Genomic DNA, 58,652 nt, shown 5'->3' on the forward strand with positions numbered 1-58,652 from the left:
AATTGTCAATGACTATAAGTACTTGGGACTGGTCATTGATAAAAACCTAAAATGGGACAAATGTTGTAATACTATAAAAAAGGCCAACACAGCTAGATAAAACTATTCTTACACTTTTCTACAAATCATTCATTGAAAGTGTCTTAATATACTGCTTCATTTGTTGGTTTGACAACATACAGTAAGTACTGGTAATTGTAATAGGCTGGGTAAATTAGTGAATATAAGTGTCAAAATAATCGGGAATAATCAAATCAAGCAAATCACTTATGCACGCTTAACAAACAGAGGGTGACTAAGAAAGCCAAAAGTATCCGGGAGTGTGTGTCTCACCCCCTCCATTTTGAATTCACACTTCTCCCATCTAGGAGATGCCTCTGTGCCCCCAGGTGTAAAACCAACAGACACAGGAAATCTCTCATTCCCACAGCAATTACACTCTTAAACAATGCAAAGTAACTACTTTGTTTCTTTTCTCCTGTAACACTGTTGTATTCTCTTCCCTTTTGATGATGTTTATTTGTATTTGTGTTGTGTTTGACTGTGCCATAAAAAAAATTTCCCCTAGGGGACAATAAAGCTTGAATTGAATATGCAACATGTTATACACTCACTGGCCAAAATACTACAAACCCCCAATTGAAAGAATTAACTCTCTCAGTCTGGAGGGCTGCCCTGCAATCCAAACAGTTTTTCTGCCACCCTGCAATTTCCAATTCACACTCCTTCAAATAATCAAATCCCCCTGTTGTGCTTCTTGATTTTATTGGAAACTTCAATAAAAGTCTCGTCTTCTTCACTGTGGATCAGTCTCAATCACATCTACAAATAAGCAGAACACCACCTCAGTTTAAAAAAAAAGAAAAAGGGTAGCACCACAACAAAAAGGACGAAGAGTAAAACAAAAATATATTTAAACTATTTAAATTGTCTCCAAATTCACCTTCCTGTAATGTGGCAAACCCAGGTCAGGCCGGAGAAGTTGCTGTACGCTCTGGGCCGGTAGAGGAAGAGAGAGAAGTGAGAAATTTCCTTTTGTCATTGTAGCAGTGGAAACTTCAATGGAACAGGAAAGCGAGACTTTAACCATCAGATAAAACTGGGCTGCCCATTCAAAGCTCGATACCCAATATCCGTATTGCTTCTATAATGTTATAAATATCCAGAAGAACCCCGTCAATCCATCTGTGCCAAATATATGAAGGACTTTCCATCTCACTGCTGAAGATGGTAATGCTGATTTTTGGCTTTAGCCAAATTCTCAAATGTAGGATTTTCAATCACTTCTGTTGAAAAACTGAACAAGATGACTGCAGCTTGCAAAGCTAAACAGCCTGTTTGAACCACTGCTTAAGTCTTAAAATAAGTCTTAAAATCAAAGTACTGCTGACCGTTATCACCTTAGATTTAATGCTTCTCAAACAACCGACATGAAGGAAAAGACGGAGTTTGAGATTGAAGGGAGCACTTCAAGAGAGAAAAAGTGAGGAGAGAGAAAGGAAATTGCAAAACTCTTCTTCTGAGTCAGTCTCATGTACCAAATGACAATGCGTTGCTAAAAATGTTGTCGGCCACGAAAGGTAAACAGCAGCTTTGCTGCATCTCTGCCGTGCAAGATGTGCTTCGCACACTAGACACAGCTGGGCCAATGTTCATAGCAAAATATTTTTTTCACTACTGTAAGTGATGATTTCACCTCTCTAATTCATAAATACATACAAGCCAAAGTGACAAATGACAATAGCAAGTACTGAAAATGTCACTAACTTGACAACAACTGAATTTGGCACCCTGCATATGAAATGCTCACTTGTTAAATTGTTCTGACTTGAATGTGACATCTTTCCCGTTCAGCCAATACTTATTTAATCTCAGCAAGGTCAATGCACGGTATGACAAGGACTGTCAAGCCCTAAATTCTTCTAGCTCCAAGCACTGGTTATCCCATGGTGGGAGTAAGAATTTGAGATTGAAGTTGGCATTGGCGTGGCAACCCGTGAAGGCGAACTCAACAGTCCAACAATAAAAACATCACCGGCGACTTTGGCGAGCAAGGGGGAGGAGGAGGGGTCGGCTCTTCGCCTTCCGCTCCCGGGCAGCGAGGAGACAGCAGGCAGTGGAAGGAGCGAGCGGCGAGGGCGCCACGTCACTGTTTATTTTTGCGGTGCGATCTGAACCATCTTCCCCTTTGATGTGAACAGCAGACGGTGTACTGTCTGAGTCAGTCACACCCCCGCTTTTCCTTTACAGTGGCTGCAAGGCGCCCTACTCACTCAAGGTGAGGTACGAGAGGTGGAATAAAGGAGGCCAAAGACAGCGAGAGGTGTGAAAGGAGAAGGCCACACTCCGACGGGCTCTGTGCAGCACTCCGAGTGCAGAGCAGCACCCCGCTCCGGAAACATGGCTATAAAAAGTCATCCAGGGTGATGGCGGTGGTTCGGGTGGGGGGGGGTAGAGGGGAGGCACAGCCACCACCATCAGAAATTTGAGTCAACCACAAGCGCTGAGCAGGTGGGCAAGCGCCACTGCTGCCGCCCTCAGTGGGACATTCTGTAGGAAACCAACGCCAAAGAGTCAGAAAAGTAACATCCTGGAGTTTTGCCGGAATTTATTTTTCCTGACATGCATTTGCAGGCAGACCGGTACTCAGACACACAAGCACCAGTGCCATGACCCAAAGGGAAAGCATTTTGTTTATCTGCACTGAAACATCTACGCATTATGCCTGCAGTTTAAAAAGGCATTCTTAGAATCACATTCTCTGATACCAAAAAAATTGCATTCTTCTAGGTAACTAAGACTTCACAAGAGCATCACCTTGCAATGCGTAACATCTGAAGTCATAGTAGCAGTTTATTAATACTGACTTCAAGATGAACCTATTAAACACTCTCAAATACTTCCTTCCTGATAAACAGTGCATGCTTGAATTATGTGAGCCCCTATGACATAAACGTTAAGACACAGCTTCTACTACTTTGCCAATAAAATCTGGATGAGTCACAATATCATACAACATTTCTGCTCTGCAGGCCTTTTAAAAAGACATGTAATTAGCACTGGCTACTGGATATATCGCAGATATTTGATGCTGATTCAGTGATTGACTCTTGATCTTTCACTGAACCATGCTTCTGTATTTCTTTATTTAGGACATGATACCTCAGTAATCACCCTACAGCTTTCTGGAGATTTCTGAACTAGTGTTGTTCGAAAATTAAAGTTATGACTTTTCTGTTCAAACAGGGAATGCATGCTTTGACTTCTGTACCATGTTTTATATAGGAAAGGGGGTTGTGGAGTGAGCCGCAATGAGTTAATTAATTAATTGAGCAGCTCATAGAACAAACCCAGAAAAAAACATACAACTGAAATTGAGTTGATTCCAGTTTAGACAAAGAAGGGAGTCCATTGTAGAAACCTGACCTCACCTGGGTTCATACCTGACCTGGCCTGGGTGCATTTTAAACAAACACCTGCTGTATGTGACATTTCAGAAACAACTAAAAGACTGGGATAATATTTTAAGAAGTGGCCATTGTTCCATATGTGAAAGTATTTTCTATAGTTCTAATGCATATGCAACTGTCACTTTTAAACACCCATTTATACTAATAACAGAGGGCGACCAGAGCTGACTATAAAACTTACCGCAGAACTGCTTGGATTCAGAGCCCCATGGGGGGATACACCATATATACAGTGCCTTGCGAAAGTATTCGGCCCCCTTGAACTTTTCAACCTTTTGCCACATTTCAGGCTTCAAACATAAAGATATAATTTTTTTATTTTATGTGAAGAATCACCAACAAGTGGGACACAATTGTGAAGTGGAACGAACTCTATTGGATTTTTGAAACTTTTTTAACTAATAAAAAAATGAAAAGTGGGGCGTGCAAAATTATTCGGCCCCCTTGCGTTAATACTTTGTAGAGCCACCTTTTGCTGCGATTACAGCTGCAAGTCGCTTGGGGTATGTCTCTATCAGTTTTGCACATCGAGAGACTGAAATTCTTGCCCATTCTTCCTTGCAAAACAGCTCGAGCTCAGTGAGGTTGGATGGAGAGCGTTTGTGAACAGCAGTTTTCAGCTCTTTCCACAGATTCTCGATTGGATTCAGGTCTGGACTTTGACTTGGCCATTCAAACACCTGGATACGTTTATTTGTGAACCATTCCTTTGTAGATTTTGCTGTATGTTTGGGATCATTGTCTTGTTGGAAGATAAATCTCCGTCCCAGTTTCAGGTCTTTTGCAGACTCCAACAGGTTTTCATCCAGAATGGTCCTGTATTTGGCTGCATCCATCTTCCCCTCAATTTTAACCATCTTCCCTGTCCCTGCTGAAGAAAAGCAGGCCCAAACCATGATGCTGCCACCACCATGTTTGACAGTGGGGATGGTGTGTTGAGGGTGATGAGCTGTGTTGCTTTTACGCCAAACATATCGTTTTGCATTGTGGCCAAAAAGTTCGATTTTGGTTTCATCTGACCAGAGCACCTTCTTCCACATGTTTGGGGTGTCTCCCAGGTGGCTTGTGGCAAACTTTAGACGAGACTTTTTATGGATATCTTTGAGAAATGGCTTTCTTCTTGCCACTCTTCCATAAAGGCCAGATTTGTGCAGTGTAAGACTGATTGTTGTCCTATGGACAGACTCTCCCACCTCAGCTGTAGTTCTCTGCAGTTCATCCAGAGTGATCATGGGCCTCTTGGCTGCATCTCTGATCAGTCTTCTCCTTGTCTGAGCTGAAAGTTTAGAGGGACGGCCAGGTCTTGGTAGATTTGCAGTGGTCTGATACTCCTTCCATTTCAAGATGATCGCTTGCACAGTGCTCCTTGGGATGTTTGAAGCTTGGGAAATCTTTTTGTATCCAAATCCGGCTTTAAACTTCTCCACAACAGTATTACGGACCTGCCTGGTGTGTTCCTTGGTCTTCATGATGCTCTCTGCGCTTTCAACAGAACCTTGAGACTATCACAGAGCAGGTGCATTTATACAGAGACTTGATTACACACAGGTGGATTCTATTTATCACCATCAGTCATTTAGGACAACATTGGATCATTCAGAGATCCTCGCTGAACTTCTGGAGTGAGTTTGCTGCACTGAAAGTAAAGGGGCCGAATAATTTTGCACGCCCCACTTTTCATTTTTTTATTAGTTAAAAAAGTTTCAAAAATCCAATAGATTTCGTTCCACTTCACAATTGTGTCCCACTTGTTGGTGATTCTTCACATAAAATAAAAAATGTATATCTTTATGTTTGAAGCCTGAAATGTGGCAAAAGGTTGAAAAGTTCAAGGGGGCCGAATACTTTCGCAAGGCACTGTATATATATCTTCTTCGGTGTTCTTCGTAAATATCCTTTTCATTCATATTTATATATCCATTTTTAAATATTTAGTCAATACTGCCATTTTCTTTAACATTTCAACTTTGGATCTGATCAAATGCACTTCTTATGACCTCCCCTAAAAGTTCTATTTCAGAGTGTCATCTGCCCAAGCCAGCCCTTGACACAGGAGAACACAGGATGCACATCTCCAGGGAGTTAGGTGCATGTGAAATGAACTGCATTTCAAAAGTAGACCTAGGGACTTTGTGCTGTCATTCAGCCCGGAAGCACCTTTTGAGAAGCTATCGTATTTCACTGGAAAGGTTTGTCAGCATGTTTTCATCACAGATGCAAAAGCGGCAGTCACTTGTTAATCACGAAAAAAAGAAAAGAAACAAAGGACGACAGAAGTGACGCAACAGGAAAAACAAAGACAAAATAACATCACTGCCTTTATTGCGCAGTTAGGTCTTAGGAGGTTTTGTGTAGGTCTACCGACACGAGCTACGTGAAAACGCCGGCGAAGTTCTCAGTGACGGAATGAGGTGCTAAGTTCCACTGAGGCATACCTTCCCCACAAACCCCACAAACCCTTTGCTCCGGCAGTTTCTGTTGAGTGTAACGATGTTACCGCGGAAACCGCCCCAGTCTCACTACTGCTGGATGAGCTCTTTAAACCACTGGAGTGAATCTTCACAAAGTCGTCTCTTTCCACTGTCCTCAGGTGGAAGACCTTCAAGTCATTGGAAATTTGTGGCCTGATCTTCCCAAGACCAGGTGCTTCACTGTCAATAATCCGTACAAAATCTCTATCACACTGGACAGTTCTCACTTTGAGCCATTAAGGATTTAAAAACCCCTAAATAGCAGGAGTGACTGTGGCTCATCTATCAATTTAGAATCTACCCCACAAGAGTAGAACCCAGTTACAAGTTCTCCCAAAGTAGGTTGTACCTGACATTGTATATCAGGTTTAATTTATTTAATCACAAGCTTGATAACATATCATATGATCCCTCTGCAGGTATAACGTTATTACAAAAACCTTGCATGAACAAATTCAACAGAGTCAACAATTTACCCTTGACATTTAACTGCGAACGAGCCTGGTTTGGTGAAAGAGTGTAAAGTTGTTTCTGAACAGCAGCTCGATCGCTCTCAGAGGACCTCAAAATCTTTTGCAAAAAATCCCCGGATGAATCAACAACTGCCTATTACCGATATCACTCTCTCCCTTTGAGACATGTTAAGTCTTTATTTTAAAGCCTTTACAAAAACAAACAGAAAAAGTGTCAGGTATTTGAGATGAATACTAAGGGTGTTGTCTGTAGCTGCCTTGTTTGAAAACATGCTGATAACACAGCATAGATGTGGGAGCTGCAAATACATGCATAATAACGTAAGACAGGAAAGGTATACTGTACATTATCTTCATCAATAACTTGACAGTAAATGACCTTTACTAATGTTTAATTGCATAATTATCAGCTGCATTCCAATATTTGTCATGTGAAAATGCTTCAATGTCTACATCTGAGCTAAGAGCTATTTATTATGACCTTATAAAGAGGGATTGACACATCCTAAAATAAATGGTTACCACATTTTGTTTCTGATGAAACTGTTTATTTACAAGAGATGCCAAACCACAAAAGTCATCTTGCAAGAGTTAAAAGGGTCTTCACAGCTTTTAACCACGTTCTGCTGTGCAAATCAGCCAAACCTTTGCAAATCTATAAAGCTTTCATAAACATGCAGGATTTAAATGGGCCATTATTATTATTATTATTATTATTATTATTATTATACATATACATTACTATAATGACAACAAGGCTACTACAAACTTGAAATGTACTGCAAGTGCAATAACTTTTGCAAGATTTCATGAACTTTAAAGAAAGCAGCATTGTGGTACATTGGTTAGCATTGCTATCTCACAGCTCTGGGGCCCTGGATTCAGTTCCAGACCTGGGGTGCTATCTGCATGGATTTGTATGCTCTACCTGTGTTTGTGTGGGCTTCCTCTGGGTGCTCCTGATTTCTCCCACAGTCCAAAAACATACTGGTACTGTAGGTTAACTGGCTTTTTGCAAAGTAGGCCCTGGTGTGAGTATGTACAGTACATGTCTGTGTGTGCCCCGCAATAGATTGGTGTCCTGTCCAGGATGTATCCTGCCTTGTGCCTTTTGCTTTCCAGAATAGGCTCTGGCTAAGCCGCAACCCTGTATTGGAAGAAGCAGTTAGAAAATGGACTGATGGAAAGTGGGTAAGATACAATAAAGAAGACATTTACCGAGCACCTTTCCCCAGGTGCCTGTTTTTCATAGTGAGCAGTGGATTAACAACAGTCTGAGTTTGAATATAGCCAAAACAGTGGCTAAACTGTTAAGCCATTATGGTCTGCCTGCCACAATCAACATTTTCTTTTGATATTCACAGTTTTGCAGGTTATTAAATTCTTTCAAGAGAAGGCACCTGTGCTCAGAGTCCCGAACTGTCACACCTGCTCCTATTTCCATTCCCATCCCTAAAACCCATTTTACACATCCTTAAGTTCACAACACTTCACACCTCCCACAAACCAAGGGAGTGATGTCACCAGATCAACACGAGACACTGGCAAAGTCAAAAAAGATTGAAAAAAGGTCCAGAAGGTTATGAAGTGTCTGAGAAGCTGCAGTTGGAAGTCTGTTCCAGTAACACAAAGGTTTGACACCTTGTTTATTCCGAGCTATATGTTTCACTGTTGCTCACAAAACTGTGCTAGTTTCAATACTGTATTATATACATGGATTTTTTATCTTGTGTTTCATTTTCAGTTATACAAAAAACAGAGGTCTTTGGAAACCAATCTCACAGGAGGTGGGCGGTTTCTCGCTCATCTTTTTTAAGTGTTGCGCTATAGGGAAGCTCACAGCTATTTCTGTGAACCTCAGCAGGCATGGGCTTCACAATGAGGACACCCGATGAGATAACATGTTAGAAAATATGGGAGGAAACATTTGTTTCGTTCATACAGTGTCTCCACTCCTTATCCAAGTAGGTGTTCAATTACATTCTTCAAAAACAGATATAACAACACTATGTTATAAATGCAGAAATAGCTTTAGTCCACTCAAAGCTTACTTTTGCAGATGATGCCCAAATCATATTTTTTCTGGGTGTATGTGCAGTTTAACCAACATTCCTGTTGGGTATGATTCCTGGTTTAAAACACAAAACACAGTATATAAGAAAATGTCTGTGTCTAGCTTAGACAAAGAAACCTTAGTCTCATAAGAGACAGTACACAGTAAGTAACTCATGATGAAAAACACAGAAGCATCACCTCTCTCAACTTCCAGTTCACCTCCTTCTGCTGAACCCGGACTGCAGGACCAGAAACACAGTGATAGCGCTATGACTGATGAGATCTTAGGACGACCATATGAAAGCACTTTTCTTTTATCATAATCAGCAGACAAACTACTTGAAAGGATGCAGAGACATCTAAGATCCAATTCAAACAACCTTGCTTGAAAGTAGAAACTGCTTTCAATCAAATAAAGATTAGAAGTTTTAAAGGGGTCTTTCATCAGGGTCCAGTTTTCTGTAAGGAAACAAAAAATGTTCAAATATTTTTTTCAAAATACAGAAATGTGAAATTGGTCAGCCTTAAGAGGTGCGAGGCACACTGGGAAGCAGATATTTCTGCACACAAAACATTAATTCCTCAACCTTCCGTTCAAAACCTACCAAGTCAGATCATGTAAATTAGTTTGATCAGAAGGGTTTTTACGTAACTGCTTGCTGTGATAATGATACACAAAGAAGCTAAACTAGAAGATGCTTAAATTAGCAGCTGGCCTCAAAAAACGCATGGAGCAATTTCAGAAAAAATGTACACCTGTCAAATTTGCAGGTAATAAACAAAGGTATTGCAAATACTGTACAACTAGGAAATGCAAACATTGGTCTCATATGACAATATTCACAACTGGGTATAATATTAAATTTTGAACATAGATAATGGCAAAATATTGTACTGGCAGTAAAAACTTTATAAATACAGTTTGGGAAGCATGAAAAAGATTTAGATGCTTGCTGTGTGTTGAGATGTCCTCCCCTTCGAAAGACATCCATCTATCAGCAGAAAGCTGTGTAAGAGTGGGAGGGATCTTAGCAACCCAGGGCCCATACCAGAGGAATGGGGAGCAAGACAGGATTACACCCTGGATGGGACACCAGTCCATCTGGGCACACACATGTGAAATAGACCATGTGTTTGGTAGGTTGGAGTATACTGGAGCACCTGAAAAAATCCCAGGTGAAGTTGGGTGGATCACGCAAACTACACACAGAAGGAGCTTTCTCTAGTCTGAAGGAGTTTTTCTAGTCTGAAATCGAACCCAGGACTCAACAGCTTCAAGACAACAGCGTTGACCTCCATGACAATATTCATGCCCACATCAGCATTCTCAAGTTTGATTTTTTTCAGATTGTATGCCCCTTTTTGCCAAACAAAGTGTTCTAGCTCTTATTTTTATAGGATTAATAAAATGGGGGTGAGGACCAGCTAGCTACAGCGGTCAATGAAGTTCCACACAGTTTCTGGCTTACAAGGTCAGGCAAGGCAGAGTCTCCAGCTGCCAGAGTGACATCAGCTGTCACATTGCCAGGTGTGTGCTGCTGACCCTTCCTTGAGATCACATCTTGCATCTTGTCCGAATAAAGACAAAATGATGCAGTTTCTTTTGGTACGTACTCATTTCACCAGTGCTTGTTTAAATAGCATAAACATACTGTCAGTAAACAGACTACAGTGTGCTACCATTCAAGACAAAAGATGCAATTTAACATACTGTAAGAATGGTGACAAATGAGAGAAGGCTATTATGATGTGTCAACATGAACAGTCTTTTTCATAAGCAGCCTTTTCAAGTTCAGAATTTAACTACAAAAAACAATAGTTGGTCATTTCAATGCTGTGTAAATAATTTCATTATACCTAACACGATCTTTTCATTCCTGCTGTCTCTTTGTGTTTCAAATTCTAATCAAATTTTATTTTTTTAACGAAGAGATTATCTCAGTTTTCACTCTCTCTGAAGCATTTACAGTTCAGTGTAGATTATTTGCAAGTTAGCATTATAAACGCCTGATGTATATGTACAGATATACCTGACCATAGTTATATGACATCACAACACTGCCGTGCAACAATGGTATCATGTAACCTAATTTTTCTTCACGGCAGTGATGCTAAATCAGTGTAACGCTACGTAGCTATGGAAACAACTTACACTGCATCTGTTAACCATAAAAATAGGTCATCAGAATGCCGTTTTCCATGTTGTCAAACACTATATTAGAAAAATTCTGTTCACTGTGACTGAAGATGATGGGGAATTCACCCAGTATCATGAGATACAGTCCCAATTACAGGATGGCTTGTTCTGTGACTCTTTTTTAATTTATGACTCTTTATTAATGACAAGCTTATCTATCCCAGTGCACAGAAGACCTGTCCACAGCAGAGTGCCTTGATCCTCTAAAGATGAAGTTCTTACTGAAAAGACCATAAATTTACGCATAAAAATAGTGAACTGTTTGGTCTTTCTTTGTTAATTTTCAACATTATTTGCCATTCTAATATACTTACAGGATAGCACAGTTAGTATTGCTGCTTTGCTGACCTGAGAACCTGAATTAGATTCCTGGGATGCTATCTGTGTGGAGTTTGTATGTTCTCCCCCTGTTGAGCGGAGAGGTGGTACTGTGGCTAAGGATCTGCCCCTGTGGCTGTAAGGTTGCTGGTTCAAATCCTGTGGCTGGCAGAAAAATCCTACTCTGTTGGGCCCCTGAGCAAAAGGCCAATAACCCCAACTGCTCCAGGGGTGCTGTACAATGGCTGACCCTGTGCTCTGACCCCAGGCTTCTCTCCCTGTCTGAATATCTGTGTCTCATAAAGAGCAAGCTGGGGTATGTGAAAAGATGAATTCCTAATGCAAAAAATTGTATATGGCTAATAAAGTGATCTTATCTTATCTCTTTACATGGGCTTCTCTGGGTGCTGCAGTTTCCTCCAGCAGTTCAAATACATACTTGTAGATTAATTGAGTGTTAGAAAAATTGGCCCTGGAGTGAGTGTGTGCATGTTTGTGTCTGTGTGTGCCCTGAGATGGAGTGGTGTCCCATCCAGGGTGTAGCCCACTCAGTGCCTGTTGCTTGCCGAGATAAGCTCCAGCTCCCCCTGACCCTGAATTGGAAGAAGAGGTTAGAAAATGGATGGATTGATATATTTCCAACAATCATATCAGCTCTTGCTTCTACAAACATGAGGTCACAAATCCCATAACTAAGAGACACCCATCCTTTTCCAGAAATCACTGTCTGATTCATTCCAGAGTCTGCCATGCCAGCACACCCTGCATGCCAATACATACTAGAAAAGGATTTCTGGAGAATGAATCTAAGGAAGCAAGCACAAAGTAAGCTCTCATATTTGTGTGTGAACATTACAGGCCCACGGGTTATACCAGTCCATCACAGCTACTGAAAGCAGAGAAAGTATACTGGAGTCTTCAAAGATAACACTCCTGTGCACACAGAGGTACTGTTGAGCAGCTTCTTGACAGTGTGGGAGGGATGACAATGTTTCACTTCCTTTCTCCGATAGGTCAGGTGATGCAAACGTATAGAAAGTGAACAGTACACAACTCTGAGTCCTCTTGCGGTAACATTTTTGTTTATTCAGGCTTCTGGGCTTCTCCCAGCCTGGGAATTACACAGTATTCTCAACTCCTGCAGAAAAGCAAGAAACTGAAAAAACACTTGTCAGCTCATGGCATTTAAATCACACCCATGCCTCCATGGTTTTATTCCTAGATTTAATGTTTTACTGCAGGACAAACATGGATAAACGACATATTAGCACTTTCCCAGCTTTCCCGAGAATTAGAGAGAGAATTAAAAAGAACACAGGTCAGGCAGCCTTCTTCCATCCGTCCTTGCTCTTACTGCTTCTTCTGATACAGGGCCCCAGGGGAGCAGGAGCCTATCCCGGCAAGCAGCAGGCACAAGGAGGGATCAATCCTGGCTCCTGCTGGAGTGGAAGAGAGTGAGAACTGGGAAATTAATGTAGGGAGTCTAGATCCCACAGGTGTAGTCTTTTGGCTCTTGTAGTTCACTACCAGAAGCCTGACTTGCAGTCTCTGAGTGTGAATAAAGAACTTGAATGGGTTGAGATTCAGGATTTGTGATGTGTATTGAAAGATCCAGATTCAATATTTATTTTAAAAGGATTCAGTGTCATTAAGGAAGGTGACTAGTACTGATTAAAGTAAAGTTGGAAGATAGGGTGTCTGAAGAGTGGAAGAGGAATTAAAGTGATCGTGCTACTTAAAAACTCTGGAGGATAAGTAATTGAACAGAAGCCACTGCGCAGGCCACTCCAAAAGGGGAGAACTGGTACATTGTAGAGCCTGGTTCAGCTGTAAGATATTGTGACAGACCGTTCAAACATGAAAGTGTTAAAGTGACGAATTGACTCAGAGCTACATTTTGTGGTTCGTGGGTCGGCCCTCACCACAGACTGACCTACAGTATGAAGTGTGTTGAAATGAGGATTCCTCCTTAGAATGCTCCTGGCTTCTACCCTGTTAACAGTCTGAGAAAAGATGAGGAAAAATATTATGAAAGCCCTTTCTAGCAAATTCTTTCCCAGATATTTCCAAGAGCCAAAGTCAATGCAAAGTATCTGGCTGCAGTGCTAATTTGGAGAGTCTAATACTCTTTTAACAAAATAACCATCACCACTTTCTTAGAGAATTGAAGTGGCAAATCTAAATCTAAGCTAATCTTTTCTTATGAAGTGTTGTGTTGAGGAATTAACTTTTTATTTTTTTATTACATATTAAGTTTTTTTTATAATAAAGGCTTGTGTGTTGAGTGCATATGGCATAGGATTGTACGTAATGCATCTGCATTGTAACTGCCTTATAACTGCATTTGTAACTGCTGGACTGTACTGTTAATGATTTGGCCAATGATGTTAAGCATGTTGATCAAATAATTAATGAAGAATGTAATTGTTTTCATGCTTAGACACAGTTTTGTACTGTATTAAGGTGAAGTTTGGGAGTTTGAGGTAGCATTTTTGAGTTCTGTAACAAATCAGAGGTTATAACATGAAAAGCAATGGGAACTTAATTTTTGTTACACGAGTTTTCACCTTAGCAGTTTTCAAGGAACAAATTAAACTCAGAAGGATTACTCCCTGTCTTTCTCTGGCCTTGGTACTGGTGTCAGCATGGTGGACCAGGAAGTGGCACAAAGCTCAGTTGCGGTCTCACTTTCACCCCTGCCAGTATCCCCCAGCCTAATAGAGGCGCCATCAAACTCTGCCCAGCTTCAGATGGCACAGAATCTAATTTACAGGCCATAAGGTAAGATGAATTTGAACACTGGGGTGGTGCAGTTGTTGTCTTGCAGAGCTGGGACCCTGGGTTAAATTCCTTGGGAGCTATCTGTGTGGAGTTTGTATGCTCTCCCTGAGTTCGTGAGGGTTTTCTCCAGGTGCTCTGTTTTCAAGGCCAAAGTCATGCTAGAAGGTTATTTGGCCTTGTTTGTGTCTGTGTGTGTCCTGTGATGAACTGGCTTACCGTCCAGAGTGTATCCTGCCTTACACCTGCTGCTTGCTAAGAAAGGCACCCTTTCCCCATGACCCTAAATTGGATGAAGCAGTTAGAAAATGGATGGATGGACATTGAACAAGTGGGTTCCCAGGTGTCCTCTGTTTTGCCAGTGAGCTGTAAATCAAATACCTACAGCAGGGTTCGCCAATCCTATTCTTGGTGAGCCAGTGTGTCTACAGGTTTTCAGTCTATCTGGGCCCATGATGACCTTAATCGGATCATCACTGACTTAATTTGACCAGTTTTTCCCATCTTTTCAGGCTCTGCTTATTGAAAGAGATTGATAAAATAAGCAAAAATACCACCGTGAACAGTACTGATCTACAGCCTTGAATGTGATGGTTATTCAAGATACTGTGCAAAGAAGAAGTGTCCCCCAGAATACATGGAATATGCAGGGGATTTCACTGCTTCATCTTCCAGTGTGACATGTATACAGTAATATATATATACACAGAAATCCTGTTCTCTTACAGGAGCTTCCCAATAGTGTTAAATATATCTCGATGGTAATTAAAAAATAGAAAAGGTGTTACAGACGGGGAGAGATGATTGCAGGAAATCTTTCTACCTTATCATTAATTTCTTTTGTCAGCCCACCTTCCATTAATTTTCTTAAATTCGGCTGTAGTCTGTTTTTGCAACTTGATTGTATTTGATTTCAGGAGCCCGTTCTGTCTTCTGATCATCACTACACTATGTCATTAGTAGCACAGGCTCTTCTCTGGTCAGAGCAGGTATTGTGCTTAAAGGTATGACGACACACTTCTGCAATGTCCTTCAGCCCAGCCTTCAACTGCTCAAAAAAAAAGGCTGCAGCCTGATAGGGCCTGAAATTTCCCTTAATGGCTTACATGAAGTATCACTTTCAGAAGGGAACTGAGTGCTGTAGCATTGTAAAAAGACTGTCAGTTTCTGTAAACATCTGACCACGAGTCAGGACTTTGGGTAAATCCTTTGTTTTTTCACCTCTGTCTGGCTGGCGAATCACGGCCCTTGCTCTGTAGGCATTGCCAGAGGAAATGTTCCCTCAGAATGTCCGGAATCAGTGTGATGCCCACAGAATAACCTTTAAGAAACAATATTCCCCTATCCTTTAAATACACTCTAACAGGAATGATGTCATCAACTTCTCAACATCCATTTTTGTAAACAAAAGCTTCTATACACTTATTTACATACAATGCCACATAGTATTTATCTTCATTAACTGCTATGTCTGCTATTTTTTTAAACCTTTTAAACCTGAGTCAGCTGTTTTTGGGAAATAATGTACTTAAGACAGTAAAAAAGGAAGATGATGAAGAACATCTGGGCAAATGCTTACTAAAATATCAAATTAACAGGAGATCAGAGCGACTGACAAATACATGTACATGAAATAAAGCTTTCTGCCAAAAAGTACCATTAAACTAACTTTCGGAAAATATAATAATTAAACATGAAGTATTAAAAAAATACTAATACAATCACCTAATTGATTAATGAAAGAATAAACTGTTAATCAGAGATTAAATAAACAAACACTATTAGCCTATTTGGACTTCTATCTTGGATATCTGCACTCGCACTACATTAATTACAGATTCTGATAAGTACTGTACCTGGATTTTATTTCCTATGGGTTCACCAGATTACTGGCACTACGCAAAGAAATGGAAAAAAAAAACTTCTTCTATACAGTTTCACGTCATTGTTGGGCTAGCCTTAAAGGCTATGATTATAAACAAAGGGATTTTTATTGCCATTCCTCCTCTAAGAAGTATGTCAAAACCAGACAGGGGAAAAAAACTGTTTTCAGTCTTCAAGAAAAAAAGAAGGGACTTGTACAAGTGTTTAAAAAACCAAGCGGTACTGACATGTTTAATCCAATAGAAACAAGGCTGCAGGGAAACAAATGTAAAGTGGAAGATAATGAATTTACGACTGAGAATAGTTAACACTTCTTTATGCAAAGAGCGGTAGATGTCTGGAACAGGCTGCTTGTTCATGTTATTGAAGGTGATTTGGATTAATATGTGGATAAAATGCTCCCAAACATTAGCTGCAAGCTTCTAAGTGTGTGAGGGCAGAAACTAGAAATAGTTCGCATGGCAAAAGTTTTGGAAAGTTTCACAGTCAGCAAAATTTATTATCTATATAAAAAAAACACTTGTAGAGGAGGTCCCAGGAAATCACACACATGACTGTGGAACCTTGTAAGTTTCATGACAGCTGAGCTTAGTTCCACAAAGTATTCAATTAGTTTGGGCAATTTAAACCTTTCCTGATATCTTAAGCACACAGTGATTTGCACAGGAAAATAAATCCTTCAGGATCCAATTAAAACAAAAACTTGGTCACTACTGAGGAACATTTTTCAAACCTCATGCCCGTGGGCTGAACATTATTATTTTTTTTCAGAATCTCAAATCTCATCAGTTTTTTTTTTCTCATGTTCTATGAATGTTGTGAGGATTTGGTGAGTAAAAATAACATTGGTCACACTCAATGTAAAAGGTTAATATGGGAAGTTTGCTGAAAAAAGATTTTATGTAAACTAGTTTACAGTTTACATAAAAGTGTGAAGCACTTTGACATTCACTAATCACAAAACGTTTCAGACATAGTAACACTCTTCACTTTGAACCAGAGGTCACATTATCTCGACTTTGAACAGTGAGTACATATGTTAAAACCCAGCATCTGTGGATCAAATTTATCCTTCTTCAATTCACATTGGCACAATTCCTTGGCATTCCTGTGAACAGTTACCAACACATGAAAAATGCAGAATGCTAAGCTCTCCCTGAAAACACAATCACCACACACAATGTGCTAAAACAAGCCCCTGTAATGACTTTATCTCACTAGATTCCTAAGTTAAATGTACTTTCCTGACAATGGAATGGATCTAGTTTTGGCATGAGGTGAATACCAATAATTACAAATACCTAACTTTTGCCTAAACGTTTCTTACTAAATATAGCTTCAGGGCATGTGTAACAGGTACAGTACTTCCCAGAACAGAAGCACATACAGTACGCTGAATAGTACTGTGGTTTAAAATGATGTACAGAAAATACAAATTACAGTAGGAATGAAAATACCAAGAATGAACCTTATTTCCAGATCTATACAGCATTGGTAGATTCACAGAAATATAAAATACTTTCTAATTATGAAAAGCTGAAGACATACAGTAAGTCCTGGCACCAAGGGTATTCACTGATGAGAGTTAAACTCTTTTATAATAAATGATACCTCTTCCACTTTTTATTGATTTCTTTTTTAGCCCTTCAAATACTTATTGGAATGTATTAGTATATTAAATTAAATCTTTTACACTACAGAGTGGAGTGGCACAATGATGCAGTTGTTAGTATTGCAGCCTCGCAGTGCTGGGGCCCTGGGTTCAGTTCCAGACCAAGGGTGTTATCTGTGAGGAGTTTGTATGTTCCCTCGCTGTTCCTCCCCAATCCAAAGACAAACTGGTAGGTCATACTGGTAGAAAATCAGGCCTGGTAAGCATGTCTGTGTTTGTGTCTGCCCTGCAATGGACTGGCATCCTCTCCAAGGTGTACCCTAGTGGGGACAGTTGCTTGCTGAGATTGACTCCAGCTCCCCTGCTACCCTGAATTGGAAGAAGTGATTAGAAAATGATGGATGGAAATGGAGAGCCAGTAGTTGTCTGGAGATTTTTGTCATCTTACATCAGTGATGTCATTGCATATGTATTGAATGTATATTTTGTTCAGTTAACATTTTAAAAAGGTCTTAGTGTTATAGAGGTAAAGAAGCCGATTACAATAAACCCATAAAATTATAATGAGGCAGTATGACAATTTAGCTGAGAATTTTGCAACTAAATGTGCTCAAAGCTACTATGCGAGAAAACCTATTTTTCAAATTTCTATTTTCAGTGTCATGCAAATTAAACACAAAGTCAGTGTCTCAAATACTGGCCAAATACCAGCTTTCCCAGAAAGGTCAAAATGCTATCTGTGTGCACATAAAACACCTGCATGAGACAATCTCATCAGGAAGATAATGGCTGCCAGGTGACACTGGATTGTCTGCCAGATTATTACTGCAGGGTCATGGGTAGATGATAATGGCTATATCATGTCATTGTCAATCATGTCATTGACTAATTTTGTCATACAGTCATAATAGTCAAAATTAGAGGTATGTCTTTGGATTGTGGGATGAAACCTATGTGAACATCAGGAGAACATACAAACTCAACACAGATAGGACCCAAGAAACTGAACCTAGGGCACTAGCACTGAGACGTAGCAATGTCACTCAACTTAAGTACATGTACAGAACATTGATGTTCAAAATACATCTTAAAATTAATGTAATAACAGCAAAACCAACAATTATAACATTACTCCACCATATTAAAACAGAGCTCTGCAAATATCTAAGTGGCCTTGGATAAGGACATTTTCTAAAACTGAATAATATGTAAAAATGTTAACCAATGGAGAGATGTGTTTAATTTTGTGAGGCTTTAAAATAGTTTTTTAAATAATTTTTAAAACTTAAAAATAATAACCAGAAGAAGAAATCAAAGACTCAAGGAAATAATCAGTAACAATATGAGATGCTATTCATTAAGCAATTTCAATACACCCATTTGTTAAAGTAGGAACTTGTGATTTTTTTTGTTTATGTCAGGGACGATAATACCACTTAAGCCAATTTTATACAAAGCAGGTCTGAAATTTCCTAAGGTGGCAGTCACGTAGCCACCTTCTACTTTATTTTCTTTTAATTGTATTGTCATTAGAATAAATTACCAAGTTTGTAAGTAATTGACCCGTTTTTGAAAAGTAGTATGCAACATGGGACACATTTCGACAAGTCGTGAAGTTTAGACACATGTCTGAAGTTCGGGTGCCAATTTGGAGCGGTTCTCAAATTTAATACACGTCATGTTTAACACAACCACTTTTTTTTATCACATACAGTACTAGACGACAAGTCTGTCACTGATACATTTTGGGTTGATGGACAAGAAAAAAATAGCTAAAACAATTTCCACGCACGGGAATGTAGTACCAAGTTTTTATGTTTTCTAAACACCCTTGTTACCTAATCTCAGATTTTTAAATCCATTGTTTAATTTTAGCGCGAAGTAAATATGGTGTCGCTCCTTGAAGATTTTCAAACATTTTAAGTGTTCAAATTTAAGGCACAAAACGGGACCAGAGAAGATGAAGGGACACGTCTGCTGCCCGAAGGAGATTAAAGGAAAACTGTTTTACACCCATAGGGACTGCATCTTCAGTTAACTTTCATCCATTACTCATTTGTTACCTCCTGCTATTTTAGTCTGGCTTTCCTTTCCATTCACTAGTGTCTTCAGCACTGTTTGCGCAATGACACCGAGAGCGGAAAATTTCGAGTTCTTTTTTTCTGTCGGAGTCCTGTAGTCTCAGGGGAAACCCATGCGCACTTCCTTTTTTTCAGACTACAGACCTATAAATACGGGCACATGTATGGTTTACAGCTTAAAAATTGCTGAACACGACAATGATCTGCAGCCTTTGCTGTATCTAGTGAGGACTGACTCATCTACAGCCCAAAACAATAACAGAGCGGCTCGAAACGGGCACAGCAAACACTACGCTCCATTGGATTTAGCTGTTTCCTTTAGCTGCGACAAACATGACAGCCGCCGACCCCGAGAGTCTGGTGGAGCGCTCACGTGGACGTTGCCTGGATAAATGTCTTCTCGCTTCTGTGGTGTTTCTGTTTCTGGCGGTATTCGGAGCCGCCGCTGGCGCGGCCGTGTTTCTCCAGAACCTGAAGAGCAGTGAGGAAAGGATCGCAGATCTGCCCACTCCCAGTTCGAGACAAGCGCTACCCAGGGAGCCTTACTACAAGGTAAACAGAGTGCACTTGGTTGCTTCTCCTCTATCGGAACGAATAGCAATTACCATACAGAACTTCAGCATTAAGCATCCTTGCATGTAATGAACTGTTTACACTGTAAAACAAATGAAGCATTTCAGTTATCTAATAATCTGAAGATGAGCCATAAACCTGTCTGTCCGAGTATAAATTTGGAGTACCTTCCCCTTAATTGTTAATTGTTAATTGACAATTACTGCTAGTTCCTGTTGCACGAATAAGCCAGTCACGAAGTTCTACAGTAGGTCATAATGCAGTATGTTTTTTACTATTTATTTTTGGCATCGTTTTGTGATGTGACCTATTCATTTTATTTTCCTTAAGAGATCAGCAGCATGGTTCTGGTAAACACAGCTTGACTGTACACATACTCACACTGTAACCCTGAGTGTTAAAGTTGAAGGTACCAGTGAAGAATCGTAATGACTGTAGTACTTTTGGTGAATGTATTATTCATTTTACCAAGCTAAAAGCCTCAGATGGTTAAAAACTGTTGAAGGACAGAGATATCAGCACTGTATGGGCAGTAGCAGTGGTGGCAGTGTTTTCCTTCCACACATTGAAAAAGTATAAAAAATGACTTGGGTTTATAGTAATGATTCAAACATGTGCATTTAAACAGGATAAGAATTAAGCAGAGACTGACATCCCCTTTACAACAATCAAACCAATGCCATATTTCTTCTTGCTCTATTTTCTAAGATGATACTGTGAGCTCTATTTAAAGCCGAAATGCAAAATAGTTTTCTGACTTACTTTATGTTTGAAAATAAATGGTACTAAATGTATTGCCCACTTGTATCTTGTATAGGAAACCACAACACTGCAGAATGCTTCAAAGTGACAGATTCATATAACATTCCCTGCCTTTTTACATAGTTGCCCCAGTACAGGCTGGTTTATAACACTGTAAAAATCATTTGACCTAATTCTTAAAATAACCTTTATAAAAATCTAACACTTTCTTTCCTTCTTTTACAGAAAATTGCATATGTGCATGCAGACACAGGTGAGTCTCCAATATTTGTCTCTTTTTATTATTTTGCATGCATTAAAATTGTCCAGATATTGACTTTCAAGGTAGTTTGTCTCGCAGTGCCTATGAACTTTGTATCTGTTAATGCCGTCCAAGTGTAAGATTCATTAAATCATGTTGTAGCCATTTGCAAACTGTTACTGTTATAAGAAAGGTATAGTGACCATGTCTTCATGATCACTAGTGCTGACAGATCAACACATTAGCAGATCAAGAATGCAGAACTAGATTATGAATTTGTCAATTACTGCAAGACATCACCAGCTTTTCACATCTTACTGCATTTGCAAAACCTGCCAGGATTTCTGTGCTCAAAGTCTTAAAAGAACAAAGTGCAACAGGGAGCTCAAGAAACTCTCCTCTAGAGGATGGTGTTGAGCTGTGAACTGAGCAGAATCCACACATGTTCTGTCTGCTTATCTCTGAATAATCCTGGGACATGCACCAGCAAAATAACATCAGAAACATTACATGCAACACTCCATGTACTAAAGACTCATTTGATAAAGTAAACTTGCTCAGCCACTGCCTATAAAACTATTGTCTTAGATCACAGAATAGACAACACACAATCCCATTGTCAACTGGTTTTATTAAAAGCTTGCAAACTAAAATCCCCTCTTCTTCCTATATCCTTCTAGGCAAGATCTCCAACCAGTCTATGAAGTGGCGATCCGTGAGAAGCGCTGGGGGAAACCCGGTGGGGACCCTCTTTACGTTCAACCAAATCACAGGCGTAATTTCGCCCACCGTGGAAGGGATGTTCTACCTGTACGTGGATTTGGTGCTGACCTGCACAGCCGACTGCAAGAGTGGCTCAGTGACTGTTACCTTCATGAATAAGAACGATGTCGTGCTGGACTGCCGCATCGACATCCCGGACACCTTTGACACACAGGTGCAAAAGTGCTGGAACATTACAACTCTGTCTTCACACAGCCAACTCCATGCCAGTATGAAAGTAGACACCGAGCAGTCCGACTGGAAGTTGGACGAGAACCGATCAGGCTTCGGGATCTTCCTGATCGATCAGCTGAACCGATAAATGGAGCTGTCTTCGCCAATGCAGAGTGGTGGACTCGACAAGTAGCAGAGAAGGAGTGGCGCTGCAGAGCCTCAGCAGCCAGAGCTGCAGTTCCTGCTGCCTGCCAGAGGGGGCAGCAAAAGGACTCTTCCTTCCTGAAAGCTGGACTGTTTCTGGGTACAAACGGCTATAGCCCACAGAGGCTGAGGACTGAAGTTATGTGCCATAAAGGACAGGAATCCTTCCTGCTGTACGATAGACTGGCTCTGGACAATAACAGGGACAAACAAATCTCCATCTCAGTTGTGGTTTTGTAATGTTTTCAGAAAGCACTGTCATTTTGCTACTATTTATTGATATTTATATAACTATTTTTTATATAAAATGTATTTATTTTTAATATATACACATTTGTGCACATATTTATGTGTAAGACAAAGCACTACTACCTATTACTTGCAAACCGAGTACTCTAATTTTGCCATTAAAACCTCCACACTCTGTATCAAGCCTACTTTATAGAGCATCATTGTAATATGGGTCTCTTTTTCAATTATCTTGAAGATGTGGTGAAACATTTCTGGTCCTAATCCCAGTAAAACAGGCCTCTTTGCACTTTATTCATTCTGTTTTACAGTATTAACGAGAGGACTGTTTCAGGTCCTAATATTTCAGATCAGCTCTGGAGTGAACTGTATCTAAAGGATAGGGAGCCACACAGTTAAATTCTCAAATGCAGCACAAGATGGTTCAGTCTACATCTGTAAAAGAAAAAGTGGGGCATCTTTTCAGGATCTTACCAGGACGGGGTAGTGTGGGGACCATTACTGTATGTGGTTTTCGACCTCCACATGACCTCTGAGCATAAAGCTGTTTCCATGGCAATTTTTGCATTAAGAGATGCTAGGCCCAAATGAAGACCATCACACCTACCCATGTACAGGATTATATGCGGACACTTGCATAACAAGAGAATAGAATGCTTGAATGCAACCTGAATGATTTTTCTTGTCATTTCTTAATTGCTGGTAGCCACAGGTGGTAAAACTATTGACGAATGTATGGAAACTACAATAAAGCTGTCCGTTTTACTTTGTGGTCATGGTGGAACTTTGTATTTCAGGGTTTAACAGCTTGACAGATTACAAGCCAATGAAGTTGACCTTGATAGCAAGGAAATTGCTATCCAGTACAGGCCAGTTTCTTCCCCTCCATAGTCTTAATCTTCAGGCAAGCATATTATCATGATCAGGTTTCACTGCTTTTAATGCTAAAATGCTTTAGTGAATACCATCAAGAGTACCTGTATATATTTTACATTCTTACTGGGGGAATATCATCTATTATATATTGGATAGCAAGAGAGGGGCTCTAAAATGTATAGAAATGGAAAGCAGAACAGGGGTGGGATATGCTTAAGTCCACTTTCTAACTTAAAAACATAATTAGGTCAGTGCTGTGGAGATCTGGAATGAGGTCATCACCTGATCCCCTCCTCTCTTTGATATCCTTTGCCATTTTGTTCCCCAGAAGATAAACTAGAAAGACACACAAAACAAAAATGAGAAAGGATAGGTGTTCCAGTGTCAGGGAGAAACCCAGTTAGTTATCATTTAACACACACACAGCTTTCACTACAAATATAGGTGTGTGGCTAGCTGAGTCACAAAAATTGCGTGGTGTTGTCTCTAGGCAGCTGGGGAATGTGGATGGAGCAGTGTGACTTCAATTTGGGAACAGAGTAGCCAGTGCAAGGGAATCTAGCTGAGCTCAGTAAGTGGTGTGAGATTCTAGTAAAAGCAGTCAGAGCAAACGCTTGAGCTGACTGAATCACTGCTCTTGGAGTGAGTAGCAAGGAAGGTAACAATCTACACAGGCAGAAACTGAAGAGACCAAAAAGACAGACATGTGGCAATAAAAATGTATTAGAACTGTTGGGCATTTTCTGGTGGTTTTTAATTCTAATAACACTTTATTGTAACTTTGGAACAATAAGTTCTCAACTTCAGTCCTTGAGAGCCAGAAGCCAGCAGTTTCTCTTCAAATCATCCACAACTTAAGACCTTTGTGAAGAGCTAAATTGATCCAGTTACCCTAATGATGAGCTTAATTAGGCCAATTAAGCCATTTAGAGCAGAGCTGGAAAGAAAACCCTCAGACACTGCAGCCCTGCAAGACAGTCTATCCTGAAAATTCAAAGCCTCAGTTGTAAAATTGTTATACATTCCTTTTAAAGTGGAAATTTAACGTTGCATTTTTTATACCCTCATATTTGGAAATGCTAATTGTTCATGTAATCAGCTGGCTCCTATTGATCATGCGCTGGTGCAGAGAGAGGACTGCTCACATACACCACCACAGTGCCGATGTTGAGCTGCTTACCATTTGACACTCTCTGACCTCACTGCAAGTCTGTAAGAGCCCAGGAAGCTTCAGGCGTCACTGATAACAATATTACACTCATTGGAGTTTTGTGTGCCACCTTAAGGGGAAAAGCAGTCACAGTAGACTAGAGACATGACTCACTCTAAACCTGGACTGTGAGTGAGGGCTCTCACCAGCTGTGCCACTGGAACCTGGGTGAAAACACTGTCTGCAGCAGGGACTTGAAACCACTATCAGTCAGTCATGAGTCCAAAGGCTTACCCAGTATGCTATACCGCACCCAAATAACTAGAGTAATCCAACAAAAAGTTTGAACCAATTTGGGAAAGCACTGACTAAAATCAAGGGAGGAGAACTATATGATGCAATGCAAAACTGAGTAACACAATTTCCAGAGGGCCAATAATCACTTCATTATCTGGGAGGTTTTAATGTTTTGCTCTAAGCTCCAAGATATAAAAAAAATCTAAAAATGGGATGGTAAAAACAAAGTACTTCAGCTGGAAAGAAAACATTGAAAATTGTTTCTACTGTAAAGAGCACACAACAGCCTGAATAATTCCCAAACTGCAAAGGACACCATAAATCAGACTGAATTTGTGCAGTCACTCAGAAAACAAGACTTTGTGGTGTACTGTAGATATAAACACCCAACATTTGTGAAGTGAGGACTTCAAGTACAAAAATGAGATTAGCACTGGTAAATATAAGTAGAACTGGGAGTTAAAATGTTCAAGTGGTTAACTGGGTTAATTTAAGAAAGATGAACTTTTTAGATCAACCAATAAGCAAGTAGAAACCAAATAACGTAGATAGGCCAAACAAGTTTATTATATCCTTATTTTAGTACAGTAAGTCTTTACTGCAGCACTTTTACAGAGCATGGGCAAGAAATGTATGGGTTCAAAGACCTAGATAGAGACAACCTAAAACTGCAGATTGTGGATCTGCACTTTGATCTCAAGTATTTTACATTACTGTCATGTTACATAAATTCTTGATTGTGAAATATTTGCGGATGATAAATATTCTTCCATTCAATAGTCTCAGAATGAGAGAACTGGACTTCCTCTTTCCATGGATGTTCTAAAGGCTGTGCTTGAGAGGGAAGCACTTTCCACATGTTCAGGAAATACCTGCTACCTCACTTCCTGTTTTCCCCTCACATGACTATAGCCCGCGAATGCTAAGCATGTACTCCCGCAATTTAAAAAAATATATTTTAGGTCACACAGAGAGTGTTGATTACCAACCCCCATCTCGGACTGCACTCTCAATGTCAGGAGGATGTTACGAAAATGAAACTAGATTGAGCTAGGCGAAATTCCACCACAAATTCAAGACAAAAAAAAACTGAAGAGGCTTTCTGAAGAGAAGACACAAAACTTATTTTTAACTTTTGGATTTTCCTTACAGTTTTGACCAATTCCGCTATAGTTTCAAATACAGTAAGGCCTCAGGAAAGCTAGACAGTGCGCAGAGATGTACTGATATGACTGTAGAGTGTTTTTAGACAATAACTTTGGCAAGGCAAGTAATTCTACATGATTAGTTTTCAGAAAAAAAGTTTAAAATAGTTTGAGATGCTACATAAACAAAAACTTGTATGGACAAACAGTCATTAAGGGAGGAAATGTGTGTCGTGCATTCATCAGTATCAGAATAATTGTTCAGCTGCAACACAAATACATAAACCTTTTACCTTTAAGGCACATAAACCAAATACTGTACAGTTAAAATGGTATAGCAAGAATTGCCAAGAGGTAAAAAATGTTTTTGCTCAATTTAACTTTCTAAGTTTACTGGGTTCAGTAAGCATTGATTACATCACTTGAGAAAAAGGAATAATTTATGCCTAGAAGTTTAGATCACCTTATTTTTGATCGACATATATTACTCTTGAACAAAAGCCATCAAGCCCTCAACAAATAAACATCAAAGACCATTTTCTTCATCCAAAGAGTACCATCACTCTATGATACAAAAGGACATTAAAAACAAAAACTCAGAAGGTTTGTTAACACTGATGTTTTGCAAAGAAAACCAATTCCAAGACAGTTTGAATCAATTAATGTAAAAAACGGGAAAAAAAACTTTGAACATAGTCATAGACAATGGTACAAAAGATAAAGATCAGATACTGTTAAAAGCAGGTGGGTACAAGACCCTATGCAGGTTAGAGATCGGGGTGTGTATCGAGGCAAACAGATCCAAAGGAACAGAGACAAAACGTTTAGTCAAGTAGGAACCGGGAAGTCTTGACAAGATAGAACAAGCTTAGTGAGGGAACTGCCGAGGAGGCAGTGAGCTCGAGGTTGGAGGTTCTCCTAATACCAAGCACCGGTGCAGTGCGGGTGAAGGTTTAAATAGAGGAAGAAGGAGCGTGGTGAGATAATGAGGATCAATTAGTGAGTTGTTACAGTACCCCCCCCCTTCATGGGCGACTCCTGGCGCCCTTGATGGCCGGCCTGCGAAGGCCCAATGGAATTCTCCAATTAAAGAACGGTGAACCAATGAAACGTTGACCAAGTTTACGGGATGGTTGTCGTATGGGCAGGTTCCTAGTGGACAGCCAGACTAATTGTCCTCTTCGGTATAGGGGGGAGGGGCGGCGAAGGTGGTTGGCCGAGGCGATCTGAGGCTGTGTTGTTCAGAGGAGGAAATGTTTGGCGGTTTGCCAGATTTCCCGTATTCTGGAAATATAGTGTCGTACTGAGGCACGATGGGCATAGGAGGACAATCATCAGGAATAAGGGTGGGTTGGTAGCCCAGAGAGCAAAGAAAAGGGGACATACCTGTTGTCACGAACACGGACTGAGATCCGTGTCAGATCTTGTAGTAGACCCTATGCGATGCGGTAAGAGCTGGAGAAAACAGGAGGCGTGGTAAAAGGGAACACACAGGGGTTTAATAGTGCACTAAATAATAGTGACAATCCGTGAGACAGTGAACGGGGAAGACAAAGAATGGCATCCAAATCCAAACAAGTCCAAAGGCAGGTCAGGGCACAGTCCGAGAGTCCATTAGTGAGAAATCCATCCTGGGATGCGACAAGGTTAAAATCCCCGGGAGGGGGGAACACACGGAGAGACAAAACATGGAGGTCCAAGGGTGATGGGGCGAGATCCTCCAGACCCCAGGCTCAGGAAGGGGGAGGTCAGGGATGAGGCCTATGCCCTCAGGAGACGGACGTAAGGTTTCCTGGTGCCAGGTGGGCCTCGCGACATCCTTACCCTAATGATGAGCCCCGAGGACTGGAGGAGCTAGTCTTTAAATAATAAACCTAAAAAGGTACACCTGGGAAGCTTAATCACAGAAACAATAACGGGAGTAGTGGAGCGCCCTCTAGGGAGGGATTTCGGGAGTGACACCTGTAGCAGAGGTGGAGAGAGAATTGTGGGAATACTCTGCCCAGGGGAGAAGTGAGGCCCAGTTGTTCTGTGCAGCAGAAGTATAGACCCTAAGAAAGGTCAGGACCTTGGTTCTTTTCCTACAGGAGAGAATCTTGGGTCTACTGGGAAAAACATGCAACTGCACATACTTTAGTTTCTGTCAGGCATTGAAAGTTTATTGGCAGTCTTTTTCTTATCCAGAAATCCAAGCATGAATTCATTAGCAAGAACTTGGCAAATGTTGAGCACACAGGACAGAGGGCTATCTGGTTTGTATTAACTCACATTTCCAAATCATGTATTGGAAAAGAGTAATAAATCATGTGGTGTTGTGGTTGAACTTTCCCAGTTCCTCCCCTGTAAAGTATTCTGTACATCAGAAAAAGTTTGTTGAAGCATTTACAATTTCAGGCTTTTACCGTGATAGACTAAATCAATAAAATCAATACCAAATGGGTGAAGACTAAACACTACAGAAATTATTTCATGAACTTTTGCCATCAATGGTGGAAAAACAGCATTGTGGATGGAAAAGTCCAACAAAAAAAAGGGGGAAATGAACAGCCGATCTTCCCAAATCGACAGGCACACTTACACAATCATTCAGTTCACAACTTTGAGCTAAGTGTCTGATGTTTTTTTATCTTGTTTTAGGACTGTGCAATATTATTTCCTTGTACCACATTAACCACATTAAAGTCGCATCCATGCAGGATCTTTGTGTTATCTGTTAATCTCGATGTCGTTCATCTGCAAGAGGTAGCAGAGCTTCACTACCACAATACCTTTCAAAAAAGGTTAGTTTCAGTTTATTGTCTATTGTCATATGCACAAGTGCAATGATATGCATATTTGCATGTATGCTCCAATACAAAGAATACAAAGATACAGTACATTAAGGAAACACCAAAAACCTCAACACAGAACAGCAGCAGCAACAAGTTAAATAACATACATCTTAGAAAAAAAACACATCAGTGTGAGCCAGTGGTAGGGGTAGAGTTTAGTAATCTGACTGTGGGAAGAAACTGTCTCTGAATCTGGAGGTTCATGCCTTTATGCTCCTATAACACTTACCAGAGAAAAGGGGGGAGAAAACTGAGAAACCAGGATAACTGGTATCCTTAGCAATACTTCCAGCCTTCCTGAGACAACGAGTTGTAAAAATGTCTGAAACAGACGGGAGCTCTACTCCAATGATGAACTGGGCTGACTTGATCACCCCCTGTAACGACCCGTTGAGACAACGAACTGCTGCCAAATCAAGCTGTAATACCAAATGTGAGCACACTCTCAATAGCGCACCTGTTAGCAATAGCTGATCATGAAAAGCTGGCAGGATCCTATGCGGTGCTAGCCAATGATTGAACAGAGGAATCATTAGTGAGTGGAGTCGGGTTTACTTATCCAAAACACGTAGTCAATATTCGTGGTCGAGGTCAAGCGTGGGTCAAAAAGCAGGTAGCAAAGGACGAAGGATTTCACAGACGTAGAAGTCGAGGCGAAGGTAGCTCAGTGAGGGTCAACGCAATACTGAGCATAGGACTGTAAGTGAGTAGCCCTTAAGTAGTGATTGTTGGGAGTTGAGGTGCAGGATGAGGGACGTGGTTGGGTAATTAGGTTGTGTGTCGGCATTTTTGAGAAATAGCCTGGGCTTGTGTCTGAATAGTGCTTCAGAGATTGTGGGAAGTAGCCTGGGCTTGTGTCTGATTAGTGAGATCCGTGACAGTACCCCCCTCCCCCCCTTCACAGGCAGCTCCTGACGCCCTAAGTGGGTGATCTGGAAAAGCGCGATGAGAGTTCTGGATGAGAATGGGGTCCAGAATCTCTTTTTTGGGAACCCAGGAGTGCTCCTTTGGACCATATCCTTCCCAGTCTACAAGATATTGTATGGAGCCCCTGTGCCAGCGAGCATCCAGAATCTTATAGATGGTGAAGGCTGGGATGCTGTCAACAAGCCAGGGAGGAGCTGGACATGGTTGTGGTCTAGAGATGGGGGATCTGTGGAAGGGTTTGAGGAGGTAGACATGGAAAGTGGGGTAAATCTTAAGGGTCGGAGGGAGAGCAAGGCGATAGGAAACGGGTATAACCTGGGTGAGTACCCAAAATGGGCCAATGTAGCGAAGTTCCAACTTGTATGAGGGTTGTCGTAGGGGTAGGTTTCTAGTGGAGAGCCAGACATATCGTCCTCATCTGAGTCTGGGAAAGGATTGTCGGTGGCGATCGGCTGCGATCTTCTGCCGATGGGCTGTTTTCTTTAGTGCGAGTCTGGTGGTTTTCCACAGTTACAGAGTGAGATGATGTACTCTTGGATAGATGGGACCTCAGATTCCGGGGGATGTCCACAATTAATTGGAGTTGGTATCCTAGGGAGCAACGGAAGGGAGATATAGCTGTAGAGGAGGTGTTCAGGGAGTTGTGTGCGTACTCGGCCCAAGGGAGCAAAGAAACCCAGTTGTCTCGGGTTGCGGAGACGTAAGCCCTCAGGAACTTCAGGAGGTCTTGGTTGATTCTCTCCCGTCTGGCCATTAGCCTCTGGGTAATAGCTTGAGGTGTGGGAAACAGAGGATCCCAAGGACCTGCAAAAGGCCCTCTAAAATTTTGATATAAACTGAGGGCCTCTGTCCGAGACCACGTCTTTCGGGATGCCATGAAGTTTGAAGACACGGAGGACAAACAGGTCTGCCATTTCCTGGGTGGAAGGCAGGGTGGGAAGGGGAACAAAGTGAGCTGCCTAGACGAAGCGGTACACAATGACCATTATAGTGGTTTTTCCTAGGCTCCTGGGGAGATCAGTGAGAAAATCAACAGAAATCAACCAAGGTCGTTTGAGAACGGGAAGAGGTTGCAGGAGCCCTGTCTTCTTGTTACATGGAGATTTGATCCTGGCACATATGAAGCAAGCCCGCACGTATTCGGCAACACCAGGTTTTATGGATGGCCACCAAAAGTCCATGGAGACTAGTTCCAGTGTGTGTCTAGCACCAGGACGGCCAGCAAAGTGAGAGTCATGACCCCACTGAAGGATTGCTGAGTGGATGTTGTTTGGAACAAAGAGTTTGTCCGGAGGGCAATGGGGATTGACTGTTTGACCAATCAGGGCACTCTAACTTGGTCTTCAATGTCCCACCTGATGGCTGCGAGAATCTTGTTGGGAAGGATGATGGGTTCCGAAATGTTCTCTTGCTCAGGGGGGTTAATGGAGGCGGGAGAGGGCATCAGCCTTAACATTATTGTATCTGGGAGAGTATGTGATTAAAAAGCAGAATCTAGAAACACTGCTTATTTTGGTTTAATGGTTTGTTATTGTCTGAATACCCCGCCACATTTGGTACACGTCGGCAGAGGCAGCTTGTATTTCTATCTTATTAGGGTATTGCCTTTTAGCGTCCCTCTTAGCTCTCCGCAGGTCATACCTTGCCTTCTTATAAAGGTTCAGGTTGCCAGATTTAAAGGCCTTCGATCATGCCCACAGCTTAATTCAGATATCGATGTTAAACCATGGTTTTTGCTTGGGGAAAAAACTAACTGTCTTTGTGGTCGGTCACACAGTCATCCACGCATTACTTAATTAAATCGGTGACGACTGTAGTGTACTCGTTCAGGTTCGATGATGAACTTTTAAACATGGCCCAGTCCACAGATTCAAAGCAGTAGATACTATAAATAAGAAGATACTGTACAGGAAGCAAATTAAACATCAAGCTGTCCTGAGCCACTTCAATGCAAACTCAACTACCACCAGATTCTCAACTAGTGATCTATTTGAAACAGGCATCCCTTAATTAATTTTGCTCAATGCACTTTATCCTCGATGATATCCTGTTAAATTGAAAAGTAAATAAAACTTGTGAGTTCTGCCAAAGAGCGCAAACACTAATTCCACAGTACATACTTTCTGTTAGTTTTACTGTCTAAGATATCACATTTATTTTACTATCACTAATAGACTGAAACTGCATTGCAGCCATTTGCAAAACAATGCAGTTTGGTGCTTAAAAAGTTAGTTGGCCTTTTTAGATCACTGTGCTGTCAACACCTAGCACTGTGGAGTAAGAAGATTTGGTACACTTACAGTATGCACAATGGCACTGTGGTTAGCATTGCTGCCCCACAGCAGTGGGGACCTGGGTTCAATTCCAGACCAGGGGTGCTATCTGCTTGGTGTGTACTGTATATGCTCTCCCTGTGTTCATGTGGATTTCTTTTGGGTAGTTCGAGTAGGTAGCTGCGTCAGCATGTGTAGGCTGCAAAGGAACAAGTGTGAGTATTTGCGTGTCTGTCCTGCAATGGACTTGCACACTGTCCAGGATGTATTCTGCCTTGCAATGTTGCTTGGCAGGATAGGCTCCAGCTTCACTGCCAAGAGCAAATTAGAAAATGGATGGAGGAATGGAGGCATGAGCACATTCCCATGTGCACAGACAGCATCCACTTGGGGGCAACAGCATCACTAGTGTCTTCCATGCATCCTAAACTACACCTTCACTGTTCGCCCTCTGCTTTCTCTGACGAAAATTGCAAGAGTGAAGCGTTAACTGTTTTGACACTTTCAGAAAAAGAAAAAAATGAGATTTGCAAAAGACTGTGTGGGAGTGTTTTTTTATCATTCATAATAACAATTTTCTCTGACTCACCTACGCATGTTATGATCAGATGTACAAATGGTTCTGCTTACAATAACAATAAGCACACAAACAATGTCTGAGAAGGAAAACTGCAGAGTTCAAGGAAAAGCAGAGCAAACAGTAGAAGATCCACAGTTCTCGTTTACTGGTTATTTTGTTTGTGTTGTATATTTTCTGAACAAAAGAAAATATGTCAGCACATTGGTGCTGTGGTTAGCACTGCACTGGGGCCCTAGGTTCAATTCCTATGGTGCTATCATAGTGGAGCTTCTATGTTCTCCCTGTGTTCTCCTGGGTTTCTTCCAGGAGTTCTGGTTTCCTCCCACACTCCTAAGACATACTGGTACTGTAGCTTAAGTGGCTTCTGTGTGCACGGTTGTGTCAGTGTGTGTCCTGCAATGGACTATTGCCCCATCCAGACATCCATCCTGTCTTTTGTCCTTTTACTTGCCCAGATAGACTCTGGCTCAACTACAACCATGAAGTGGATGACGAGGATACAAAAATGGATGGATGTACAACTGCACTCACCACATTACAACAAAATGTATTGCAGTTCTAAGAACAGTTCAAAGAAGAGCATCCATGTAAATCACTCCGGTTTAAAAGGATGTCTTACGTTGACAAGCTAGAAGAATCCATCATTTTAAGTTTTTAATATAGAAAACCCAGTCAAGATAACTGATGCATTTAATTAACTTAATAGATTTCTTCAGGATGAACAGTGAACTACAAGCCTGAGGACCAGTGGAAACGACATGCATTTAGGTACTAGTCTATTCACCTTGTTAAATCAGCAAAACTAAGGGAGGATAGAAAAAGTGAAATGATACAAATATTTAAAACCCTGAAAGGTATGGGCAATTAAACCTGGACTAAGGGTGAAATGAAGACCTGAAGACCCAACTAAGAAATCAGAATAGAACTGAAATCAGGAAGCACTTTTGTGCACAAAGAGTTCTGAAGGTGTGGAACAAACTATTTGCCTTGTTTATGAAGTCGATTCCGTGGATCAATAACTTTCTGGAGGACACAGACATCCCTGGAGAAATAAGATACTATAAATCAAACCAGCTAGTTTTGCCAAATGGCTTCTTCCAATGTGTAGCCTCTCTTATAATGTATGTATTGTAATTGATACTCTTATTCCCTACTTTATTAGAAAGAAAACTCATTCAGGAATGGAAACAAAATAATAACAGCATTAATATCAGAACTATAGTAACTTATTCAGCAGCAAAGTACACTGAGGGAACTGCAATGATATTGATTCTGCACTCCATAAAAACTCACTGATGACTAGAAAATACAGTGCATGAATGCATCTCACCTAGTCCACTGTCTGAATCAATACTAATTTCCCTCTTCAGGTTGACCCTAACTCAGCTAGTCCTAGGTATCCATATTTTATGGGCTAAATCCATATGACTAGATTACATTCGCTGAACACGCTTCAGAAATGGGATCTACAGTATGTGTGACAGTGAAATTCAGAACCTGACAGCATATTATTACCGGTGGACATTCTGAGAGCACATGTAACCCACCGCGAAAGGACCTTAATCCCACAATCACAGCTAATTATATGCAATGAACTGCAAGTGCAACTCTCAATTATGGCTTGGTTTCAAAATGGTGAAATCCATAATGTATAAAGCTACACCATTATACAAAACAAGATTCTATTTTTTCCTAGCACTGAGAAACAGTACAAAACAGCAAGACAAAGAAGTAGTCTTTACTAGTTTGTGCAAACCCCCTTGCACATCTAAGAGATTTACATTTAAAACAGATTAATATTTCTTGTTCGTTGTTTTCCAAACCCTTAGTGGTATCAATGGGGGATCTTTCTTTTTAACTTTAATTGAACATTTTAGCTTCTTCCAGAGTTTTAGGGCTTCCAGTTTGAAATTTAACAATTGAATTATTTAATTTTTCCTTTCACAAATGATTTCATTTAATTTCTCAGGCTTTCTGCATGTAATTTGTTTAGTTATTATGTAAAAAGTGATTATGTTGTTGTGACTATTTCTAAATGTTACAGTGCTTTTCTTTTTCTTTGCAGTATGTACAGTATGTGACTAATTGGTAAAAGCTATTAATATTATAGATTTACAATGTAGAAAATAAACTTTCTTATAGATAGACAAATTCCCATTATTTTCAAATATTTAGTCACTTTAACTGTAAGATAACATAGGTTAATTTAAGGAAAAATCATGAATTATATTTCTTAAAAAGTGCTTCATATTCTAACAGAATATCTGTGATCACCTAAAAATCACTGCAATGACTTATTTAGCGTGAAATATTCTGAGACAAAAAATCTAGTACAGTATTTATTTATGTATACATAATGAGACTCTAAACTATGAAAAGATCATTTTTCTTTTTTATACGGCGGGTATAGAAACCCCATAAAAACCTGGTTACTGGCAGATAATGCCACTTCTGTTACAACTTAAATAACTAAATGTGTTTATTTCCATTATTTAATTTCCATAATTTAATGTACTTTTCATTTTTAAGATGTGTCCAGTACATAATGATGTCACAAGTTTATCTAATTCTTAAGAATTTTGTTCTGTGTTGCAAAGGAAGAAATCTATTTACAAGGCTACAAGGTTGACTCACTGAGAAAAAACAATGGCTTATCCATGAACTGAGCAGAGCTAAAAATTGATTTTGGTGATCTTTTCAGTAGGCACAGCGACCCCTGGTGTCAGATTGACTTGAATAACCAAAGTGTATCAAATACATTCATGACCCTTACTTTAGTAACATATTGGAGGTTTCAAGAGCTGGTAAGACATAATCAAATAAGACTTTTTTATAGTCCCCATGATTTTAGAAGTGGTAAAAAAAACAAAGAAAATACTGAGCTGGTAATATCATTAGTAATACAGAAGGGTTACAGAATTTGGTAATGTAATGTTCATACATTTGCTTATTTGAGATTCTGGTCAACGGGGTCTTGTATGGAAGTAGAACAGAGCAGGGTGAAATTGAGCTGAAGGTTGTTAAGCACACCTTTCAAATTAGCGGAACAACATACAGTACATGTACTAGGATTGTGTGACAAATCGAGCTAATGGGTGAGCCTTCTACACCCCCTGCCTAGCATCTGCATCTCAAATGGTCTTGTTTTTATGTTGTATCAAACACTCCAGGTTCTGTGTCAGCGGAATGACACGCTGGAGATTACATTACAAGATGACTGACATTTTGTATTGCGCTTTTCATTACAGTGATGTAGTGAATTTGCCTTACAGTGATGCATGCTCTAATTCAGAGGCAAAAAGAGAAAATGCAGGCAGGCATTCATGTTGTTTATTTTAGCTAATAACTATACGTTTGTAACTGCATTTATTGGTTTTATTGGATCAATGTTTTAATTAACTTAAAGCATTAGTACTTTAATTATCATGTAAGGAATGGTTATTCGTGTGTTTTAAACATACATACTATATACTGTAGTACATTATGCAACGGTATAGGGGTGGACTTGATTATTTGTAAATTTGTCTATTTGCAACAGTTCTCCGCATTACACCCATGTTGTTTTGTTGAAACCCTATTTTAATTAGATAAGAACAGCTGCAAATGAAAGGTGACACCTAGCTAACTTATACAAATATTGTTATAAATAAATACTCATTTATACTAATATAAACACAGAAATGTGGGTGGCACAGTGGTGCAGTGGTTAACATTGCTGCCTCGGAGCGGTAGGGTTCTGGGTTCAATTCTGGACCTGAGGTGCTATCTGCACAGAGTTACAGTATATGGCCTCCCGACGTTCGTGTGGATTCCCTTTAGGCGCTCTGGTTTCCTTTCACAATCCAAAACATAGGGGTAGCTTAATTGGCTTCTGAGAAATCTACCTGTATGTGCATGTTTATATCTGTTCATTCTGTGATGGACTGGCATCCTGTCCATGGTGTACCCTACCTTGTGCCTCTTGCTGTCAGGATAGGCTCAGGTTCCCCCACAACCATGAATGGGAAGAAGCAGTTAGAAAATAGTTAGATGGATAAATACAGAAATGTGGGATTGTTTACACAGGATATCTGTATTCTGTGTCCAGTGGAAGCTTAACTTTTCCGATCAGTGAGGAAGCCTATTTTCATGAATGGATACCATGGGAGCAAGCTTGATCCAAAAGCTGATGACACAGCACAGCACAAGTGTTTAGAAATTAAATCCTTCACATTCCCCTATTATACATGATTATCAGCAAAAAAAACTGTTTGGTCAAACAAGAAAGACTTGCTTCATCTTGAAATTATATTGTTCTGGCACTTGTAAAAGACGGAAAGATGGACTTTGATGGATTTGAGTGCTTGCAGTGGGCAATCGGCCTGCAATCTTCCATTCTGTTAATGAATGTCATTCCTGTGACTTTTTCAGTTCTCATCAACGAGAGATGAGACATGCCTCCAGTCAACAACAAGTCTCCTGAATATATTGCAGTGCTTGCGGTATATCCAATAATGAATGTCTCTGACATGTGGGCACATTGATGGGAAACATCTACAGGTCCTAAATCTCCCTGCCTAGGACCTGAGATGTTACACAGTCAGTGATTACCAATTCAGTGTCGTATGATGAAAAAAAAGGACAATTCCAAAAAAACAGAACAAATTGTGTCAAAAATACTTTAGAATGATTCACTTCAAACACCTGACAGAGTCAGATGATTTGAGAAATTGTGACCTTTGAAATTATGAAATGAGGTCTATTGGGACCATAAATGGCATTCCAAAGCTTATCCATGGATCCTCCAAAATATTTATGATGACAACTTTTGACTCACCCAATATCCTTTTAGACAATCACTTCATGGCAGGCAAAGTGATGTAGTTTTTTTTTTAGATTTGACCTCATGATCTGACCCTGCAAGATAAAGAATGAAAACCTGCTTCAGCTGAAAGGATTTCAGGCAAAACACACTCTCCTATAACAAGAGCAACTCAAGAGTTCACCTACTGGGCATTTCACAAATTACAAAATACTGAACATAAAATCTTTTCAGTCCTTTTGAACCAGGGCAGGGAAGCTCTGTTCTACAATAGACAAAACCATAAAGGCTGGACCCCAGTTCAGTAGTTTCTAATTTCAACCTCTCTGGACCTCCACACCTGCTGACTTCTCTTCCAGTTGACTTCCATTTACACAACTGAACTCTTCAGTTGGACTAATAGTACTATGAATCTGAACTCGTTAACTGTTCTTGGCTCTTTGACATGTTGGAGGCTTGCTTTTCCCCATTGCTTTTTTTAAGTAGTCTCCATAATGCTTCAGAATTTGCATGGAAGTACAAACAGATTAGTCAGGAGAAATTCTGGAATGAAGTTGTATGGACAGATTAGACCAACATAAAACTTGGTGGAAAGGTTAAAAGGTGAAGAAAGAAAGGAACAGCAGATGCTCTTAAGAATACTGCAACACCTCATTGGTGAAGAATGGTGGAGGTAATGCCATGGCCTGGGCATGTTTGGCGACTTCTAGAACTGGCTCACTTCTCCTTGAGGATTTAGTTAATGACGACTGCAATAGAATCAGTAGGTTTATAGAAACCTATTTTCTGTTTGTTCTTCACATGAGCATGAAAAGAACCCCTAAAAGCCAAGGAGTAGGAAACAAAAGTGGACAATGGCAGACTGGATAAGTCAATCTCTAGATTTAAATACAGTTGAGTATTCTGACGATTTTCAGGCAGGAACGTGAATTGGCTTCATCAAAGGCTTGGCAAAGAGTCTAAAATTTTCAAACAAAAAGTTTTAATGGGTTGTAAACGTCATGCTGTAACTGACTTAATTTCATGCTCATTCCTGCTCTAAATAACATGCTAGCATTGCCACAGCAACCAGTGGAGCTGTAACTCACCTGTCTCTCAGCTGGTTGCTGTGGCTATGCACTCAGACAGGAAATCTGCTGCACCTGTATTCACATAATGCCTACACCTGTCTCACGAGCAACAGACTATTAAAGATCTGCCTTGGCAGTACTCTGTTTTTGACTTTTGCTTTGAGTCTCTGAGTCTTAGTCTCTAACCTTGCATTCTGCTTTGTGTTACTTTCTGGATTCCTGATTCTTCTTTGTGTTTGGAACTGTGATTTACTCGGTATGGCCTTTTCTTGTCTCCTACTAGACTGTCTTTGGATTGCTTTTTTTCCCTGCCTGCCTTTTCACCACACCAGCCTGTTTCCTTTACCCTGCACTTGGTTTCCTCTCATGACCTGGAATCATTTCTCACTTTCAGATTTGAGCAGCGACATTAAACATAATATGCAATCAAATACTGACATTTAATTCAATGTAAATGTGAATGTAACACTAAGCTTATGATCACTTGAAATTTTGAACACAAAAAAATGTTTAGTCTTAATATGATCAAATGTATGCATATGAAAACATATCTTATGTTGTATTTATCATTCACATTAATGCTTGACTGTAAAACAAAAATAATGGTCAACCTTGCTGTCCCAATAATTTTGGAGGGCACAGTATAAATTCATGAAAAAATTAAGTCAAGTAATAACTAGAATCAGTACTGATGAGGATGTCTGAATCATTGGTAATAGTCTATTAGAACTATTATTATCTTTCACCCAGATTGTCATTATTTTTAAGCAAGAACTGGCAATAATGGTGTTGTTTTTGCATCAAGACTAGAAAATGTGAAGAAATAAGTGTTCTGAAAATCTACATACTGTATTTACACTGGCACATATGACATTGTGTGGTTATGTGATTTTAACATCCACTTTCAGAATTCAGTACTTTATTTGATCTACATAAATGTTTAATAGAGGAGCTAGCATCAACATTAAACTGAGATAAACACATGTGTTCAAAGATTACTGTATGGTACATTTTCAAAATAATTATGATCTTGAAAGCATATTTGTTTTGTTTTTTTCTTAAGCCAACTGTGCCCCCCTGAATTATTCTAGAATACTATACACTACTGTCATGATCGTAATCCCTCCTCTTAAGGGCGCTCCGGCTCTTTCTTATTTTGCTAATTACGTGCACTTGCCCCCAATCCTGCCCCTCCTTATTTAAGCCTGGTGCTCTTGCTACTCTGGGCTCTGCATTGGAAGATGGACGCCCGGAGGCCCGCCTGCCATCAAGTTGCCCTATGACTGCGGCTTGAGGGCATAGGCCTCCTATAGGAGTCTGACCCAGCCGAGTCCGGGACTCGGAGCGCCTGGCCTCATCATCCCATTTTTATTCCCTGTCCCTGTACCAGATCCCGTTCTGGTTTTTAACTCTGTTTTGTCTCGTCTTGGTTGGATCACCCGGTTTTGGACTTTTGGACTTCACCCCGGATTTCCCCCCTGGACTCCTTGGACTTGTTTGTCTTGGTTACGCCCCCCAAGCACCAGTTCACCATCTTCACGCCCCCCTGTCTGTCAACCCCTCCTGGTCCTTGTTGTCTCCTCCCCATCGTCCTTTCCCACTTACTTCTGGATTATGCAGTCGGCATAGGGTCCAGAAGTACGCTTCACGACCGGCTCCCGTTACAACTGCTGAACATACTATTTTAGATACAAAATGCTTTCATAATTTAAAGAAATGTGGTATAATGCATTCCTAAACCATGAGCAATTTTGGAAATCGAAAAGTAGCGCTGTAATATCCTATAGCACAACATCTTTCTGTGGCACCTGGATGACTCTAGCTCAACATCACGAGCAATGCTCTGCTAATTACACACTTTTTGCCAATGCTTTAGGGGTTCTGGTTGGAGTTGGCTAATGACATGACTCAGATTAGATCTGGATTACAGGACAGCATAAGGCATTGTAGTTATCTTTTAATGTCATTTTCCTTTAATCCGTTTCATTTGAATTTAACAGGTTCAATTGTTGTCTCCTAGTTCTTATCCACAAGATAAAGTTCATCCCCAAGGTTACTTTCACTGCTATGAATATAGAGCAGGCATTCCCCTAACCTGGTAGTGAGGTGTTAGATAATCCATGCATATAAACACACTACTATAACCTTAAACAGACAGTAGTTACAACAACACCAACTATTAGCACAAAGTCTTCCCTTTCATAACTCAACACTGTTATAAAAGCATGTATTGGTAATTTTGTGGATTTCTATCTTCACTGTAATGTAACATGTAGCATTTAATTTTATATATGATAAATGTATGTTATTTATGCTTTTGTTTCTTGTTTTTGTATCTCTGTCTTGTTGTATCGCTAATTGTAGAGATCACCACAAAAAAACCTGAAAGGGTAGTCTGGCAATAAACTTTAGTGCTTTTTCAAGAAACCACCTGAACAAGATGAGAAGGAATGGTTTCCTCTTGTTTGTAACCTTTGATCTATTCTAATCTCCTAGTGTTACCATATTAAAAAAATGTCTATGGGGGCAAAAGGGGCAATTACATTAACCTTCTGAAAGATAAAAAAAATAAAGTGTAAAATTAACATTGGTAAATGATTTAGAAATATGGGTCCTGGCTATGTAGGCACTGTAATAGAAAAAATATGAAGAGCACATTTAGAAATAAATCTTCACAAAGAAGTAATTTACACCTCCCAGAAACAGAATTACTCCTGAATTAGCTAGCTTAAGTGTTAGAAATGAGAAGGAATTGCGTAGGCCTGTCTACTTCTCTTTTGCCTTCTATCTTGTGACCACAAAGTTTTTTTTTCCTCGAACATCCTGGAAGACTCTTTTGGAGAGTCCTTGAAAAAGTCACATTTACTGGAATTTTGAACTACCATCCATTAGGTCCCATACAGTAGTTTGGGGAAGGTGGTCCATTAAAAAAAAGTCAGCAGTGAAAACTAGCTTTCAGGACATTCTTCTAGAGCAGAAAAAGGAATGCATTTCTATGGCAGGTCAAACTACTACTCCACAGTTCATTATTATTTCATGGGTGAGTACCTCTGACAGTTTTGCTGACCACGTATCTAAAATGGAAAACTATGATTCATGTAGTTCTGCTTTATCTGGCAAACCAACTACAGAAAACTTTTTCTTCACAAGAAACCATCACTTTTCTTGAAAGTTAAAGAACATATAGTGGTACAAATGGTGGGGGGGGGGGATTAATCAATACATAAAATAAATAAGCAAAATCCCCAACCTGGACTTTATTTCTGTGAAGAATACACCCAAGTGGTTGTAGTTGTAGTTAGAGGCACATGCATTCTTTATTGTCTGGCATAGCTTTGGTGAAAAGAACAATAATTCTACACAAAACATAAACATACATCATATGAGTTACCCTATGTACAAATTTATAAATAAGGTGTTTCAGAGTCCTAATATCCTAACCACGCAGAAATCGAATCCCAGACTGTCACCAAGAATTCAAACTCTTATACTGCATAAAGCATAATACAACCCACTGTTAAATCTCTCTCTTTCCAAACCCAGATACCATCAAGTGAATGGGAATCTATGTCCCTATTATAAAACTGCACCTACTAACCTGAAGAAGCCATTTTTAACCAAAGAATCCTTTACACAAGCAATAAGGGTTTCCTAAAAACCAGAGAATAGTAAGCTCCGGACCTTTCTAGGTGATCTGAAACAAGGTGTTCACACCTCCAATATCTTTTTTGTGGTCTTCTCTGTTCTCTCCCATATTCACCATCCACTTATATAGTGTCTTCTGGACTGTTTATTGACAATCATTTATCCAGAACTTAACTGACTAAGGTAAACCAAGGTAAACTCTACAATCTCCAGACCCTTTGCTTTGAAGCTAGAGATGTTCATACTAGCCAGGTGTTACCCTGGCATTGTTGTGTTGTAGCTTACAGACACTTCCATAATTGCCAATAGCTGCAACTTATAGAAACAAGGTTTTTATACTAAAACTCCTAAAACTCTACATACAAAAACTAAGTTACTAAAACTTGTTGTTCTCTTCATCATGTAGTCAAGGTCCAATTGACATTGACCAAAGCAGACTACCATAGTCCCCTATAGCTGTAACAATATATACTGTAAACAAGGTTTTTATACAGGTTAATAAAACTCAGTGTTCCCTTCATCATGTAGTCAAGGTCCTATTGTCGGTTACGGAAGCAGCTGAATGCATATTATTAGCGAATTAAAGACCCACCTATTATTAGAATTATTATCATTGTCTTTGGGGGGACAACATGATGGTGTATGTCTCTGCACTCCCACTGTCATATCCTGAGTGAGATACTTTACCCTAGATGCTCCAGTCCACCCAGCTGTACAAATGGGGACCAGCACTGCTGGCGGTTATGCTTGCAATGGACTATTGGGTTGGGGTAGGGGTATGAAGTCATGTTTTCAGCTCCATGGAAACCAAAATGAGCAGTGGGCCCAATCAGCTGCTGTGGTTCGGATATGGAAATGGCCTTCCTACTGTTGTCTTTACATAAGGTCTCATCCCAGATTTCTTGCTTGCGGTCCAGAGCAAGACAAGAGAAATCCTGATGAAAATGGGGGTCCTCAATGACCCAGTCAGAAAAGACACTTGCTCAATATACAGCTGGAGCCCAATAGTCCAAACATCACCAGGGCTACACCAGTCTTGATCAGATAATGAAATTATCCATGGTAGCAGTGCATGTAATCTTGCAGTACTGGCAGTTAGAGCCACTTCACTCCTCGCTCACCTGTTGGAGCTCTGATACTCACAAGCTGAAAGCAAACAAGGCTCTACAGGGGGGAGTTTCAGAGTTAAGAGGCTCTTTACATAATACTCATCTTTTGGTGCCAGTGGTGAGATCAGCACCATTTCAGTCGCTGGACCCACATTTAGGCGTGTAAAAAAAAACACCCTCAAATTCAAAAACAGCAGCTGCCAAAACAAAATCACATAGAGTAAATGGAAAAGTGTAAAGCAGGTAGAAATTAATCACAATGGAACATGACTGAAAACATCCACTATTCCTATAATGAGCATGACTCTGTTAAACGGCAACTGAAGAAAAATAAGCATGGATTTCTGCTCTCTCTTAAACCAGAATCTTACTCCTGTCATGGAAACTAACATTCAGTTATTAGAATGCCTTTACACTTAGATCAATGACGAACAGAAAGTAACCATTAGAGCAGATTCAGATAGCAGATTCAGATTAAAATACTTTCAATTTACCAGAGCGAGAAACGTCAGCTTTCGTTCACCTCTACATACAGAAAATGCCGACCTGTTCTTTTTAAATCTGGTTACACAACGCAGATATTTCTTCAAAGAAACTGCAGTGTGCCAATGTCTCAACAGGTGTTTACGTTTTCTAAAAATAGAGTTTGCGTTCTAAACTCGAAACCCAGCCCGTGAATTTGTTGCTCTCTCGCTGTGTTGTTGAGCGTGCGTCGTGGACAAATTTCTCTGCGCTTCCTCTCCTGCTGTCCTGGGGAAGCGTCTTTGTCACGAACGCCGACGTTCTTCAAATATTACTCACTGAAAGTGACGTCAATCACATACAAAGGTGACAACACTTGCAAATACTTGGAGAGCGAAAGAAAACGTAACAAGCCTCATTCGTGTGAACCTAATGCATGTGGAGTTTAATGGGTCTGGCCTTTCAGCACAGTTAAGCAGTCTTTCACTAGAATTATCCTGACCTGATGGAAACTGCCTATGACTCACACTGCAGATAAAATGGACATCATAGTGGATTGTCTCTACTATGCCAGTATTCCATTGAACGACACATCTCTTATTGTCAGTCCTTGAATATAGATTTTGACTCTTCTATTTTTTGTGACTTCTGGCTTTTACAGAGCAACCATTTTGGTTTAGCATGGTGGTATTTGCAAAATGCCAAGCAAGACCGAAGCAGACCTATGAATGCAACATTACATTTTAATGAACACATCTGCATTTACAGCCTTGCCTTTGTACCAGCAGCTTGTTACTTTCACTAGAGCTTTGAAGTTTTGAAGGTGGTCTTGTGCGGTTCCAACAGATCCATGTACAGCATCTGTGTTTGATCTTTGCCTCTATACATAAAGCTTAAGCCATTTCGAACAATTATAATTGAGTACAGCAAAACATACACCTCAAATATATAATGTCTAACTAGGCACTATATATGTGTATTGGCACTTGGGAGTATTGTATGATGGATTACTAACTCTGGTGTAAAAGTAGGTGAAAGCATGTTTCATTACCATCACTAATAAACAGTGCCACCCAGTGGCACATCACAGTTAGTCCTCCACCCTACAGTAGGACCCATTAAACTCCACATGCATTAGGTTCACACCCTGAACGTAGTCAAACCCTCTCTGACCACAGCACAGTCCATCACTCACTCAAGTGTCCATAAATATGAAAGTAAAGAGCTCTAGTCTGCCTTGTCTGTCAGTCTGGCCTAATTTTTTACCATGCAGAGGCAGGCAGCTTGAGAAAGGAACACTGGTAGGTTAACTCTTTTCTCTGTATGAGACATTGTGGGGAAGAGCTACATTCACATCCTTCCTTCTTTACCCCCCTCTCACTGCACTGCTGTGTCTTATGTACTCTGCCCTCTTCCTGCTCCTGACCAAACCAGCTCCTCTATGTCTCTAAATGCTTTTTGTCATCCAAATAATTTACATAGGACTGCTAGATGCTAAAAGAGTTTCCAGGCATTTGTCCTCACTGTAGATTAATGGACGTCTCTCCTTGACATGTTGAAGATGTAGAAAAGTCTTCTCTCCACAGCCTTTGGTGTCAGCCGTAAATCTGAGATGTTGAAGTCAAAGCTTAGGCTGCAACATCTTCTTTGTGGTTCATTACAACAAAGAAACAGCTATGATTTCTTGGCTCTATTAATGGATCGTTTAAAAAAATGGAAAATGTACTAGAATGGTAATCAAACTAGGTCACAATCTGATTGGCTCGCAGTCAAAAGGTACACGGAAAGAGGAAGAAAAAATGGATCCATTTCACATCTAACTTATTGCTGAAGTCTGATTACATCAATCCTTCAGATAACGTTCACTACTAACACAAAACAGGGGACACCTTGCCATGTGCTTGTAAGATTGTTGTGGTTCTGTGTGGTTTCTAAAGATGCTCAGCGCTCCATCTCATCTCTCTGGAAATTACTGGTTGTGTCAGTCTTATTATGCTGTTATGAATATGAATATCTTTTCCGTTATTTACTGTAGCATGGTTCTCAAAAGGAGACCGCAGCAGAGTTCCCAATCATCAGATGGGAGACCGAGTTAACTTTTAGACTTCTAGGGGAAAAAATAAGAAAAACAAAACTTCACCTGGCAACGGTTCAGTACAGAGCTCATCAGTTCATAAAGAAATACAGCAGCAATAATAAGATGAACTCGATTAGCACAGCTCAGAGTTCACGGGCACATCAGCAAGTTTTGTTGTTATCTGTTTTGTTTTTACAAGAATGTTTGATTCAAAACACTTTTTCCCCAACATTGAACATTGAAACTCTATGCAGAATTTATCTATTTTAGATTTGTCATCAAAATCAACTTATAAGTAGCCTAGGAATCTTTTCACTCTACTTGTATGTTGTAGTTACTTTATTAGCATTTCATGTTTATATTGTTACAGCTTTAGGTAACTGATAAGTGTTTCTTGGATTTTACATAACGTTTGTGACACTTGGCACTTCTAGCTTCAAAGCCCAGAGGATGTTTGCTGAGGTCTGGGGGATCCCTAGAGTAGAAACAATTGTAAAGTTCACCTTAGTATACCTAGGTTAGCTGCAGGTTAATGATTTTTAAGGAGCAGTACAGAAACACACAATATAAGATCACATTAAGACCACAGAGGAAAGGAATAAACAAGAAGCAGGCAACAGGGAGAGAGAAGTCCGGAGGAGTTAGGACCTAAAGCTTCCGCCAGGCAAGAGCCCATACTTCATTATCATCCAAACCTGACTGGAAGAAAGCATTTGAACCTTGTTAGAGAAAGCATGCTATTTTGTGTTTTTAGGGAACTTGGGTTTTCTGTGTAGAAGAAAGTGCAGTTGAAAATGTCTTTCCTGCTTAGGGTACATTTTTAATAATAATAATTGCTTACACTTATATACAGCTTTTCTGGACACATCCACCACCACCTGGATGATGCAACGGCAGCCAAAGTGCGCCAGAACACATCATCACACACATCAGCTATCAGTGGGGAGAAGAGCAGAGTAATGAAGCCAATTCATAGATGGGGATTATATGGAGGCCATGATTGGTAAAGGGCCAATGGGAAATTTGGTTACACCCCTACTCTTTTCGAGAAATGCCCTGGGATTTTTAATGACCACAGAGAGTCAGGACCTCGGTTTTACATCTCATCCGAAGGATGGGGCCTGTTTACAGTATAGTGTCCCCGTCACAATACTGGGGCATTAGGACCCACATGGACCGCAGCTTAGAAAGGTTACAAAGAGTAAGGGAGGACTAAATAATTAAGTGCTTCCACCTGAATGCCAGAAGTATCAGAAACAAATCAAATGTGATAGAAACTGCCACATGAGCAGGCAATTATGATGTCACTGGAATCACAGAAAAATGGCTAAACAATGAAAAAGGGGGTGTAGGGAAAAGCATATATAAGCTGTGTAGAGCCATATCCCCTTTGAACTACCATAGATACTATAACTATTATGGTCCTTATTGTGGTTCCTTGTATAATAATAATAATTAAAATAATTGCTTACACTTATATAGCGCTTTTCTGGAAACTCCAGTCAAAGCACTTTACAGGTAATGGGGACTCCCCTCCACCACCACCAATGTGCAGCACCCACCTGGATGATGCGACGGCAGCCATAGTGCGCCAGAAAGCTTGGCTTGACAAACTGGACACTTCAGGCTCGAATCTCTTGGTTTCAGAAGTATGCTATAAACCAGGGGTCAGCAACCTTTCAGAAGGTTTACAGACTTGTATGCCATAGTTAAATTTTTTTAATGTCAATAATAAGTTTGATTAATAATTTGACAATAACACTATACTATTATACTAATAATACCTGAAATTAATAAATAAATATGCTGAAACACTCAAAAATTCATGTCACTGGTATCAAAGCTGTCTGCTTTCATCAGAAAAGAAAACATTGGGTCAAAACAATGGAAACCCTGAAATCTGAATATTCTGATGCCAGTTTTCGCATGTACACTCCAAACTCAGCAACATGGATTATGGATTATGCAACCTTTTGAAAGGTGAAAGTTCTTTATAATGTTGGAAATAGTGGAAAGCTGAGGTGTCAATGTCCCAAAGAAAAAACCTATAACAGTTTGATCTTCACCCTGCAGATGGAGGTTGAATTCATTGGTATCCGTGGTGATGAGCCTACAAACATTAGTTTTGCGACCCATTTTCAGCATGCAGTTCAGGGTAGTTTTGACCCTTTCCTGATAAAAAGATTGTGATTGGACCAAAACAGTCCACAAGGCATGCCGAAACCTTCCCATGGCTTAGCCAGTCAACATTGCAGCGAAGCAGAATGTCCTTGTATTCACTGACCATCTCCTGGAGCAGCGTGTCAAGGCAGATCGGCCAACAGGAAAATTCACTATTTTCACCACTGTCGTCATCCCATTATTAAGCTCATAATCTAAAAGCTTGGCACAAAGATTTCCCTGATGAATAACAGAATGATGATTTACCATGGCATGGCCAATGTGATCCACAATTATCTTTACAAACCCGTTTTCTTTCCATCCATGGGCACTGTCAGTCGTCACAGAAAATATTTTCTTGATGTCAATTCCTCTTTCCGCAAAATGATTAATAAATGTCTTCACTCTTCTCGATTTCCATCTGAGTCATGGTATCTCGCAAGAATTGCTAATCATGGTATGTTGTTTATATCCAAGCAACCATCAATGCAAGACTTAATACTTTTACATCTTTTCATGCCAATGTCTCTTGTTAGTAAACATTTCCAGCCATTTCTTTTATGCATCTCTCCACCAATCAAGATAAAGTAAGTCCTTAATTCTGCGAGGTGGGATAGCCCTTTGCCGAGGACAGCGAATTAAGCGGGGGAGAGTGTAATGCATATGGTCGACATTAGAGGTTGTGCAAGCCGGCTTACCAGCGTGGTGACGTCACCGCCCTTCCCTGTGAATTGCAGGGACCACAGCCGTCGGGCTGACAGGAGATCTCCCTTTAGCTCAGCTGGCTGGGTCCCTGTTGAGTGACGCCGGAGGCCTGGGTTTGAGTTGCCAGCAGTGGGGGGCTGACCTGAGGCAGCAGCGGCGAGGGTGCATACCCACGTAAACCTTAGAGCGCTACAATTCTAGAGACGATCATGTCTTTGTTGGGCAAACCATTAAATGAAACATCCAAACAACTAAGAAAAGCCTCTTTTATATATTCCCCATATGTAAATGGATTTCCATGTTTCACAACACATTGTGCAAATTTGTAACTTGCTTCTGTAGCTTATTTTACTTACATAGAAATAAGTAAAGTTGCTGCCGTGTTTTCCATACCTTGCCATAGCACGTTCCATAGACAGCCTTGTCTGTCTCATCCTTGAAGTGTTTGGAGTGTTGCATCTGAAAATGTTGTGGAATACTTGATGTGCGACAAACAATGCTCTCACAACATAAAGCACAAACAGCACAGTCTTTATGTTGAGCTAATCCATATCCATCTATCAAAAAGGGCAGAAATTGCCGATTGATAAGAAAGCACAGTTAGATGTTTGCTCTTTTGTCCAAAATGTCTAACTTTACAATTCAGTGTGAAAAATGTTATCAGCGACAATGATTGTGAGCTTTCCTGTGAAAACAATAGGCTAGCCCTATTACAAATAATGCAGCAAATAAACCAAGTTAATTTTTTTTTACACCAAAGAGTTTTCTTTGGGAAGCATATTGTGGTTTTAACCTAAATTAGACTTTGTTTACATGCCAATAATGGCATGTGTGCTGTAGGTTGCCAACCCCTGATATATACCATGGAATTCAGATTATAATTAAATATGATATAAAAAAATTGAGAATTTGTATGCAAAAATAATTTTTATGGAAGAATATCCAAACATGGTCAAAATGTCAGCAACACGATAGTGTTAGACATGGTTAATGACCGTTCTCTTACCCAATTTACAAGACAATCTACAAGAGGAAACACTTGTACAAATCTGGTCTTTTCAAACAATCAAGACAGAGTAAGGCAAACAGAGGTGATAGAACCATTTTGGAACTGTGATCACAATATAATGGGTTTTGAAGTATACTTTGAAACTGTACAGCAGCAAAAGGTAACAATTTCTGGAAAGCAGACTTTGAAGGAATGAGAGAAGTAAACCGGGATAAGACAGATGTAAAATTTGTGGAATATGAACGGCAACAGTTTAAACAGATTCTGCCTCAGAACGCATGTATCCCAGGAGTGAGTAAATAAAAAGAGTGAGAAAATGCTAAAAGAACTGCTCTGGGCAATGGTTCAACAAACGAATTAAAAAAAACATTTTGGAAAAGCTCAAGGGAAAAGAAAGTGCTTTATAGAATGATTAAAAAAACAACAATGTTCTATTAAAGTCCAGTGCTATTAATTGCAAACATGGGTAAAAATTAGTCCTGCAGAGTTCTTTCAATATTACAACAGCAAAAGAGATCAAATAAACTGTATCAGGGACTATAATGGGGAACTAAACATACATTTGTTTTCTTACTGCTTCATCAAATTCAGGGTCACAGTGGAGCCGGAGCCTATCCCAACAAGGAGCCCATGGTGCAAGCAAAGCCAGCCCATCAGAGCACACACACAAGCACAAACAGACATGCACACACTTGCACAAGAGCCAATTTTCTCAGAAGCCAATAAACCTACTGTATCAGCATGTCCTTAGACTGTGGGAGGAAACCAGAGCAACTGGAGGAAAAGCACGTGAACATGGGGAGAACATACAAACTCCATGCAATGAACAGGAAGTAGCTAATATACAAAATAAGAATTTGACTTATTTACTGACTTACTAGAATATAGATTCTGCTATAGTTAGCAACTAGTTAAAATTGCAAATTATATAAAATTAGATGGATTCGCAAACTGTTAAGCAGGAAATGAAAGTAAAAAAGATTTAGATAAAACACAACACTGGGTAAACACCTGGCACATGACTTTTAATGTAAACAAGTGCAGGATTTGCACATAGACAGAAGAATAATAAACTATAAATACAAAGTGGAAAACACTGAGCTAAAAAAAACTAGTTATGATAAAGACTTGGTAGTTTATGTTGATGCATCATTTATATCTTTTAGATAATGTGCATAAGCAATTAAGAAGGCAAACAAAATGTTCAAATAAATTGCTAAAGGCACAGAATTTGAATCAAGGAGTGTTATGTTAAAATTGTTAAATTCACTTGTCGGGCTTTATTTAAAATTTGTGTACAAATTTTACCGTGTTGTAAAAAAGATATTGCTGTTATCTTTATCTAGCAGAATCATTCAAGAGAAAAGCATCCAGATTACCATTCCCATTCTGTGGCTTGAGGGAATGACCTATAATGACACACAGAAAAAATTAACCTTTTTAGTCTTGAACAGAGAAGATTATGAGGGAACCTGATACAACTATTCAAAATCTCCATACATGATGAAGTCAACCCAGTAGACTTCTTCAGAAAGAACAGTGAAACACAAACCAGAAGACACAAATGGAAGGACACAGGTATTTTCAAACACCTACAGCCTTGATACATCCCAAGTGCTTCACATCAGAAATGTTTCAAATGTTTCTTTTTTCTGTTTACAAAGGTGTTCATGCTCACATTTGCTGTCATGCAGTCATAAGTGAATGAATAATTCACTAATAACATGAGGGTTATACTGTGTATAACATTTGTGCTTCACAGTGCTGGGGCCCTATGATCAATTCCAGACTTGTTGTGCTATCTGCATGGAGTTTGTATGTTTTCCCCACGTGGGTCTCCTCCAGGTGCTCCAGTGTTCTCCCACAATCCAAAGACCACATAATGCTGGCTGGCTAATGGGCACCTGGTAAAATTATCCCTTTTGTAAATGTGACTGTGTTTGTGTCAGTGTGTGCCCTGTGATGGACATGTGTCCCATCCAGGGTGTACCCTGCCTTGCACCTGTTGCTTGCCAGGATAGGCTCTGGCTCTCCTACTAACCTAAATTGGATTGAAAATGGATGGGTGAATGATTTAACATGAAACAAGGCAAACAGAAAGTACTTCCTCTCACCTTCTGGAATCTCTTTCTGAAGAAAGGATTGAACTGGAGTGAAAAGGATGGGGAAAAAGGATATGGGAAAGATTTTTAAAATATTCACCCTTTAAGGTCTATGACCCAACAATAATCCTGCTGTTTTGTGATCAAGTAAAGGAAAAATAAATTCTGAGTACAAACACTGTAATGATACATATGAGTAGAAATAAACCAAAATCAGCTTAAAAAGACAAATACCATGTTTCCATTTGGCAATTCAGTTCAAGTAAATGCAGAGCTCCGTGACTCATGTCATCTTCTCTTCCACAGCTGTCATCTACAGCAATATTGCGTCCAATCTGCGAATGTGAAAAACAAAATGCACTGAAAGATTTCAGGTTTCTGACCCAAAGGTACTTTTTAAAAGTCAGAACACAAAATGCAAACCAAATTTAACCTTAACATTGGTGAAATGATATGGTCTCTATAGAACCCTGGTTGATAAAATAAAATATTTTTTGTGCAGTAGTTTACTATGACAATAATGTGTAGAATACTAAAGAGTACTTAATAGTCAGTCCAGCACTGACTATTAACATCAACATAAGAGATCTATACATTAAAAACATGTGGGACTTATATTACTTTATGTTAGTTGTACTGCAACAAATACTATGACACTTTAAAACTACAGTATTGGGTCAAAGCATTAGAATATTGTTTAGCACTCAAAGGAATACAAGGTAAAGATAAGATTTTGCTCAAGATGTTTAGGCACCTGGATACAGGATACAGTAAAAAAGCAAATGATCTTATAACACAAATGACCCCATTGCCAAATTACTGTGTGAATAAATAATACGTATAATATGTACATATGTATAAATCACCTTTGAAAGCGCAGATTTATACTGTATATAGAGAGAGGATGACGGCTCTTAACAGCTTTGTATTGGATCTGCAACAACAAAGACGTAAACCGATGACAAGATTGGAATTCATCACTCAGACTTCACACAGCACTACTGCGATTGTGATGGAAGCCCCGATACAGTAGGTACTCTACCGCATATCGCACGTCTTGCTAATAGACTGGCGCAGAAACGTGCCACTTCCTCACTATTTAAACTAATGGCAGGCTGACTGATCGAGTCCCATACTCTTTATTTGTTGTTTATTTTTTAGAGGATGGAACAATGGCATTTACACCATAACACTCCGAACAACAGCGTTATTTTAAAACCTGTAGGTGGACCTGCAGCCAGACCACACACCTCCCAAAGAGAGAAATGAGATACGCCACATTTGGGTCCTCATAATTCTCTCCGTTTCCCCTCGTTCCCTTTTCATCCGCCTTCCCTCCCTCTTGTCTCCTTGGTGGTTTGTCTTTCTCATACAGTAAGTAGGAGGGGCACTCCTGCCTTCAAATGTTCTCTTTTTCTCTCTCAAGTTGCAGTATAAGTAGTGGCGGCTCCTGGAGTGACAACCAAAACAACAACAATAAAAAAAAAACTGCCACAGTGCTTTCGCCCCGAGAGTTAACTCGGTTTTCTGTCTAGCGGCCTCCAGCACAGCGTCTTCCTGCTGTCTCGGGATGACAGTGCTAAACTGCAAAGACCCGGGCTGTCAAGACGCACTATCCTGCCAGAAGCGACTGATTCACCTGCTGCTCTTCTGCGTTGTCTTGCTCTCTCTCTTGCAGGTTGTCTGTCTGGCTGTCTTTTTCGTGCTGGTCTATCCACTTCAGGTAAGACATGGCTGTATCGCGATGACAAATTACGCAACGTGCAAGAGAAAAGACAGCAGCCTGCTAAAGTTAGCGGCTGTGTTGATTGTGAAATGCTTTTCCCTTCATTATTTTTTGGGGTCTGGTTGCCTGCCGAAACCTGACACACAAAGGGCTTCGGAAAATGAATGAAACTGTTTTCTAAGTCGATAACGTTACTTGAATTACTGTAACAGCTTGGCAAAGATGACAGTCACTTCTGAACAAAAAGTATAAAACAGGAAACATACCTAGGTATTTTACAAACTTCTATTATTAAAAAAAAACTTTTGTCCTTAAATGATTTAGCGTTTTACAAGGACAAAGAAGTATAAGTATAAATTCAAAAGTAAGGGAGCAAAAGTAAGTTTTTTTCAGACAAGAAGAAATCCAGTTTCTTGTGGCGTAGATGCCCCTACACTATATTTATATATTTTAAAGGTACGGCTTTCTTTTTTTGTCAGTTTTCTAAACAATGCCTCGGATGTTATAAAAAGCTGATAGCGTGCTGTGTCGTTTGGTTAGGTGACGGGAAATACCTGCTGCTTTGTACATTCTGGCAACTTTCATAAACTACAGTAAAACCTCTGATACCGATAAACACGTACTGTATAAGACCATAGCGCGTCTAGTAATAAGCTTTTCATATTCATCAGCATTTTTAAGACTGTTTTAATTAACAATTAAAAATACACGTTGAAAAATACTATTAAACAATTAGATTTTATATTTGTATATTCTCTTTTTGGCATCTGCAAAGCAAGCGTTTTGAAAACCAGTCCTGGAGAGCCACAGTCCTTTGGAATTTATATTTAAATATTAAATAATCAATTTTTCTAAAGATCAGAACCCATTAAATAAAGGTACTGTAGGAGGTAATGTGGAATGAAGCCATTTTAAATCATGCAGAATGCAGATCTAAGCACACTTCAACCATCATGGGCAATAGTTCCCTTAATTGAACCAATTAATTACTTAATTGATCAATAACTTAAATGTATCATTTGATAAAAGTATAATTTCAGAATGATAAGATTTACACTACAAATTGTAACTGACTGGAGAATTAGGACTATGGTTAGAGATTAAATCTAATATAATAAAATAAATAAAAGTATAATGCAGTATAAGTATTTCCTAAAGACTACATTTGTGACAATTATATTAGCATTAAATTAGCATTGCGGTGGAAATGTGGAAAATAGTAAGGCAGAGTTGTGTCTCATCTTAAAGATTACAGTGTAAGAGAGAGTTGGCTGACTGGAAAAGCACGTGTCTTGGTTTGTGATGGCAAAAAAACTCAGCGCAGAAAATCTGTGGCAGACAAAGAATCTGAACAAAAGAAAAACATGAGCCAGGTGTTTTACCTACAGGGAGGACATAGCATTGCTTTTATTAAGACATCAGGCAAAAATGATTACATTTTCTAATATAAAGGGCACTTTCCTGGCTTAGAATTGCTCATAGCATACTACCACTATAGTGTGCTATGAGCAATTCAGTGCTATAAGATATAAATGTATTTTCCTTTGCCAAAGAGATTCAGCTCTGTACACGATCTGTGAAGGAGGGGCAGTGCTATAACCACTGTTTGTCAGCATTAACTAAAGGTTTTTTTCTAAGACTTGTACTTTAATTTATCAACATTAGTATATTATATACATTTTAGTACAATATATTGTGTTGTTGATTTAAGAAACTGCAGACTGAGAAAATCAGCCACAATTTGGAATCTCTCTGTGTCAATGTCCGGCATTAATTTGTCCTCATTGTAATTTGGTATGTCTGATGGACACTGGTGAAGAAATGCTCTGATACCTACAAAAAGCCACTAACCATATTAAATCTTGGACCTTTTTCTAAATTTTTACAACTCTATAATCAAGATAAATGTGTTGGCATAAATGCCACTCTGCATCCACTAGATTCTCTGCTGGCATTTTACTTCCTCCATTCTCACAGAGCATGGATCAACCCATAGGTGTAGACAGGTAGGGGAAAAGGCCTTGATTTACTCGGAGACTGCGGCCAGATGAGTGAAACTGCTGGCCTGTGTGGTGTTTTTAACACAGGATTTTTACAGGATGCTGAAGCTGTGAACAGCTGTGTGCTTTTTTTGCTGGACATGTTTGTTGTTGTCGGTTGTCAGTATCTGCCTGCCACATCAGAGAGAACCCTCATGGGCCTCAAATCAGCCACTGCTGATGAGGCTTGATGATGAAAATGACTTCCGGGGCCGTTTCAGATTGGAAACCTATCTTGGTCATCTGAGATCCTGAAATAGTTTGCCACGCTCACCGGGCAAAAGATCACAAAATTCACAGAAATGTGGGTTGATCTCTTTCTGGTCTGAATGACATCATCAACACTAGGCTGCAAGCATGTCCAGTGTTATATTTTTCCATGACTTACTGGCCTGGGGCTCGCCACAAACTGTGGGCGATTCCGGTCGTATCTTCTACTTTTTGTGCCTTCACCAAGCCTGCAACCTGCTGTGTGCTTTCCATGCTTCTAAATTTAATTTCCATTTCAGACACACTTGGGTGGCCTGCAGGCCTCCATTGCTAGTCACCCTTCAAAATTAACAGCCACACAACTTGGCCTTAATGCCTACTGTACTTTGTAGGTCAGTTACTTATTGTGAAGTGTTGCATAGATATTTCCAATTGTTGAAATCACCCTACTCAGTCACATGGAGCATGTGGTGGCCTCCCATGGGACACACAGTTTCCTTATAGCTGAGCAAAGCAATGGATCAGATTCTGTAACACCACAGTTGGTTCTTAACAGTCACCATTAATGGCTAGACCTGCAGTGAATTCAATGCCTTCTAAATCAACCAGTTAATCTATCAATTGAGAAGCTTCTCGGTGCTGTAGCTAAAGTATGATCCACACACCATGCTTCTGCTTTTCCATCACCAACTCCTGTTAACGTGTGAAACTCCTCATGTCTTAGTAAGATGTTTTTTTGCCCAGCATCAAAGGCAGATCTCAGTCCTAAATGTTTATTTACATGAGCTAGTAGTGCTCATTTTAACTTGAGGACTTGAGCACAGCACATACCTGAAGTTTCAAAGGTTAAAACCTGATGAGATGATATTTTAAACTGTGAGGAAGTTGGTTATATTCCAGAATAGGTAAACCTCAGTCTTCATTTTCAGACTACAGTGGATGCACAAACTGTCAGTGGTTTTATAGTATGTCTTGTGTCAAATTCAATAAATTTGCTTAAGCACTGTGAGAAGAAAGTGAAGGCCTTCAAAAAGTCAGAGATGAACAGTAAACTGGGAAAAAAAGAGGTACAGAGAATAACTGTTGTGCAGACTACAGACCATACACCAGAACAGGTAGAGGTATTTTGCTTACATTTATCTTATAATAAGCTAGTGAAGTACTACTTTAAACGTGAAAAAAAGAAACATCAGTATATTTTCAGGGGGATTGCCATGATATTGAATGAAAATGACACTTAGGATGTAAATTATAACTTACAAAAGATGAACTTTATTGCTCACCAGAGGAGATTTAGGTTTAGATTTAGATTTACATCACAAAGACATTACACTTCACATCTAATGCACATGCATAACTCATTACAACATGGGCATGACATATTGTACATAAGTAGTTTGTTGCAGCATAATCAGTTTACACAGAAACATTGCATTTTCCCTTGCCATGTATTTGTATTAATTGATTTAATCGATAAGGGAACACCTTACATTTTTAAACATTTGATGCCAGAGATAAGAATGTTTGCCAGGGGGAAGAAGTTGATATTCAAATTAAGAATATGAAAAATATCCTTTTCTGCCTGTCTAATCATGAATTGTTCAAAAATTGTCTATAAAGAGGAGTGCTGCTTCACTCCCATAACCTTCATTGCTGTTTGGACAGGACAGGTTATTTTTTAAAATTACAACATGGTAAAAGAGGAGCAATATTTCCTGTCCAACCCCAGACACTCTTAATCTTTGTAAAAAATACAAATGCTGCTCTCTCCAAACTCTCTCAAGTAGTCCAGCTCAGGATGCTGTCTATGTATATTCCTAAATACTTACATTATATGAATTAACCTAGGTAATAAGTTAATTGTGAATCACAGACTAAAAATAATAAAATCATCTGAAGATTTATACAGAAAGACCTGCTGGGGGGTGTAGTCATCAAACAAAAGCAACATGAAATTAAGAGTGGCTTTTATGATACAGTGCCTATAGAAAGTCTACAGCCCCCTTGGACTTTTTCACATTTTATTGTGTTACAGCATGGAACAATGATGTATTTAACTGATTATTTTCCACTCATCAACACAAAGTACTCTATAATGTCAAAGTAAAAAAAAATCCAGACATGTGACTAAATTAATTAATATTGAAACATATTTGAATATGTATTACCAAGTATCCCCCCCAGAGGTAATGCTTGGTAAGACCACCTTTGGCAGCAATTACAGCTGTGAGTCTCTTTGGGCAAGTCCCTATCAGCGTTGCACATCTTCACACTGGAATTTTTGCCCATTCTTCTTGGCAAAATGACTCAAGCTCCATCAAGTTGGATTGGGTTGAGGTCTGGGCTTTGACTGGGACACTTCAGAACATTAACCTTTTGCTTTTGCTGTGTTTCGGGTCATTGTCCTGTTGGAAGATGAATCGTCTTCCAAGTCCAAGTGCTCTTGCGGATTGCAACACATTTTCCTTCAGGATTTTTCTGTACTTAGCTCCATCCATTTTTCCTTCTATCTTTATGTGTTTCCAGTCTCTGCCGCAGAGAAGCATCCCCAAAGCATGATGCTGCCACCACCATGCTTCACTGTAGGGATGGTGTTGTCAGTGTGATGTGCTGTGTTAGGTTTGCGCCAAACAAAGTTCAATTTTGGTCTCATCAGACCATAGAATCTTCCTCCAAATTGCCGAGTCTCTCATATGCCTTTGGGCAAAACTCCAGCCGAGATGTGAAATTTGTTTTTTTCCCCAACAAAGGCTTTCTTCTTGCAACCCTTCTGTACAAGCCAGATTTATGAAGTTTGTGTGCGATTGTTGTCTCATGCTCAGCTTCTCCCATCTCTGTCATGGAGGACTGTAACTCCTTTAGAGTTGCCGTAGGGTTCTTGGTGGCCTGCCTTATTACGGCTCTTCTTGCCCAGACACTCAAGTTTTGGAGAATAGCCAGTTCTGGGTAGATTCACAGTTGTTCCATATTTTCTCACCTTATTAATGATGGACTTCGCTGTGCTTCGAGGTGTATTTAATGCCTTGGAAATTGTCTTATATCATTGCCCTGACAGGAAATTTTCAAGGACCTTGTCTTGGATCTGCTTGGAATGTTCCTTGGTCTTCATGATGTAGTGTTTCCTTGGAAATGCACTAAGTGGGGAAGCTCCCAG

The 58,652-nt window shown here is 39.9% G+C and overlaps 1 protein-coding gene across 1 annotated transcript; it reads left to right on the plus strand.

The window, feature by feature from the left end:
• Positions 1-19,452: 19,452 nt before the first annotated feature.
• On the plus strand, positions 19,453-23,069 carry LOC148820887 (uncharacterized). The gene is made up of 3 exons (XM_088932387.1): positions 19,453-19,891; positions 20,900-20,927; positions 21,596-23,069. The coding sequence occupies exons 1-3, from the start codon at positions 19,673-19,675 to the stop codon at positions 21,997-21,999; spliced, it is 651 nt and encodes a 216-aa protein (XP_088788513.1). The 5' UTR covers positions 19,453-19,672; the 3' UTR covers positions 22,000-23,069.
• Positions 23,070-58,652: the final 35,583 nt, after the last annotated feature.

The sequence above is a fragment of the Atractosteus spatula genome, chromosome 14, assembly GCF_055471065.1.
Source record: "Atractosteus spatula isolate fAtrSpa1 chromosome 14, fAtrSpa1.hap1, whole genome shotgun sequence".
Classification (NCBI taxonomy): domain Eukaryota; kingdom Metazoa; phylum Chordata; class Actinopteri; order Semionotiformes; family Lepisosteidae; genus Atractosteus; species Atractosteus spatula.

Bases quoted from the DNA above. Each gene is read 5' to 3' on its own strand.
- LOC148820887 (XM_088932387.1), top strand. From the start codon at position 19,673: ATGACAGCCGCCGACCCCGAGAGTCTGGTGGAGCGCTCACGTGGACGT. The intron at 19,892-20,899 runs GTAAACAGAGTG...CTTCTTTTACAG, and splicing joins CCAGGGAGCCTTACTACAAG to AAAATTGCATATGTGCATGC. The intron at 20,928-21,595 runs GTGAGTCTCCAA...ATATCCTTCTAG, and splicing joins ATATGTGCATGCAGACACAG to GCAAGATCTCCAACCAGTCT.